This window comes from Schistocerca piceifrons, chromosome 7 (assembly GCF_021461385.2).
Source record: "Schistocerca piceifrons isolate TAMUIC-IGC-003096 chromosome 7, iqSchPice1.1, whole genome shotgun sequence".
Taxonomy (NCBI): domain Eukaryota; kingdom Metazoa; phylum Arthropoda; class Insecta; order Orthoptera; family Acrididae; genus Schistocerca; species Schistocerca piceifrons.
The window spans coordinates 292,601,973-292,674,061 of record NC_060144.1 but is presented as its reverse complement, the minus strand read 5'-3'; positions in this window follow the sequence as shown (position 1 = coordinate 292,674,061).

The following is a 72,089-nucleotide window of genomic DNA, read 5'->3' as shown; positions in this document are numbered from 1 at the left end:
TTGTCGTACAGTACTCTATTGGTTCAAATCTCGAGCTTTAATCGTCAGCTCGCCGTATTTACTTTCAGGCAAAATAACTCATGTGAAATATCTCGCATTATTCACACACGATATACCCGATCCAATCACATTAATGGGACCACCGCCCTTATTCAACGTCAACGTGCAGTAACCACTCACAAACGGCAGGTAGCACCACTAGCGGTGGAGGGCATGTAATGATTGCCACCCCATGTCGCCTATCATATCCGTAACGCTCTCTCTCCTACTTGGCTGTAATAAAACAACGAGCTGCCCTTCTGTGTTCTCTCTCGGTCCCACCTGGTAAGAATTCTATATTGCCAGAAATAGTATAATCGTAGAAGGTGGACAAGTATAGTGTAGGAAGTTTCTTTAGTAGACCTGTTACATCTTCTAAATGTTCTGCCAATAAAACACAGACTTTGGTTGGTCTTCCCACAACGCCGTGTATGTGATCGTTCCAGTTTATGTTGTCCATAATTACAATATCCTGATATTTAATTAAATTGATTGGCTTAAGGGTTGTGTGATCTATGGCGTAACCGAAATGTAACAGAGTCCTTTTAGTACTCATGTGCATGACCTAACACGCTTCACTAGTTTGAGTCAGTGGCCACTTTTAACATAATAAAGATGTCGTTTATTATTCGTTTTACAATTGATTTAGATCATCTGATGATTATACAAGACCGTAAATGTCAGCATCGTTTCCAAACAATCTAAGAGGGTCACTCATATTGTCTTCTATATAGTTTATAGAGATTCGGAAGAGCAGAAGGCCTATAACAATTGTTTGGGGAACGCCAGATATTGCTTCTAACTTAGTGGATAGCTTTCCCTCAGTTATTACGACCTGTGACCTTTGTCACAGGAAATCACGAATCCAGGCGCACAACCGAGACGATAGTCCATACGCAGGCATTTTGATTACAAGCCGCTTGTGAGGAACGACAGCAAAAGCCTTTTCTAAACCTAGGAACATGGATCATTCAGAGATCCTCTATCGATGTCGCTCATTACTTCGTGAGAATAAAGAGCTAGTTGCGTTTCACAAGAAAGATATATTCTGAATCCTTGCTGACTTGGTGTCAACGGATCGTCTTCCTCGAGGTGATTTACAATGTTCGGACACAGTATATGTCTCGAATTCCCACTGCGAATCGACATCAGTAATAAGGATCTGTAATTTATCGGATTACTATAATCGATAACGATAGAAGCTCAGTGTTGGAATAACCCGTGCAGTTTTACAGTCTTTAGGTACGGAACCTTCGTACAGCGAACAGCTGTACATGATTGCTAAGTGTGGAGCTATTGCATCAGCATACTCGGAAAGCAACCTAGCTGGTATACAGTCTGGACCGTACGCCTTGCCTTTATTAAGTGATGCAAGCTGTTTCGCTACAGTGAGTATATCTGCATCTAAGTTACTCATGTTGGCAACTGTTCTTATTCGAATGTTGGAAAATGTACTTCGTCTCCTTTCTTGAAAATGTTTCTGAAAATCGTGTTCTGTAATTTTTCTGTAGTGGTACTATCATTAGTAACGTTACCAGCGCTATCACGAAGAGAAAGTAATGATTGTATCTTGACGCTTGAGCACGTCACAAACCACTACAATCTGTTTTGATTTTCTGCCAGATTTCGAAATAGAGTTCCTTTATGGAAAGTATTAAACGTATCTCGCACTGAAGTTCGCGCTATATTTCTAGTTATGTAAAACTGTTTCGGTGTTGGAGACTTTCGGTTCTTTAAATGTGGCACGCATTTTTCGTTGCTTCTGCATCAGTGTGCTGACGGTCGTCACTATAATGATTCACTGTGCGTCTGTGCTCCTCTGACATACAGTCTTACCGCGTCACGTACCATAACGCCGCCAGGGGGGGAGTTCAGTCCCACGGTGGGCAACGGTCATTATGTCTTGGTTCATCATTGTACTTCATAAGTGACTGTCAAAAGCGAAAAATAATCGTAGTGCTATTGAGAAATTTTTTTTTGTTTTTTTTTCACATCTGTAGTCGTAATGCAGATTTCACAGATGATGGCATACTTCTAATTCATAATACAGAAAAGAATGAAACGTAATAACAGAAGATAAATTTCACTATGTATGAGATTTTTCTAGTCTCCCAAATTGATTAGCCAATGGAGCCAGTGATTTGGGATAAGGGAAGTAAAACGTCTTTTAACGTTCAGTGGAAAACGTAATCACTAGAGGATGATTATAAGGACGGATTAGCAATGATGAAGAAGGGAGTCGACTGTGACCTTTCCGAAGGAACCATAATGGAACGTACTTAACCACAAAAAATTAAAATTAGAATGGTTGACCAAAATTTTCATCTTCACTCCTGCTGAAATGAAGTCAACTTCCTCGACCATTTTTCTCATCTTCATGGTCCGGGATATTTCATTTGTATTATCTGTCTACCATATACGTCTTGTCAGTATAATTATGCTCGACATAGCGTCTCAACAGTTGGAGGCCGCCAGTGACTAAAACAAATAACATTACCCTAAACTGTTGTCACATTACGATATTCTCAGCTAGACAGTCAAAATTAATTGCTAGTATCTGGAGTAAATGGTACTGTGTAGTTAAAATAAATTGTATCCACTTTAGATACATGGTATTGTAGAGAACCTTAACCTTGAAAATAATTATACGCAATTCATGCCACCTGGTGCGAATTCATTGGTTATTTTATGGTAATGGATGAGATAAAGTAGCTACTACGGAAGTATTAAAAAAGAGGTATATGTGTAAGGCTCAGGCTGTAATGATGCAGGCACAGCAAATATTACCTCAACCTATACACGTAGAATCCACAGAAATGAACGTTGTAGTGCTGCCAAGTTACTGCCCCATATAAATGTACGAATATCAGATGAGTGGTTTTCCACTTCACCAACCATTAGTCCTGTGCCCCGTCTGTCGTTTGACGGACACTTCCTAAAGCCAATGTTAGTTGGAAACTATTTTGCCTCTCATTTCTTGTCCATTGCGTATTTGTAGAATTACTGTCTTATTCTGTAACGTTCGTGTTTCGCCATGATCCTTCTATGTGATCACGGTGACATCTCACAACGCGCTAAACGACTAGTCTAACGTTTTCTCTGTGTTTAAAATGTTTTACAAGTATCACAGGAGAAATAGTATTTGTTTCCGTGTGTATGGGTTACCGTCTGTTTTGACGAGTTGTTGTTTCCACTTTATGTGCAACATCTCTACCGTTTTCTTCAGATGCTGAGAATTTTGTTGTTATGTGTATTCGGTGCCAGGACCCCAACCACACTGTAAACTACTGTTGGTCTCAAGCCTCTATTTATACCGTTGTTCGATTTCCGACCCCCACTACGTCCTTGGACGCTCTTTTATTTCTCACAGTTCGCACCGATATTCCGGGACACGCAGATTTTCTCGGCAGTCTCAACATGTGATGGGCGCCAAGATTTTAATAAAATGACTGCCGAACCCCAAGCGTTATCTAAATTGAAACCGCGATCCCTGTTTGTACGATTTTCTGACATTCCTATTTTGATAGACTCTTTAATTATGCCGCCCAAGAAGCTTGGCGTTGGCACCACATTGCTGCTCCCATCGTATTTCATTTCATGATTATATTCGGGGCAGTGGTCGGTGAAAGCTGCTTTACTTGGTTCTGTCAGTCGAGTAAGTCGCTGATGTTCCTGGCATCGTCGGCCGCGGTGGGAGAGCGGTTCTAGGAGCTTCAGTCCGGAACCGCGCGATCGCTACGGTAGCAGGTTCGAATCCTGCCTCGGGCATGTATGTGTGTGACGTTCTTAGGTTAGTTAGATTTAAGTAGTTCTAAGTTCTAGGGGACTGATGACCTCAGATGTTAAGTCCCATAGTGCTCAGAGCCTTCTGAACCATTTCTTGGGATCTCTCCTCGATGCAATACTCGTACAAATACCTTTCGATGCTATAGGTCGGCTTTGACGTTACAAACAATACTTGTAATCTTAGTTGAAGGGAACGAAAGACACTATGTGCCATGTTTAAGGAGGAGTCTGATGGCCTTATCAGATATAGCCAGAATATTAGGTAGATGGACTCGCGTTGGACTCACATTCGGGAGGACGACGGTTCAATCCCACGTCCAGCTATCCTGATTTAGGTTTTCCGTGATTTCCCTACATCACTTCAGGCAAATGCCGGGATGGTTCCTTTGAAAGGGCACGGCCGATTTCCTTCCCAATCCTTCCCTAATCCAAGCTTGTGCTCCGTCTCTAATGACCTTGTTGTCGACGGGACGTTAAACACTAATTTCCCCCTCCTTAGGTAGATGAGCGATATTTGACTTCCCTTCCTCAGTATTAGCCTCTTTCTTAGGTATTCTTCATTTAAGTCGTCTAGTCCCTTCAATTTGATGATCTGAATACCATTTCCTTTATAACACTTTTAGTAAGTGTTGTGGTTGTTCGGTGAGGAGAACTGACTAAACAAACAAGGAAATCATCTGTCGCCGAGCAATGTATCGAGCAGAATCATAAAATGAAATACCATGAGACCAGTTTCTGAGATAGCATAATGATGGAATGTATCGAAATAAATATTTCAGAATACCTAATAAACAATAATGTCAGTTTCAAATTAAATAATGGTTGGGAATCCACCACTCAGTTTATTGAATTATTGTCCGCCATCACATCCACCAGAGTTGGAAAATACTAAAAGAATTAGAATTTCACGGAATATCAGTGCGAGCTCTGAAAAACAAAAGGGGTATCAAACGGCGTTTTGGGCGTTGGAAATCGAACTCGGCGAGAGACCAACAATACTCGTAGTTCACACTCTGTCTGGACTCCTATCAGGAAAACTTTCAGCACCTGAAGAAGACAGTACAGATGGTGTGCATAAAATGGAAACATCAACTCGGTAGAAAAGCCGAAAGCACACTATTAATCGCACCGAGAGAACGTATTTTGTAGAAAAACTACAAATATTTTGCACAATCTGTGTATTACTTTGAGATGAAAAGAATGCATCTATAACGTGAGACAATCGCTACGTTATTTTGCAGACACTCGGTGTAAATTACTAATCACCCTAATGTCATCAGAGTCAACGGTAGTAAAAAGCTTTGTCAGGTTCCGTCGAATGTTATGATTGTTTGCTGTCGTCTCAAATGTAGATTTAAAGAGATTTCCATGTAATTTTTAATGATGGTAGTGAACCAAAAGCAGTCACAAAATAATTTCCCTGAAGTTGGCCGTAACTATCATCTTCACCAAAAATATGCCACACATTTGATCGTCTTCGTTTGTTGCAGTAATAACCTTCTCCCGTTCATTTTTTTTTTCAATAATTGCTCCTGGCTGCTGCATGTAGAACAGGTAGCACTGTGCATCTCCTAATCTGCCTTTATTCTTATTCGGTCACCTTTTAATTTGTTTGGGTAGTCCTGTGACACATTTTTATAATGGACCAGATATGTGCCTGGTTTCAGTGCTTCCATATAAACAGAACTCATCACGTTACTTTTAACGAAACAAAATCAGCAGATGTTAGGATGATTTGAGGAACACCCACAGAAATGTGATAGGATTATTACTGTTTACAGTGTACATACATTACTTTGTTGAAAACGTTGAAAGCTTCATAAAATTGTCCGCAGATTGTCACGTAAGTAAACCTACCTGTTGTGGAACAAGCCTACCGTAGCTGCGCAGTGTCGCTGGATAACCACCTGTAAATGCTGATGTGGGATATATCCATGAAATGAATAGCCAGAAGCTTCGTTTTGAAGTTCAAAATTGGCAGTTTACCAGTCTTCACCCACGTCCTCATCCTACTGGTGACGACCAGTTTTCTTACACGCTCTAATAATAGGACGAGGAAGAATTGCAACACCACAAGATAACTCTAATAATGTTCACACACAGGTAGTTAGTTCAGATATATGCTGAGCTTAATAGTTGCCTCTTCAGAAAGAAAAAGTACGTACGGTAAAGGTAAAGTGATCATAACTTGTTTCACGTGCAATATTGAGAAAAAGGAACAAAGTCACAGAACCTTTACTATAATCAAAAATATTATTCCACTCAATCAAAACTCTCATTTTGCTGTCTATGATCAAAAGGTCAGTATAAATTTGAAAACTGTGTATGATCAAAAAGTCAGTATAAATTTGAAAACTGAATGAATCACTGAATAATGTAGATAGAGAGGTACAAATTGACACACATGCTTGTAATGACATGGGGTTTTATTAGAACAAAATAAAATACAAACGTTCAAAAAATGTCCGACAGATGGCGCTTCATCTGCTCAGAGTAGCAATAATTAGCATAACAAAGTAAGACAAAGATAAGATGATGTCCTTTGCACGAAATGCTCAATATGTCCATCATCATTCCTCAACATAGCTGTAGTCGAGGAATAATGCTGTGAACAGCACTGTAAAGCATGTCCGGAGTTGTGGTGAGGCATTGGCGTCGGATGTTGTCTTTCAGCATCCCTGGAGATGTCTGTCGATCACGATACACTTGAGACTTCAGATAACCACAAAGCCAGTAATAGCACGGACTTAGGTCTGGGACCTGGGAGGACATGCATGACGAAAGTGAAGGCTGAGCACACGATCATCACCAAACGACGCGTGCAAGAGATCTTTCACGCGTCTAGCAATATGGTTTTTTTTTTTTTTTGTTCCAGTAAAACCTTATGTCATTCCAACATGTGTGTCAATTTTTACCTGTCTATCTACATTATTCCGTGGTTTATTAATTTTTCAAATTTATACTGACTTTTTGATCACCCAGTATATTATCTCACCGTGAATTTAGTGAATGGAGGGGTAATAGAAACGGTTCCGAGGATGGGCTAAAATACAGCCTAACTAGCCTTTAGTTATACTAGACGAAGAATGAGAGCAGGCCGATCAGAATAAATGAAGACTAAGAGCAGAATAACTGAAAATGTTGCGATCTTTGGCCTTATTAAAATTCACTCCGGCGTATTGTTCAACTATTGTAATTTATAATGGTTTATAAATTCCTTAGGTAGGAAAATTAATGTTCCATTGGCTACTGATTTTGGCATTGTATGTTGATTATATATTATTTTGTTATGAACAGCAGCAAATGAAGTCTGCAGAACTAATTTATATCTTTGCAATGGGAATATCAGGTTTATTATCATGGGATCCATCTTGTATACTGAAATTTAGTTACTGAAGGGAGGGTCATTCACATCTTTCAAATTAATTAAGTCCAGGCCGATGTAAATACTTTACTGAAAAAGAATAGATCTTTAATTTGGGAGTGGTCTTTTCTACCAAATTTATGTGTTCGCAAATAAGATTTATCTTCTATGGATGTACGAAATTTTATGATGTCAGTAACTTTTGATTGCCATCATTTCCTATGAAACTAAATAGCTGAATGCAACTACGACAACAAACTGAATAATCTGAATAACAATACTTTTCACGACATGAGGTTAATATAGCAACTTTAATACGGAATTTTGAAAAGAAAATCAGTGAAAATCTTTATAGACCTTTATACATGAAAAAGAAGTGCATACAAAGCAGGGCGATGGGTGTCAACCATCTTTGTCACAAGATGATGGTGTTGTCTGTAAGTAGGTAGGAACGGCAGATGTCTAGAGCGATTTGGAAGGAGACCTGCAGAGGATCGACAATTCGTGCAGGGAGTGGCAGTCCATCTTGAAAGTAAATCAGGATAACGAATTGTGAATCAATATGCGAAAAAAAGCACAGTTGGCCGCCACATTATTAATGACATATATATGGACATTGTAACTATTGTAAAGTGTCTAGAAGTAACCGTCCAGAGCGACCTGAAGTGGAATGACCACATAAAACAGTGGTAGGAAAAACAGATATCAGGCACAGATTCACTCGTAGAATCTTAATGAAACCAATTCTCCACAAAGGAAGAATCTTAATGAAACCAAGTCTCTACAAAGCAAGAGGCTTACAAGTAACTTCGCTGACTGATTCTGGAGTACTGCTCATCAGTCCGGGAAACATGCACGTTAGATTAAAAGATGAGGCAAAGGACTGTTAACGAAGAGTGGAACCTTCGATCACGGGCACGTGTAGTCACCGGGAGAGCGTTACAGGTATTCTCAACAAACTCTAATAGTCAGACACTACAAGAGAGGTATTGTGCTTCACACAGATGTTCTCTACCTAGTTCCGAGACAACCGCTTCCAGGATTAGTTGGGCAATATATTTTTTCCTGCTTACGTCTCGCAAAATGACCACAAGAAGATATATAAGCTAATCCGGAGGTCTACTGACAATTATCCCACTCACATGACATGTGGAAAGGAGCAGGGGTTAATAATAATGAGCGCATGGCATTGGTGGCCGGGGCGGTTCGGCCACCGCTCCACAAGTTCTTTAATGCCAAATCCATGACCCAGCCGGAAATCGATCACGGGACCCCGTGCGCAGGAAGCGAGAACGCTACCACAAGACCACGAGCCGCGGACGATGATGGAACAGTTAATGGTACTCAAAGTACCCTCAGCCACACAGCTTCAGGTGTGGATGCAGAGAACACATGTAGCTGTAGATGTACGACAATATTGCGAGCAGGTATCACTAATTTAGCCTAATAGGAAAAGGAATAAAATTTCTGTTTCCTACTGAAGTCTATTTTGTACATTTTTCCGTTCCTGAAACTATTCTCCTCCACCCTATGTTAGAGAAACTCTTCATTAATTCCTAGAACAAAAATTTCACACAGTGCAGCTCATTGTACCTTGGGTAAATTACCGCAGATTCTGTTGCATTCCTTATCGCAGATAATAGTTACTGTTCGGAGGAAAGGTACATGCATTGAGAGGTGATAGTTTTGGTGATTCTGACTAAAGAAAACTTCATATGGGCAAATGCAATGTTCCGAATGGTTTCCTAGATAGAGCACATGTAATATCACTTTCGTACGATTTCTTGAATGACTCGAAATCCGCACCCTCCAGCGAAATTATATCGCAGTAAGAAAATAACAAAATTAAACTACATTCAGTTTCCTACTAAAACAGGGCCTATTCATGTTTCTCTAGGACTTACAGTTTCCGCAAAGACAGCGCGAAGATATTGAATATCTGCCGTTACACTCATGCACTGTAGCTTAGGTACTCTTTGTAGCCCAATTTGGAGTAGTTTCCCGACCTGATGGAACAAAAGTGTCCTGTATCAAACTATTCGTCTCGGCTTTCCCTACACTACTCTCGTACGTTGTAAACAATAACAATGATTTTTCACAACACAGAAAATACGTAAAAAAGTACTATTACACATGTTCTATCTCGGAAACTTTCGCGATAAGGCACATGTTGATATCAACTGTTTTGTTCAGAATCACTGATGCTGTCACCCCTCAAGGCCTGTACCTTTCCTCCTTACTCACCCAGTACTTAGTCTTGTAAATACCTACAGTCGCGAGGAATGAGGTAAAGGCTATGAACAGCCTAAGTAGGAATGAATTTTAAGGAATTGGTGCAGTAATTACATCACACAACAAGAAACTGCGGGTGTGGAGTAAGAGATGAGTGGAAGGTAGGCCTCTGAGACAGAATCTTTGATACGTGAATGGGAAATTATATAAAAAAAGATACTTTTATATATAAATGTGCTAAATTTGTTGTCAATATCATTTTATGATTCTGTTAAAAGTTTCGACTGACAAGAATATTCCCTGCCCTTTACTGTCTTTCTGTGTTTGGCCTGGCATTAACTTGTATTGAACTTGTTGCCCTCTTAAATGAATTGCACAACACGATCCGACTAAATACTGACAAAAAGGATGTCTCCGAGCTATTGCAACAAAAGTAACCAATTCCTCAATCAATCTGGCAGCTTTTGAATATCGCATAATGGCAGAGAAGTCAACCTATTTATTGATTTGGATTTTGTACTGTGCCGAGCTGCGATATCACCATATCCAACACGTCAGGGAATGCGATTGCTGCTGAATCTATGACTATGGCTTCCACACCGTCGGCAGATGTTAGTTGCAGCTCTGAAACCTACCCAGCCGGCCGGAGTGGCTGAGCGGTTCTAGGCGCTTCAGTCCGGAACCGCGCGACCACTACGGTCCCAGGTTCGAATCCTGCCTCGGGCATGGATGTGTGTGATGTCCGTAGATTAGTTAGGTTTAAGTAGTTCTAAGTTTTAGGGGACTGATGACCTCAAAAGTTAAGTCCCATAGTGCTCAGAGCCATTTGAGTCCAAACCTGCCTAATCGGTTGGAATAATGTTGTTCGCGATACTCCTCTTTGTGAACTGCTCTGGTATCGTACCGTGTGCGAGTGAGATCAGCTGCTTGGCCAAGGGCCAGATAAAGACAGAGTCTCAGTACATGTAAAGATCACTTCTTATATCCAGTTGCTCATAGAGATTCTTAATTTCCCCACTCTGCTCACAGAGTGACGAATATACAGCTCACAGAGACGCCCAGATACATCTGCTCAATGATAAATCAGAGTCTAAGTGCCTTTCTACTGTGCACAAGATGGCGCACTCAGAGACACGTCCTCTCTGCTGACGGAGAAGACTCAGACCCCACTGCACTCTATACAAACACTGACAGCTCCGTTACCGCAAAAGAACAGCAGGAGGACCGCAGTTTCCTGTCTAAACACAGGACTCGCCTATAAACGAGTGCCCCCTTCTTGCTTCGAGTCATACAACCTTTCACCACCCCGTACTAGTCCACATTTCAACTGAGTGGAAGTTTCCAGCAAAACTCCCACTCCTGTCCAGTTTCTAGAAGAGCCAGTGGCTGTTGGTTTTTTTTTTTTTTTTTTTTTTTTTTTTTTTTTAAGCAGTGTGCGTTGGACTGCTGCTGAGTTCGAGTCGTTTCGCCGTAACAGGCTTTGCGTCTCATTCCACCTTCCGCAAACTCTCACGGATGGAGCCCATATCGTGTACTACTAAGGGATATCTTACAGCCGGCAGGCATTTGTCCCTGCTGTGCCCTTGACTCAGGAACGCGCCGCCCCCAACGACACCACACTGAAAAAGCCTCTGCAAAAATGTTGTTCCAACCCTGTCACACACCGCGGCGTGGCCCACTAGTTCACAATGCCTACCCTCGTTTCCAGTGGTTTCTCAGGAAAAACGTTGTGTTGTGTTCTGACTGCCAGTTATTCCATGAGCATGCAATAAAGGCGATTGGTAACGTCATCCTCACTGGGTGCATGTGGAAACGTTGTAAATAGCTTGTAGTCGATCTCTTAGCGGATTTAAAATCTGTTGCAACTACTTCATAAAATCCGATGCCTGATATCTTACACGACAAAGCATTTAGTCGCACTGGTTCTGAATTGCGCTCTCATGTGCCGTTCACCACTCTTCTTCCCACATATTGTCCACAACTCGTGGTCTAGTGGCTAGCGTTGTTGCCTCTATACCACGGGATCCCGGTTTCGATTCCCGGCCGGGTTGTGGATTTTTTCTGCATGAGGGCAGGGTGTTTGTGTTGTCCTCATCATTTCAACATCATCCGTGAAAGTGGCTAGATTGGACTGTGTAAAGAATGGGGACTTTGTACGGGTGCTGATGACCACGCAATTGAGCGCTCACAAACCTAACAAAGCACACATCATCATCATCATCCTCCAACATATTTATGTATCACGCACATCCTACCATAAAAGAGTCATGGTTGGGCAGTAGTTCGCACAGGTTCCAGATGTGGTCCGTCTGTAATGAGTAAAGTGTCTTAGTTTTCTAGCAAACGAAGTCAAACCTTGTGAAATGACTCTCTTGCTTGAAATGTGTGTCATCGAACTGCAAGTTCCTCTGGGAATGCGAGAGTGAATCGTCAGGTAGTACCCACCGCCACATAGAGCAGTACCGTTTCCTTTCTTCCAGGAAACACAATACCTGGGGAATCTTAATTAGTGTCTTTCAGAGCCCTAAAACTGGTCTGCTGTGCTGTGCTATTCACACATTACTAGTGGATCGATGTGACCTAGTCCGTGACTATTGTTGGAGGCAAGATTTAGGTGAGCGTCACCAGAGATTACAGTGTCTTCATTTCGGCATCCAGTTGCCATGGTACTTAGAGCAGTTTACGAAGTACTGCACTTGGCTGGAAAGTCGACTCTAACCAGTACATATGTACTGCGGATAGAGGCCATACACCCGTAAACTATGGTGAATGGGATTTTTGGTTGCAGCAGGTCTCTGGACGGGACTGTACCACACATTGCTGCTAGCCAACAAATCTATATCTATTTCTATACTCTCGTGAAGTGCATGGCGGAAGTCATCTCCCATTTTACCCACATACAGATTTTTTCCTTATTACAGTCGTCTATGAAGAACTGAAAGAACAACTGTTCTAATGTGTCTGTACGTGCTGTAATTAATCTGAACTTGTCTTCACGATCCCTACTGGAGCGATATGTATGGGGTTGTAGTACATACCTGGAATCATCGTTTAAATACAGTTATGAAACTTCTGAAGGTAGCTTTCATGCAATAGTTTACGTCGTCTTCAAGGGTGCGCATTGGCACCCATACCCAGGGACAAGAGATCCGGGGGCGTGCGCCTACTTCCCCCAAGCTTTCTGGGTAACGAAAAAAAAAAACATAGTGTAGTTATGTGTATTTCATTTAACAAATTTGTCCGTATTACGTATTACGTACAAGTAGCTCAACACTAGAATATTTTTATGTAGCGTTTTTTGACATGCATATTTCATTTTTTTATATCAGTTCAAGTTTGACAAGGCGCGGGGTACAGCGAAAAAAAGGGCGAAATTCGACACACTCAACGAGTTCTCCTCTCACCCTGTTTTACCCGAGCCCATGCCGCAACTAACACAATAGTGCGTACGTTCACTATTAACTTGCCAAAACCAAAGTTTTTCATTACAGGGCTATAGTTCCCAACGTCTAGCCTGCATTTAGTTTAGCGCATTTAGTCATTACAAATAACTTTTAAGTAGTGTATATAGATTGGCGAAAAGTGTAAATATAAAATCATTATTACTAATCTGTAGAGTTCCTAAGTTTTTTCTGTTTGGTTAGACGGGCTCAAAATGTTTACAGTTTTTTACGTGAGCATACATCATTATACATAATGCATATTACTGCTGCTAATAAAAACGGCTCCAAATTCTTAAGCTGGTTTACAGTGGCAGGTTGGAGGTCCTTCGAACGAGATTATTATTGATTATTTATTCTGAAGTTAAGTTTCCTGGTATTTACTTCAGATATCGACATCAGGACTTTATATCGACAGAAAGGTGTTTCTGCTACACAGAAAAGGAACCTGCATGACTCACTCAAAGTTTAAGGTCCAATAACTTCGGAAGTGCGTCTCACAGCAATTTCTAGGTTATTGTAAACACAAACTTCTAACTTAACGTTATCTGTGGAGAGGACTTTCCACCATGGCCAGTCACCAGAAGTGTCATTGCCACAGTGTTCTTCCACAGTCAGTACTGAGTCTTCTGATATCACTACTCTTGCCGTTACTGAGTGGAATGACGTCGTCCAATCAATTTCCCTTTCAACAAGCCGTATGAGCTATATTCGCCAACAGTTAGTCACATCTATGATTTAAACGATTGCATAAATCATTCAGTGCCAGACGAAGTCAGTTATCTCTTGCTAACAAACCCATATTCCGTAAATTAGTCTCATGATTTTCAGAAAAGTTTGTTACAATGATACTCATGGCTAGTATACACGTCCAAGTTGAAGGGAGGGCTTCGTAAGTTTGGTACTCTTTTCAGACCAGTTTTAAAAAGAGGAATATTAGCAGCATTTGTCATAAACACTCACCAAGATTAGAAACACGTTCATAACGATGTTCGAATAATAAGAAGAGCAGTTGGCATCTCGAATCTACAAGAAACGCAAAAGTTTTCGTGAGTCCGTAGAAATGATAAAGAAAAACGCGATCGAACAGTTAAACAGTGGAATCACAGAGCTTGTAAATACCAACAGAAGAAAGACTGAAATCAGTTCTTGGTGCTTTAATATTTTGTGGCACTCATGACATATTCATTAGCGGAAAGAATTCGAGTGAAGTAAATCTTCAAGATTTACTTTCGTTTAGAGAAAGCGCGGGCGACACAGTGTTGGAATAACATTTACACAACCCCACTGGTAAAGCAAAATATACATTACACAGAGTTCAGAACAACTTATTAAGTGCATGTGGTTCGGTGTTACAACACGAGATTGTTGACAAAGTAAAGAGATCAGCAGCGTTTGAATTACTGGCTGATGAAACGGCTGATACTAGTGGAAAAGTACCACTATAGGCGGGAATACGATTTGTAAACGATAAATTGAACTTTGAACTAAAGGAAGAATTTTTAGCTTTTGAAGAGCTAACTACATTGGACGCTGAGGAAATTTCTCCATCCGTTTTCATATTCGTCGAAAATTTGGCTCTTCATATGAGTAGGTTACTTGGCTGGGCTTTTATGGCTGTTCGATAATGCCAGACCATGAAACTGGAGTCCGGGCTAGGATCTGAGAAAAGTATTCTTGAGCTGTTTATTTCCACTGTGAATTGCACAGACTTAACTTAGTTGTCAATGTCCTTAACAGTGTCCAGGAAATTCATAACACTGTCGGAACAATAAAAGAATTTCTTAGGCTCATTAGAGAAAGTGTATTGCTTAGGGTAACAGTATGTAACATAACATTGTTCTATGAAACAAGGTGGTCACAGAAATATTGATCAGTTAGAGTATTCAAAGAAAGCCTCTTGGCGATAAAAGACAGTCTGTCAATTTACAAACAACATTGCAAAGAATCAAGACACTGGATCATGTGCAAGCCAACTAGATAGCGCAAGATCGCGAGCTATATTTATTATTTGTCTACACGTCATATCGAGGAATTGTTTGTTTCTAGAACAAAGACAAACAAACTTCAGGATAATGATACTGATCTTTACACTGCCTACAGATACATCAACACTGACCTGCTAGCCAATTTTCAAAATCATAGAGAAAACAATGACGGATTCACAAACATTTTCGAGGCCATAAAATAAAATTGTAAAAAACTTGATATAGATAGAAAACTCCCAAGATGGAATGTAAGGCAGACGCACAGACGCAATGTGAGCCGGCGGCTGTGGCCGAGGGGTTCTAGGCGGTTCAGGCTGGGACCGTGCGACCGCTACGGTCGCAGGTTCGAATCCTGCCTATGGCATGGATGTGTGTGATGTCCTTAGGTTAGTTAGGTTTAAGTAGTTCTAAGTTCTAGGGGACTGACGGCCTCATATGTTAAGTCCAATAGTACTTGAGCAATTTGAACAGATGCAATATGAATATCAAGTTCTCAGTGCCCGAAAACTATTCCAAAGGGGTAATATACAATTCGTATATGGATTCTATAATTACACCACTTATTAGAAGATTAGGAAAAGGTAATGTCATACCTTTCGAAGGTGGAATTCTTCACATACTTTTAAGGAAAAGTGAAAAAAAAGAAGCTTTTATGAGAGACATACAAAGTTAGCAAACATTTTACCAAATCCACAAATTGGAAGCAGAGACTAATAGACAGTGTTCGGAGAGAACAAAGCTGTATGGCATACTTGCAGAAACTATACATTGTCAGTAGTAAGGAGACTGCTTATATTGTAGCAAACTGTACTTCCCCCAAAATGCACCATAGAGTGTCTCTTCAGCACATTGGGCAGAGTGAAGACAGACGTGCCCCAGAAATACAATTGGCGTGGACTGCCTTTTAGGCTTCTATTTTCTTAGTGTTCACAGAAGAGAGCAAAAAACCATTGTTTCCAGGACAAAGTGATTGACTTATTCTGCAAAAAGGAAAGTAATTTACAGTTTGCTTTTCCAGATAAGTATTAGTATCAAATCCACAAAGTAATCAATACTTTTTATATCAGTGCTAATGTGAAATCTTATGAGGTGTGTACTGTTAGTTTGTTTGCTAGACTTTCCTCCTCCATTTTTGTTGCTTAATATTCATTGGTTTCGTTAAAATAAGTAAGGTGTTCCTAATTTTGTAGAGTATGAGTACTTTAGCAACATGATAGAGTTATTAACACGCCCGAACTGGTACTTCTTGTGGCTACTTAGAAGTAGCCTTTCGACTTTAAAAAATTTAAAAACTAGCGAACCGCCCGGACTTCGCATGTTGTTGTTGTTGTGGTATTCAGTACTGAGACTGGTTTGATGCAGCTATCCATGCTACTCTATCCTGTGCAAGCTTCTTCATTTCCCAGTACCTACTGCAGCCTACATGCTTCTGAATCTGCTTTGTGTATTCAACTCTTGTTCTCCCTCTACGATTATTACCCTCCACGCTGCCCTCCGATACTAAAGTGGTGATGCCTCGATGTCTCAGAACATGTCCTACCAACCGATCCCTTCTTTTAGTCAAGTTGTGCCACATGCTCCTCTTCTCCCCAATTCTGTTAAATACGTCCTCGTTAGTTATGTGATCTACCCATCTAATCTTCAGCATTCTTCTGTAGCACCACATTTCAAAAGCTTCTATTCTCTTCTAATCCAAACTATTTATCGTCCATGTTTCACTTCCATGCATGGCTACACTCCATACTAATACTTTCAGAAACGACTTCCTGACACTTAAATCTATACTCGATGTTAACAAATTTCTCTTCTTCAGAAACGCTTTCCTTGCCATTGCCAGTCTACATTTTACATCCTCTCTACTTCGACCATCATCAGATATTTTGCTCCCCAAATAGCAAAACTCCTTCACTACTGTAAGTGTCTCATTTCCTAATCTAATTCCCTCAGCATCACCCGACTTAATTCAAGTACATTCCATTATCCTCGTTTTGCATTTGTTGATGTTCATCTTATACCCTTCTTTCAAGACACTGTCCATTCCGTTCAACTGCTCTTCCAAGTCCTTTGCTGTCTCTGACAGAATTACAATGTCTTCGGCGAACCTCAAAGTTTTTATTTCTTCTCCGTGGATCTTAATACCTACTCCAAATTTTTCTTTTGTTTCCCTCACTGCTTGCTCAATATACAGATAGAATAACATCGGGGAGAGGCTACAACCCTGTCTCACTCCCTTCCCAATAACTCCTTCCCTTTCATACCCCTCGACTCTTATAACTGCCATCTGCTTTCTGTACAAATTATAAATAGTCTTTCGCTCCCTGTATTTTACCCCTGCCACCTTCAGAATTTGAGAGAGAGTGTTCCAGTCAACATTGTGAAAAGCTTTCTCTAAGTCTACAAGTGCTAGAAACGTAGGTTTGCCTTTCCTTAATCTTTCTTTTAAGATAAATCGTAGGGTCAGTACTGCCTCACGTGTTCCAACATTTCTACGGAAACCAAACTGATCTTCCCCGAAGTGGGCTTCTATCAGTTTTTCCATTCGTCTGTAAAGAATTCGCGTTAGTATTTTGCAGCTGTGACTTATTAAACCGATAGTTCAGTAATTCTCACATCTGTCAGTACCTGCTTTCTTTGGGATTGGAATTATTATATTCTTCTTGAAGTTTGAGGGCATTTCGCCTGTCTCATACATCTTGCTCACCAGATGGTAGAGTTTTGTCAGGACTGGCTCTCCCAAGCCTGTCAGTAGTTCTAATGGTATGTTGTCTACTCTGGGGGCCTTGTTTCGACTCAGGTATTTCAGTGCTCTGTCAAACTCTTCACGCAGCTTCATATCTCCCATTTCATCTTCATCTACATCCTCTTCCATTTCCATAATATTGTCCTCAAGTACATCGCCCTTGTATAGACCCTCTATATACTCCTTCCACCTTTCTGCTTTCCCTACTTCGCTTAGAGCTGGGTTTCCTTCAAAGCTCTTGATATTCATGCAAGTGGTTCTCCTTTCTCCAAAGGTTTCTTTAATTTTCCTGTAGGCAGTATCTATCTTACCCCAAATGAGACAGGCCTCTACATCCTTACATTTGTCCTCTAGCTATCCCTGCTTAGCCATTTTGCACTTCCTGTCGATATTATTTTTGAGACATTTGTATTCCTTTGTGCCTGCTTCATTTACAGCATTTTTATATTTTCTCCTTTCATCAATTAAATTCAATATTTCTTCTGTTACCCAAGGGTTTCTATTAGCCCTCGTCTTTTTACCTATTTGATCCTCTGCTGACTTCACTATTTCATCCCTCAAAGCAACCTATTCTTCTTCTACTCTATTTCGTCCCCCATTCCTGTCAATTGTTCTCTTATGCTCTCCCTTAAACTCTGTACAACCTCTGGTTCTTTCGGTTTATCCAGGTCCCATCTCCTTAAATTCCAACCTTTTTCCAGTTTCTTCAGTTTTAATCTACAGTTCATAACCAATAGATTGTGGTCAGAGTCCACATCTGCCCCAGGAAATGTCTTACAATTTAAAACCTGGTTCCTAATTCTCTGTCTTACCATTATATAATCTATCTGATACCTTTTAGTATCTCCAGGCGTCTTCCATGTGTACAGGCGTCTTTCATGATTCTTGAACCAAGTGGTAGCTATGATTATGTTATGCTCTGCGCAAAATTCTACCAGGCGGCTTCCTCTTTCATTTCTTAGCCCCAATCCATATTCACCTACTGTGTTTCCCTCTGTCCATTTTCCTACTCTCGAATTCCAGTCACCCATGACTATTAAATTTTCGTCTCCCTTCACTACCTGAATAATTTCTTTTATTTCATCATACATTTCATCAATTTCTTCGTCATCTGCTGAGCTAGTTGGCATATAAACTTGTACTACTGTAGTAGGTGTGGGCTTCGTGTCTATCTTGGCCACAATAATGCGTTCACTATGCTGTTTGTAGTAGCTTACCCGTACTCCTATTTTTTTTATTCATTATTATACCTACTCCTGCATTACCCCTATTTGATTTTGTTTTTATAACCCTGTATTCACCTGACCAAGAGTCTTGTTCCTCCTGCCACCGAACTTCACTAATTCCCACTATACCTAACTTTAACCTATCCATTTCCCTTTTTAAATTTTCTAACTTACCTGCCCGATTAAGGGATATGACATTCCACTCTCCAATCCGTAAAACGCCAGTTTTCTTTCTCCTGATAACGACGTCCTCCTGAGTAGTCCCCGCCCGAGGATCCGAATGGGGGACTATTTTACCTTCGGAATATTTTACCCAAGAGAACGCCATCATCTTTTAATCATACAGTAGAGCTGCATGCCCTCGGGAAAAATTACGAGTGTAGTTTCTCCTTGCTTTCAGCCGTTCGCAGTACCAGAACAGCAAGGCCATTTTGGTTAATGTTACAAGGCCAGATCAGTTAATCATGCAGACTGTTGCCCCTGCAACTACTGAAAAAGCTGCTGCCCCTCTTCAGGAACCACACGTTTGTCTGGCCTCTCAACAGATACCCCTCCGTTGTGGTTGCACCTATGGTATTTTCTCCTGTAGGCAGTATCTGTCTTACCCCTAGTGCGATAAGCCTGCACATCCTTACATTTGTCCTCTAGCCATCCCTGCTTAGCCATTTGCACTTCCAGTCCATCTCATTTTTGAGACGTTTGTATTCCTTTTTGCCTGCTTCATTTACTGCATTTTTATATTTTCTCCTTTCATCTATTAAATTCAATGTTTCTTCTGTTACTCATTGGATTCTACTAGCCCTCGTCTTTTCACCTATTTGATCCTCTGCTGCCTTAATTATTTCATCCCATAAAGCTACCCATTTTTCTTCTACTGTATTTCTTTCCCTCATTCCTGTCAATAGTTCCCTTATGCTTTCCCTGAAACTCTGTACAACCTCTGGTTCTTTCAGTTTGTCCACGTCCCGTCTCCTTAAAATACCACTGTTTTGCAGTTTCTTCAGTTTTAATCTACAGTTCAAACCAATAGATTGTGGTTAGATTCCACATCTGCCCCAGGAAATGTATTACAATTTAAAACCTGGTTCCTAAATCTCTGTCTTACCATTATATAACCAATCTGATACCGTTTACTATTATGTATAATTTCAGTGTCCTAACAGAATACAGCTGTATGTTTTAATGCACGCCTACATTCAATGAATTCGTGCAGCAAGTGGTTTCATCAGATGGCGAGAGCATCCTTTTCACCGCTCGTTCCACTTTAATTCATCATTTACACGAAATATTTATAAACTGGTCTACACAAATTTCCCTCACATGTCACTTTAATTACTGATGAAAATCCCTACAGAATCGTGGGATTGGAGAGGGAGAGAGAGAGAAAGAGAGAGAGAGAGAGAGAGAGAGAGAGAGAGACAGACAGACAGACATAGAGAGACACAGAAAGAGAGATGTACTTCATACCACCCTCCCCCACGTTTTGCCCTTCGCCCCACTACAAATTATCATATGGGCGCCCTTGAGAGTGTGCCAGTTCAGTTCTTTCAAAACCTCTGGATCTTTGCCGTAGGTCACACAAACCTGTGACCATTCTTGCTGCTCTCCTCTATACGTGATCAACACCCCTTCGCAGGCCTATTTGGTAGGGGTCCTACACACTCTAGGATTCTAGTAAGTGTTAAGCGAGTGATTTGAAACAATCGCATTTCAGACTGCTTGGATTTCCGTAGCATTCTGCTAATAAACAGATGTCTTCTAACTAATTTACCAACGAGTAAGCCTATGTTATCATTCCAGTTCAAGACCCTACAACGTGTTACACCCAGATACTTATATGAGCTTACCCATAATAAATGTGACTCGTTGATACTGGAGTCATAAGATACTACGTATTTTAGCTTTCTGAAGTGCACAGTTTTACATTTATGAATATCAAAAACCAACTGCACATCTGGCCACCATTTTGAAATCTGATGAAGATACGTGCAGTTTCTTTCACACTGTACTTCACTCTAGTTAACTACATTATCAGAGAAAACTTTGAGGTTAATACGAGGGCTATCCACAAAGTACACTACGTTTTGGAATTAAAAATAAATAAAGTATTGGAAATTTTTTTTATTATATACAGATGAAAGCCACACTTAAATACTACTTTTCTACATAGTTGCCATTTAAATTAAGGCACTTATCGTAGCGATGGACGAGCTTGGAATTTCCTTCGTCGTAAAATTCGGCTGCCTGCGCCTTCAACTACGTGGTTACCTCTTCTTTTGGGACAGAAGAGGTGTGATTTTTGTGGATTTCCTGGAAATGGGCAGTACAATAAACTCTCAAAGGTATTGCCAAACTCTGCACGACCTCAGAAGAGCAATACAAAACAAGCGCAGCAGAAAGTTGGGCTCAAAGATATTGCTAATTCACGACAACGCCAGGGCCCACACGGTAAATGCCACTCGTGAAGTTCTCGAATCTTTTAAGTGGGAGTTGTTTCCTCATCCACCGTACAGTCCCGACCTGGCACCGAGCGACTTCCACTTATTCCCAGCAATGAAGAAGTGGTTGGCTATGCAGCGTTTTGATGACGACGCACAGCTTCAAGAAGAGGTAACCACGTGGTTGAAGGCGCAGGCAGCCGAATTTTACGACGAAGGAATTGCCTAGCTCGTCCATCGCTACGATAAGTGCCTTAATTTAAATGGAAACTATGTAGGAAAGTAGTATTTAAGTGTGGCTTTCATCTGTATATAGTAAAAAAAATTTCCAATACTTTACTTATTTTTAATTCCAAAACGTAATGTACTTTGTGGATAGCCCTCGTATTAACGGTGTCCGCAACGTTTCTCTCATTATCGGGCCTCCTCTCTAACCCTCCTTCAGCCCTCATATCTCTGTGTATGTATCCGTTTTTTTTGTTTGAGATGTCCCTGCGTGAGGGAAGGGTGTATCTTAGTGAAACGTCAACTTCTCACGCCCTCATCTGTGAAAGTCCTGTTGTGGCGGAATTGAAAGAGTCCGCGTGAACCACTGTACACGCATAAGTATTAGAATTAAATACAGCTGCTGATTTGGAGAGAGATCGCTCCTGACGCGAGTATTGTAGAAACATTTACTGGCCGTCAGCATGAGAATCGACAGGATGAAACAGGAATACGCGCGGTAACTTCGCATTTGGACGTCACGTGATCGTGTGCGGCGACGAGGGTGACAATCCGTCGCAGTGGTCATCCAGGCACTGGTATTTTCACGTTGCACATCAAAATTAATAACTTGTCAGTGACATCTGTTGCCGTCCTCTGTCGCGTGCTGTGGGAGCAGACAGATGAACTCCGTCGTCAGGCCACAAGTGGCCCATCGGGACCATCCAACCGCCGTGTCATTCTCATCAGAGGATGCGGATAGGAAGGGCGTGTGGTCAGCACACCGCTCTCCCGAACGTTACGATGGTTTTCTTTGACCGAAGCCGCTACGATTCAGTCGAGTAGCTCCTCAATTAGCATCACTAGGCTAAGTGCACCCCGAAAAATGGCAACAGCGCATGGCGGCCCGGATGGTCACCCATCCAAGTGTCAGCCACGCCCGAGAGCGCTGAACTTCGGTGATCTGACGGGAACCGGTGTATCCACTGCGGAAAGGCCGTAGCCCAGCAGACAGATGCACATCGCAGCAAATTAACCACCAATGTCGCTGAACAATAATAATAGGTAACCTGCCATACAGCTTGGAACCGTTTCCTGAGGTCTTCGAGGCACACATACGACCGTCCGAGGCAGGAACTAGAACTGGCCATTCGTTACAAGGCGGAGTGATTATCGGTGGCATAGGAAAACCGTAGCAAAGTGTGCGAAGCGTTGAAAAAGTTTCCCTGGACGACCGCACGGAAAACCACATCATTCGATGCATATTACTAAACAAAAGGTTGCCATGCTGTCAGGATGCTTACAGGGAATGAAATGAAGCCCCTGATACATCCGGCACCACCTATCACCGGCAAACGTTGCTTCTACCTGTTGTCCGTTAACGTGTATCTGTCTATTCATTCTGCAGTACTACGTAAGGCTTTTGTATCATCACCGTGACTATTCACCGACGTGTGTCAGTATTATTGGACAAGCACTTAACGGGTGTGCTAGTGTATGTATGTCTCCCCCTCTCTTCCTCCCCTCCTCACTCCCCCCAACAATTCCTATGTTGTCAACCCTTTGAGCACGTCTGCGCCGTCGTTGAGAGGGTTGTGCGATCCTCAGCACGACCCATGTTCACTCCCAGAGTTTTCGGAGGTCGCTGATCACAATATCTCCTCAAGAATATCTGTATCTTATTGATCGAAATCACGATGCGTTACCGTCTCCGTCATCGCCATAAGAAAAGCGGGTGATCTAGGTAGGGGTTTCTTGCACAGTTCTTCATGAATACAATGTGTGGGGACCCTTATACTTCGGGACCCAAGGCGATTAAAGACATTGGCTGCCAGTGGGCACTGATTTAAGCCAATGGGGCAAGTTGAAAATTGGTATGAGACCTGTATTCGAACCCGGGTTTCCTGCTTGCTAAGCAAATGCGCTGAGCACTGCGCCACCTGGACAGAGTTGTCCTCACAGCCGCACGGGCTGTCCCAGTACGCCTCCCAACACCCCCAAATTCTCAACTTATAAAGCAAGCAACTGATGCAGTGCTCCTGCTCATTAGCCTCATTACTCGTGGCATCTCGCCGATTCCGTAATAGTTTGAGTTCGTTGTGGATCTGCACTGAAGGAATCATTGGCCGTCAACGCCTTAATTAATCATATATGTGGTGTCCTGTTGGAGACAGCCGAAAGTACATACACCACACGTATAACATTCTATTTCGGCTAACTTATAATATATTTTCCATAAAGACGAAGAATTGTTAATAGCACAGCTGTGTGTAACAAAAAATTGATGTAACGTCGTCAGTAAGGCACTGATAACGAAATAGGGAGACACAGGGCTCAGTTCTCCGTTACGCTTTGAAGACTAAGCTTATACTACAACACTGCATATTGTTAACAGCATGGTTCCTTCGGCTGGTTATCAGCGAGTTTGCTGCCCACTTTTATCTAGTGCATGTTAGTGATACGTATGAAACAAACTCCGAGATTCCTTCTTTCTTTTGAAATAACGTTAGCCGCGCGGGATTAGCCGAGCGGTCTAGGGCGCTGCAGTCATGGACTGTGCGGCTGGTCCCGGTGGAGGTTCGAGTCCTCCCTTGGGCATGGGTGTGTGTGTTTATCCTTAGGATAATTTAGGTTAAGTATTTTATAAGCTTAGGGACTGATGACCTTAGCAGTTAAGTCCCATAAGATTAAAAATTAAAAAAAAATTGAAAAAACCGTACTGCGTAGTTAGTTCTAACTTCCGTTATTGTATCCAGCGCTCACTGCAAAATTTAATTCTTGAAAAGCATACGAATACTCCTCATGCTTTCTGTACGAGCGACATGGCGCAAGTTGTTAGCCCACTGAACACGCATTCGGGAGGACGACGGTTCAAATCCGCGTCCGGCCATGCTAATTTAGATTTTCCGTGATTTCCCTAATTCGCTTCAGGTAGTTGCTCATATGGTACATTTTAAAGGGCACGCTTCTTCCCCATTCTTCCCTAATCCGATGGTACCGATTACCTCGCTGTTTGGCCCCCTTCCCCCAAATCAAACAACCAACAATGCCTTCTGTAAGAGAACTCAGCCGTTTGCAGTTACAGAAAGTCATTTTATGATACGGCGGCATCTTATTTTTAACAGACACATACTTGAAATCTACCCATACAATAAAAACATAGTTGCGAAAAGTCACGAATAGAGTTATTTCACTTGAAAAATAGCAGCGTATAATCCCGAATGTTGCTTTAGATATGCCGTATGGCACATCAATGATTGCTCCGGGATTGGTGCCTTGATTGGGAAGCTGATCAGTGAGATCACATGGTGATCGGCGATGACTCATTGTTCTGCATTATTCTGGATGACCATCGTCCGCGAGAAGGCGGTGACCTGAGGAGAGGTCTCATTCTTACAATATTTTGATGAAGTGCAGTGGTGTTACACATGGTGTCATAATGTAGGGAGCTATCTTGTATGACTTCCAGTCACGGCTGGTAGTGATTGAGTGATGCCTGACAGAACATCGGTAAGTCACGGCATCGAGCATCCTCATCTGTTACCTTATGCAACAGTATCGTGATGCCATGTCTCAACAGGACAAAATACATGCACACATACCACGTGTCTCAATCAACTGTCGGAATGAGGTTGAGATACCCCTGTGAGGCGTCGAGATCACTAGATCCGTCACCAATGGAACTTGTGTGGGACCACTTCGGGATTCAATTTCGTTCCAATGACATTATCGAGGATATCAATGACCAGTAACAACAGTTATGGTTACGCTTATCTCAGAAGAGGATGAGTTGGCATTATGACACCTTTTGAAACAGAATAACGCACGCATCAATCCCAGAGATTGTGCATTGTCCCTCCTGAACAGCAGTGATGAATAAAGCTGATTTCCTCTGGGAGAGGGCCGGGGAGGGGGGTGGAGGGAGGTGGGTTATTAAGATTGACTGGCGGGGGCTGGGGAACGAGAGCTATAGGCTTATACCTAAAGTGATAACATATTAAAATAAGTGACGTTATTAATATTTCAAAAATTAAATTAAACACGCTGAGTATCTTGTATTATCTGGGTATGTGATTATTCCATTAGCCCATCTCCTGCATCTCCCTCTCTTTATTCATCTCGTCCACCCTTCCCTCTCTCCACCTCCTCCCCCTGTTTTTGCACACCTCCTCCAACACCACCCCTACTCTCTATCTACCTCCTCCTGTCCCTATATCTGTTATATCTGTTTATCTTCTCTGCCCCCTCTACTCATCTGCCCCTTCCCCCTCTGTCCATATCCTCCTCCTGCCCCTTGTAATGAGACACACTCCTCTAACACTACCTTTTTTATAGAAATAACCGATACCATGTAAACAATCGATTCTTGTATAGGTGAATATTATCTTAATTGTTTAACTAAAAGAATTTCATATGATTTTGTATAAGATGTATCAGATTTCAGACTAAGATATGTAAAAAGAAATCAATTTGTTAGTATTCTGCACGTGCACTTAAAATTACCCTTCTTTAAAAAATATTTGAAATTACGAAATGCTGGTATACTTAAAATTCATATTATTAATTGCACAATCTAATGCTAATTATTAAATTTATTTCTGGATTCATTTATAAACTAATGTTATTTCTTGATGATGATTCTTCTTTTCTCAAGAAAGTTTGAAAACCCTTTTGTTTTTTTAAACTCTTTGGAATATTGTGAGTACCATAGAATGTTGGTAGCGGTGGGTATGCATTTGATGGAGACAGACGCATTTTTTTATGATCGACACTAACAATGTAATTTATGATATTAAATGGTGTGATAAAGAATAAAATTCAAGAATTATACAGGCAAATCTTCATCAGTTATTTAGTCATCAGTCGCAAGACGTGGAGCCAACAACAAGAGAAAATGAAGAGAAGTAAAACAGTTTTTCTTTTGCATATCTTGCTCCTCTCTAAGCTTTCAAAACTTATTCAGAGACAGAGAATTTTAATAGTGATATGTGCGAGGGTAGGATTACACCCTCTATTTCACCCTCAGTCGCTTTATCTCCTACTCCCCCATCTCTCTATTCATCTCCTCCTCTTTCCTCCGTTTGTCAATCTCCTTCTTCTCCATCTCTGCCCATATTTTCCTCATTCTCTCTCCGTTCATCTCTGCCTCCCATCTTCGGCTATCTATCTTCTCTTGCCCTTCTCTCTTCATTTCCTCCTCCCCATTTTGCCGTTCATCACCTTCTTCCCCACCCCCCTCTGTCCTCCTCCTTCTATTTGCTTACTCCATCTGTCTCTTGCTCCCCTCCCTGCCAGTCCATCTTCTCCTCCTCCACCCTCTCTCAGATCATCTCCTACTCCACCATCCCTCAGTCCTACACCCCCCCCCCCCCCAGACTGTGACCACATCCTCGTCCCCCTCATTAGGTCGGTCTCCAAATCCCTTGAGAGTGGGATTAAAATTCAGGGCGTAATGATATCAATGATAAGATTCGCTGACAACATTGCTACTCTCAGTGAAAGTGAAGAACGGAATGACTATAGAATATAGACTGAGAGCAAACGGAAGAAAGACGAGCGTAATTAGAGTAGCAAAAAAAATTGTAGCAATATAACTATCAGCATAATTGGTGATCACGAAGTAGCTGAAGTTAAGGAATTCCACTACCTTTGAACAAAATAACCCGTACGCATGAAGGATTAAAAAGCAGAATAGCACAGGTCCCAGGGCATTCCTGACCAAGGGAAGTCTATTGGTATAAAATATACACCTTAGTTTGAGGAAATATTTTCTGAGAATGTACGTTTGAGGCACAGAATTATGTGGTAGTGTATAATGGACTATGGTAAAACTGGAACACAAGAGAATCGAAGCATATAAGACGTGGTGCTACAGAGGATTGTAGAAAATTAGGTTGACTGATCAGGTTCTCCGCAGAATCGGCGAAAGGAAGAACATATTGAAATCACTAACAAGAAGATGACACACGTGATAGGATATCAGGGATATACTACCGTGGTACAAGAGGGAACTGTAGAGGGTGGATTTTCTTGAGGAAGTCCGAGATTGGAATACATACAGCAAATAATTTAGGCTGTACATTGCAAGTTCGTCTCTGAGATGAAGAGGTCGGCACAGGATAGGAATTCGGGACAGGTCACATCAAACCAGTGAGAAAAGTGAAAAAAGCATCTGCCTTTTCATCTAAGTTGCAAGTTGGTCTCAATAGTGACTCTTGTCTCGAAAGGATCAAGTTCGTCTACAACAGCCGACTCGTACGGTTTCGTACGAGAAAACGTGTGACTAGGCAGTCAGTCAATATGGAAAAAATGTATACGTATCTTCCTGGCGACATGAAGAAACCTCAGTTTTTGGTTTATATTTAGCTGCGACAAACTGCAGAGTAACATCAGATTGTGCAGCGAGCACTGTGCTAGATGACGTGTGGGTTTTTATTTTAACGTGTGGAAATGTGGCTCAGTTAATCAGCCATGACTAAATCGTAGACTATGCAAAATAATCAATGTGAGAGTCTTTAGCTATGAATTTAACTAAGACTCACAGTGAATTCAGTTTATTACCTCAAAATGCACATAAAATACCGCTGATCTCAGAATCATTGAAATTATCAAGCAGTTAACTTGACAAGTATTCCTGAAGTTGCACTGTGATTGCTGAAATGATAGTATTAAAAGATAGGCAGTGATATAGAAGGATATGCATTTGCATCCGTGGCCGGAATGGAAAGTATCGTTATCGTAAAAGTCTGCAAACAAGGCTTTAGACTGAAGCCTCAAAATGACTGAAACTCTGAAGTAAAGATTTGCCTGTCCCTAAAGCTTGTCACGCACTTACCGCTAGATCTCACCATGGTGACCTTCCCGTGGAGGCTCTAGTAGCAGCAAAATTAGTCACTGATTTCAGACCAACAACCGACGTCTAGATATAAATGCTACTCAGCCTGAAATATGTCACAGAACCCCAGTTCATCTAATCACAGAGGCGCCTGACTTCCCGGCTAGTGGAATGTGGAGAAATAGTCTTGCAGTGAAGTACCGGGCGGTTATATTTAAACCTCCCCTATTTAACACTTTATAACACGGAAACTAATTACTGCACGAGCACTAAACTTGGTAGCATTAATGTCAACGACACGGAGAAGAGAAATAATGCTGAATCATTTCAAATGAAACAGTTTTAATGTGCTGCTACGGTACGTCGTACCATTACATACCGGTACCATTACTGCTACAAAAGTGTCCAAAAGAGACAGAAAGCGCAGGGTGGCATTCTGCACAGCAGAACGAAGCCTGTCTGTAGGTATGCTGGCTACCTATCTTGATATGCTACGCTTCAGATCAGCACATGTGTGAATGTTCCCCTGATAACCCCTGTCCTTCAGGTAGCCCCCCAACCAGAATTTACAGGAAATGAGGTAAGATGATCGCGCCGGACAGTCATTTGGAAACGATCGGCTGATAATTCGATAGTTTCGGTGAAGCAGGTAAACTTCACGAGCGCCCTGCGTTGGGGCGCCATCTAGCATGAGAACTTTTGAGTTCAACGCTCTCTGCTATAGGGTGGCTATGACAAGCTGGTGAAGCATATCGCAGTCACGCTGGACAGCCAGACTGCACATCTTGGTCATTGACTGCCAGCCTGTTCGAAAAAGAATGGGCCAATGATGATCGTAGTCGTGAAGCCACACCATACAGAGGTACTTCATGCACAGTGACTGGAGGTGAAGATCTCCACACGCGGCAATTGTGTGTGTTCACCTCACCCCTCAGAGAAAAGTTATCTTCGTCTGTCCATAAGATAGTCTAGGGCCAGCCATTGTCAACTTCAACCCTTGCGAGAGCGAAGTCAACACCGTTGTGCGTCCTGCGGTGCAAGCTACTGTACTATATGGATCTTCTGCGGATCCATTTGAAAATGGTTCGAAGCACCTCCAGAAAAGTGGGCCACAGGGTGTGACACAGCACGTGCACTGCCTGACGATCGGGCATTGCGCCCAGTGTTGTTTACGACAGCAACAGCGGCTTCATCAATCACCTGTGGTGCAACCGGTCGTCGGCCTCTTCCCGGAGCAACGCCCAGTTTCCCAGTTGATTCGAACTTCTTCATCATGCTCCGCATACGAGGTGGAAAAAGAGGACCCTTCCGTAATCCTTTCATCCGGCGATATTCTCGAAGTTCTGCTGCAGCATAACTGTTGTTTTCATAATTGAGCTTCACCAATAATGCCCCACTCCGTTTGTCCAAGCTCAAGTTGACACGTCAATAAGTGAAATGCGACTGGTCAGATGTGTGCGACTACGAATCACGACGACTGAGCACAGCACCTGGTGGCAATAGTTGCAACTGGACGGTGGCTGCCGACCTTTGTGGCCGAGCGATTCTAGGCGATTCAGTTTGAAACCGCGCTGCTGCTACGGTCGCAGGTTCGGATCCTGCCTCGGGCATGGATGTGTGTAATGTCCTTAGGTTAGTTAGGTTCAAGTAGTTCTAAATCTAGGGGACTGATGACCTCAGACGTTAAATCCCATAGTTCTCAGAGCCATTTGAACCATTTTTGAACGGTGGCGTTGTGATGCAATGTAATCATGCACCCCATGCTCTGGACATTAACGCCAACAAGTTTGGGAATGGTACGGTAGTTAGTTTCCGTGTTATAACGTGTTAAATAGGCAGAGTTTAGTTATAACCACCCAGTAGTCTTGTGAGGAAGTCTGGCGATGAAGTGATTTTGTTCTAACTGCTTCTGAAAACGATGACTGGGGTTTTCGCTGTTCCTTTCTCTACAACATTTTAGATTGGTTTAACTATAGATATTCTGAGCACTGACAAGCTAAAAGATGTCTTAAGGAAACTGTCCTCTTCTCCACCTCTGACTTCAGGATGTTAACCAGTAAAGATTTTCTTAACACTCGGTGCCGAAAAGATGCTTTGTGCTCTCTCTCTCTCACTCTCTATATATCTCTCTCTCTCTCTCTCTCTCTCTCTCTCTCTCTCTTTCTCTCTCTGTCTCCCTGCCTTTTTCTACGGCCAGTAAAGCGCGTTCTCGGCAGCTGTGTCTCCCTATCTCCTAATTCATTCATGTTAGCCACTGCTCACGAAGGTGGCTTGACTGATAGTTCTTACTCCATCTTCACATCTTTTCCTTCGGTGCGCTGTTTATTTCGAAGAAAGCCCTGTTTTCTACGATTTGCTCACAAAACGTCTTTCTGGACCATGCTAAAAGCAGCATTTCTCCTCCGTCCACATTCGAGTTGTAAAACGGTTTTTGCTGGTGTTCTTACAGGAGATGCTATTGTTACTTTATACACATGCCCTGTGGTGTCTCCTCAAAGGAATGCTGGTTATGCAAGTGGCGTTGACCTAAACGGCATATGGGCTGGTCCCTTCTGGAAACTCGTCCGGGTATGGGCGTCACCTGTCAGCCTATGTGACCTTGCGCATCTGTTCGCTTGCAGCAAAGTTTAATATGTTTTCAAAGCGGCTTCTTTTTTTAGGTTGAACCATGCGATACAGTATAAGGATGTAAACTACAGTTATTAGCTAGTGGGAATCACTGATACTGATACACGAAGGGCAATCAATAAGCAGTGCTACACAGGTCTTTTACTGACGGCAGGTTGGTTTTAAACAGGATTCCTGTACACCATATTACTATTCACTCTTTTGGCTGCAGCACACTATATTTGACAGATCTTGCGTTCAATGCGACGGCCTTACGGCGTCTTACTAGTAGATCCAGTATGTCCGCATGGTCGGCATCGGAGCCGACGTCTTGCTGCATCAATACATTCCCGCCATCCACCTACTGCTTCCTGCGAAGAACATCCTTCATTGGGGCTAACAAATGGAACACGGAAGGTGTGAGAGCCGGGAAATGGGTTGGATGAAAAAGAAGAGTCCAATGAGGTTTTGTGAGATCCTCTAGACCGTGTACACTTGTGTGGGGCCTTTCGTTGTCACGGAGAAGCAGAAGCCCATTTGCATTTTCTTTTACCGACGAGCACGCACATTCCAGCATTGAGAAATCACAGCTTCGAGCGTCCGGCTGGCAGGTGAGAGATCGGTCATCTTTGCTCGACCTTGTTGCGATGATGACAGACGCCTCGCCAAGCGACTCGCCGTGATTTTGTTCACGGCCATGTTTTCGTAGACGATCTGCAACCTGCTATAAAAAACTGAGATACTCTGGTTTACCGTCAAAAGAATCTCAATGACAGCTCTCTGCTAGGAGCGAAGCACCGTTGCAGACGCTATATTGAATCCCCCAACGTATCGGAACTTCATGAAACTAAAGGGGTTGAAGAGTGAATATTCCACGACGTCCCACAACAACTCCGCATTCTTAAGCGAAACTGGACGAGAAAAGAAAAGTATTGTACCACTAATTTTATGTTAGTTACAGGACAGTTTTAGGAAGAATGGTCGCAAAACAGCTGCTCATTATACTTCAGACAACATATACATTTTAATTATTTATTTCAAGTTTCTGCTACCAGTCATTTTATATTTTATACTTAATATAGCATAATGCAACGCGTTTCGAACATGTTTTGTTCATCTTCAGGGGTTTATACATACGTACATACATAGAGAAATGTTACTTAAAGTTCGCAGCTCGTGGTCCTGCGGTAGCGTTCTCGCTTCCCACGCCCGGGTTCCCGGGTTCGATTCCCGGCGTGGTCAGGGATTTTCTCTGTCTCGTGATGCCTGGGTGTTGTGTGCTGTCCTGCTTCGGGCATGGATGTGTGTGATGTCCTTAGGTTAGTTAGGTTTAAGTAGTCCTAAGTTCTAGGGAACTGATGACCACAGATGTTAAGTCCCATAGTGCTCAGAGCCATTGGAACCATTTTTTTTTGTTACTTAAAAATAAACAGTCTTGAACTAGATTAATCTAGAACACTTTGTTCATTGTTTTTTTACTGTAGCTGCTGGTGTGGCATTTGGGGGAAGGGGAGGGGGCAGTGTATGGCTAGAAATCGAAATCAGTGATGTCCTCTGCTGGTTTTCTTCTTTGTGGTTGACTGTGTATATCACAAGAAAATGGCTCTGAGCACTATGGGACTTAACTTCTAAGGTCATCAGTCCCCCAGAACTTAGAACTACTTAAACCTAACTAACCTAAGGACATCACACACATCCATGCCCGAAGCAGGATTCGAACCTGCGACCGTAGCGGTCGCGCGATTCCAAACTGTAGCGCCTAGAACCACTCGGCCACCACTGCCGGCGTGTGTATATCACAGCCTGTATAGGATGCAGATAGATTTGCATCAGTTACGTGTTACGAAAATAGTGTGAAAGGCTTTTATATGACAGTTGATCACTTACAATTTCATCATCTTGCTGCTTCACTTGCATCGCTGGTGTAATGGCGGATCTGTTGATTGACATATAATGTGCAATAATGTAATGTCAATCAACAGCTCCGCCATTACACCAGTGATGCAAGTGAAGCAGCAAGATGATGAAATTGTAAGTGATGAACTGTCATATAAAAGCCTTTCACACTATTTTCGTAACACGTAACTGATGCAAATATATCTGCATCCTATACTGGCTGTGATATACATAGTCAACCACAAAGAAGAAAACCAGCAGAAGACATCACTGATTTCGATTTCTAGCCATACACTGCCCCCCTCCTCCCCCCAAATGCCACACCAGCAGCTACAGTAAAAAAAAAAAATAAAAATAAAAATGGACAAAGTCTAGTTTAACACTGTTTATATTTAAGTAACATTTCTCTATGTATGTACGTATCTATAAACGCCTGAAGATGAACAAAAGATGTTCGAAACGCGTTGCATTATGTTAGATTAAGCATAAAATAAAAAGTGACTGGTAGCAGAAACTTGAAATAAATAATTATCTCACACTGTCACGGTTCACAAACATAGCCATTATGGCTGAAAATAAATATACATTTTATTTTTCGCAGCAAAACTATCACTCTGTGTTGTCCCAGTTATTAAAGCGGCCAGAAACAAATTGAGCTTTGGAGGGATGGTATCGAGGCCTCACGCAAACAAACGTGCTTAATGCAGCCGCTGATGCGATTAACCACGTGCAGCCCTGCGCAGTATTCATAGCCCTAGATTGGACAGTATGCTACCTGTACCCTCCCTCCTTCCCCCCCCCCCCCTCTCTCTCCCACCGTCTCTGTTTCTCTCTGTCACTCCACCACCTTCCCTCTTCCCATATCGCTCTTTCTCTCTGTCTCTCTCTCTCTCTCTCTCTCTCTCTCTCTCTCGCTCCCTCTTACCCACTTTATGAATATTCTGCGTCGAGAGATTACCGATAAACCACTTCGTCTGCGGCCAGGCGCAATGGAGGTCTGGAATCCAGCCGGAGATAGCAACGCCTGTTTTTGCTCCCTTTCCGTGGGAGAGATTAATTTAAGAGGACGAATACCCAACGTGATGTAGTGCTCACGCCATCGTCCGGTTGGTTTTACCATGCATGTTACAGCATTCAGTGCCGTTACATTTTCATAAGGCTTCGTCGAGCTGGACCAGTAGTCCTAAGGACGTGAATACTGCATACAATTGGAGTGGAACGAGCTTGTCCGCAGAAAATGGGAAGAGGGTGGGGTGGAGGGGAGGGTTTGCATAGGAGAGGAAGCACCGCACTTGGTTTGAGGAGAACATCAAACATTCCACTGGGTGCTGTCGCCTGACAGACGCCAATCGACAGGCGCACCAGCACGTGCGTTTACCGGCCGAGTTTCGTCGCTACAGTCTCATATGGGCAGCTGGCTGCAACAGCGATGGATAGTGGGTGGCCGTCGCGCCTGCATTATAAACATTTCAGCTTGGAGCGGACGCGCGAAATAATGGCGTGCGTCCAGTGTCTGTTTCCTGATAATGACCGGCGGATTGCCGGCGCACGCCACGTGGTGTAGAATTAATTAATGCCGCTCTAATCGCGACCGGCGAACACGGTTGCCAGCCGGGTTGCCTGCGTGCAGGGGTGAATGTCGGGTGCCGCGCCAGTGGGCGCAGTGTTGTTAATGTCATTGTCACTGGCGCCAGCGCGCCACCGCCCTGTGTGTGCGAGCAATCAAACTGACATTAAAACAACAAACAGCGCCGCGGTGTCTGTAATGACCCCGTCTGTTACAGAGACGCCGCAGCCGCATTCGGTTTGCCGCTCACGCCGACAACTCCAGTTGTTCACCGTCAAGCCTACAGCTAAATCTCCTCCTCGTTCTATCGACCGCATAGAGCGGTGAATGATCTCCGGCTTTTTAGCTCGCTGGTGTAAATGACTACGAGCGGAATTTGTAGTTCAACAGATTCTGTTTTCTGAATTGTATACCTACGTGTCGTGCAATGAGTTTTTGTCTAAGATCCAAAATTATGGTGCACCATGAAGAATCGTAATGCATATCACATCAAGGTCTCCGTCTTTGATATGCTTTTATGTATCTCTGCGCTTCTTAACCTAGTAGTCGTAGCATTGGTAGTATAATAGTAGTAGTAGTAAAAGTAATATTGTAGAACAAAAGCAGAATGGTGCTTTTCATTTATTATAAAACAAATAGTAATATATCAATTAATGTATTGCTATATAAATAGATGGGGGAGGGGGAAGAAATGAAACGAAAGGGAACGAATTTTTTATATCAGCTGCAGTGGTACTTTATGTGGAATCAGTGGAGACGAGTGAAAATGTGTAAGGGACCGTGACTGAAACCAGGGATCTCCTATTTACTAGGCCTGTGCGTTAACCACTGTGCTACCCGAACACAGTATTTATCGCCAATGTGCACGCATTCATATAACTGATTTGCGTCGATGGTCAGCGAATCCATAATCTTCAAAGCGGATGCACATTTACGTTCGACCCCTGGCTGGAATCTAAAATTAGAGAGAATGGAGGAGATGAATGGGGACTGCGCACAGGTGGCGCTAGGTGGGAATATGAGTCGGCTGGAGAGCTTGCTGAGATAGTCCACTCATATGCGATAAACACTATGTGTGGGTGGCGCAGTGGTTAACGGCATTGTCTGACAAGCAAGTAATCCTTGCTTCGAGGCCCAGTGTGGCACGCTTTTTCACTCGTCAGCGCTGATTTGGTTCAAATGACTCTGAGCACTATGGGACTTAACATCTGTGGTCATGAGTCCCTAGAACTACTTAAACCTAACGAACGTACGGACATCACACACATTCATGCCCGAGGCAGGATTCGAACCTGCGACGGTAGCAGTCGCGCGGTTCCGGACTGAAGCACTTACAAACGCTCGGCCACCGCGGCTGGCGGCGCTTATTCCACCCAAGCTCCGGACGCATCTGATCTCAGTAGTTCCCTTCCTTTCTGTCCCGTACCCCTCCAATTCACATTATATGTATCACAGTTGCGGATCCAATAAGCGTTCATGCAAAACTTTGACTGAATGAGATTTTCACTCTGCAGCGGAATGTGCACTGATATGAAACTTCCTGGCAGATTAAAACTGTGTGCCGGACCGAGACTCCAACTCCGGACCTTTCCTTTCGCTGGCAAGTGCTCTACCAACTATTTTATGTAGATCTCATTTTGTTCGTTATTGTTAGTTCTATTTCTTCGGGGTGGACGTCCCATGACGCTTGTTCAAGTTAATCGTTCATCCATTAATTCAGTTTTTCTTTATTACAGAGGGCAGCTAACCCTCTGACCGAATACGCTGAGCTACCGTGCCGGCTGTATCAACTTCTTTATGTTGATCTCATTTTGTTTGTTATTGTTCGTTCCATTTGTTCGGGGTGGACGTCCCATGACGCTTGTTCAAGTTAATCGTTCATCCATTAATTCAGTTTTTTTTTTTTTATTACAGAGGGCAGCTAACTCTCTGACCGAACACGCTGAGATACCGTGCCGGCATCCGATGTGCCACCCAAGTACTACTCACGACCAGTCCTCACAGCTTCAACTCTGCCAGTACCTTGTCTCCTACGTTCCAAACTTCACAGAAGCTCTTCTGCGAACCTTTCGGAACCAGCACTCCTGGAAGAAAGGATATTGCGGAGATATGGCTTAGCCACAGCCTGGGGGGATGTTTCCAGAATGGGATTTTCACTCTGCAGCTGAGCGTGCGCTGACATGAATTTTCTTGATAGATTAAAACTGTGTGCTAGACCGAGACTCGAACTGGGGCCTTTGCCTTTCGATATAGAGCACTTGGCCTCGAAAGGCAAAGATCCTGAGTTCGAGTAAAAAAAAATGGTTCAAATGGCTCTGAGCACTATGGGACTCAACTGCTGTGGTGATAAGTCCCCTAGACTTAGAACTACTTAAACCTAACTAACCTAATGACATCACATACATCCATGCCCGAGGCAGGATTCGAACCTGCGACCGTAGCGGTCTTGCGGTTCCAGACTGTAGCGCCTTTAACCGCTCGGCCACTCCGGCCGGCGAATTCGAGTCTTGTTCTGGCACACAGTTTTAATCTGTAAGAAATTTCAAATATTTGACTGTTTGCTAATGGTATTACAGTCATACGAAAAAGAGATGACGTGTACGGATGTGTGTACAGACTTGAAGAAATTGTCAAACAATAATACTTAGAAATCTTTGTACATACAACTACAGTAATGGCAGTTCGTGGAAAATACCCAGTCCACTGAAACATAATGATCGACATAAAACCTATAGACTAAATCTCTCATTTGTGGTAACTGCGGGCAGATGTAAATTACAATAAAGATGAAGATGTAAAAACGATCAAGACACAGAAACTCATATTCAATGTTCTCAACGTTCCCAACAATGAATAAGGGTGGATTACCAAAACAGATAATGGTTTATAAGCCGCAAGGAAGAACGGGTCCTCGAAGAAGTAGGAAGAGAATGTGAAGTCGAAGCAAGTATTATGCTTAGCTCATGAAATTCAGATGGAGAGTAAATTTATCCGTGGAGACTGTTAGAACAAGACTGGACATTTCATGTTATTGCAAGTTATGAACAAAGAAATGAAAATAATTCGTATGTTCAGGCATCTCCATACTTGCAGGTCTAGTTTGAAAAATATGGGACAGGTTACCGTTCTTGGCCGTGTAGTAGGAACCGTCAGGGCCTTTGCTTGAAATAATTCGGGTAAATCGTCTAAACCCCTAATGAAGATAGTCGAATTAAGACTGGAGCCCCACATATTTCCGAATACAAGGCCAGCCTGTTTGAAAGAGCACTATTTCATTTCGTTTATCCCTCTTGCACAACGTAACATCATTTTACAAAGATATTATACATTAATGTAAAAGGCTATTGCTGCAGTGCTCATTCACTTCTAGTTACTAATCACTGCAATCAATACACACACTACAAAACATTATTTCATAATGTAACATTTTCAGCTCACGTCAGGACCATAACGACGATACTTGGTTTCCATTAAATGTACCTCAACTTCTCGTTTCCTTGTCTGTAAAGCTAGTCAGAATCCATCTGTAATGATGTTGGTGGCGTGCTCAGATAGATGATATGCTATCAGAATTAGAAATAACAGACATTCAAGAATTTGGTTTTTTAGAAAAAGAAGAAAATAAAATTAAAATAGTGTGAAAATGTTACGTCGTATGATAAAAAGAAACAGCGTTACTGGAATACCCGATTCACAGTATACAGAGCGAAAATTATTTAAACTGAGAAATATCTAGGAATTTACACGGGACACCGAAACAAATATTTTTCTCTAATGTCATATTTTTTGTGGGGATTATTAAACCAATCAAGTAAGTTTCCTGTGGATGAAAATTAATTAAGATAACGATCTCTTGGGGTGGCAGTGGCCAATGAAAGCACTCTTTCCGTTTTGTTTTCCGGTGATGACAAAAAAGCAAAGCAAACAAGTTCTAATTCTTTATTACTAAAAGGCAACAACATTAACGTAACACAATTAAGCCATTACATTAGAGGTCCAAAATTGCCGCCACTGACTTATAAACAGCGGTTACGCCGGTGGATCATGTTCTGTTTTGCACAGTCAAAAGCAGCAGGAGTGTCCTTGATCCCTACTATTACCACGGCAACCAGATCCTCCCCTGATTCAACAGGAGTTTTGTAAACGAGGTTGCACATCTCTCCTCTTACAGAAAGGTCCAGATGGGTCAAATCAGAGGATCGAGTAAGCCATGGTACAGGACCACCACTGTCAATCTACTTTTCTGGGAACTGTCGGTTAAAGAATCGGCGCTCCGTCATGCTGGAACCACATACTTCCAGCGTGGAGAACGTCATCCAGTGTCGTGTCATGCCCACTCGTCTAACACAGGGTGCCTATGAAACCTGCTTTCTCTGATCGCTAAACAACAATTCAAGCAAACTCTATTAATGAATTTTTATTGCAGTAAGATAAATGACAATACTTAACTTCGAGAGGTTACAATGGTGTATCGCAAGCAATGGGCGACAGACAAAATAAGAAAAGCTCTTCAGTATACACAACTCCTAATACAAGTGAAACAATGCAGTTCCAAGTCGCTGCTGTAGAGCTCATAGTACGGCTACTCTTCAACTGGGCTGCTGCCAGGCGGCGCGGTGCTTATGTTCTCTTCTTCTAGAGGCCGTTGCTGGCTATGTTCTGGTGAGGAAATTGAAATAATACATGTCATTTAATGGTCTAGGTAGCAGATACTGCCTACTTCACCAACAACACCTGTCCACACATTCATATAGAATTGCGCATGATGAGCGCGAGTAAATGTGGCATGTGGACAAACCTCGCTTGAAACACGAGAATTGTGGATTTTGAAGACCCCATCACACTAGAACTGTGCTTTATCTGTAAATAGCACAGGTGCGGAAGTGCAGGACGTATTTGACACTGTTGTTGTGTACAACATCGCATACAATGATGAGGAGATGGGCTGCTGAGTGGTGTGGAACTGTTGTCGTAGGAAATCTTGCCAGCAGCAGAAATGATTAGTGAAGAAATTAACACAGTGAACAGAACACTCCCGTAGCTTGTAATTCCCCAAGCGTACGAAGACTCACTGGAAAAATATAGCAAGAAACAGAGTCCATTTATCACAATGTCAATAAGGATGAGGCTCGCTGTACTAAGCGCGAATGATAGTGTCGTAGCGAAGGGGCTCCAAGTGCAAGTGAAGCGTGTCTCTGCCATCGGCCCTCCTATACTGCGGGAGCAAAGTGCGTTTGCGACACCTAGTCGTTGGGGGCGTGGCTGCACGGGCATGCTCCAATGGGTCCGTCAGATCCCACAGGACCGCTATGAGTGTATGACAGAAACTTGCTATTCCGTTGCCAACTTAAAGACGACCGTGGGGTAGTATCGATACGTGATACCGCAGCTGTTCTAGGTATCAATGTGGAAAGTGTGATCTGAGTCGATAATGAATTGTTTCCAGGTTGTGCACACACTGCATGTCAAATAGATTAACAGCCGCGCGGAGTGGTCGTGCGGATTGAGGCGCCATTTTACGGACTGCGTGGCCCTTCCCGCCGGCGGTTCGAGTCCTCCCTCGGGCACGGGTGTGTGTGTTGATTTTGGCACAGGTCAGTTTAGGTAGGGTGTAAGTCTAGGGACCGATGACCTCAGCTCTTTGGCCCCTTAGATTAACAACTGCCCACGAGCTCACTGGTAATTACGAAATTTAGAAGAAGGTTTGCGTTGGTGTCCTGGGTGACCTCCCAGAGGTTGATGGTTTAAGTAATTGTCACCATGCAGATAACACATAGAAACTCACACATGTCATGAAAATGAAAGATTAACAAATTCACGATACTTTACTTCTGCATTACATATTTTTATAGAGAACGGCGTAGCTCTTGATGCACAGCGAAGGTGTTAACGGAGCGGAGTTCTTTCGACAGTAGCAGCCTCCTCAGGGCAGAAATCTGACGGTGGGCCGCCTCTGTCTGACAGGAGCTGACAGTGCAGAGCCTTGCGTTGGCGCTCCAGAAGGGGTTCCCCACAGTGTGCGTATTCTGCACCAGCGAGTTCAGTGGCCGCCTCTGCCGCTCTCTAAAAATGCGCCACCTCGTGGACTTCCCGTACTCGGAGTACCGCGACTACCATGGCCGCCAGCTCATCTCGCCCCCGCCCCCGCATGAGCGCGTCAGCATCTACGGCGACGACCTGCGCGCCGGCCACACATCGACCGCCAACAAAAGCAAGGCGAAGGTATCCACCGCAAACAGATAACGTATGGAAGGCCACCGGCGCATATCCTACGAATCTCGAAATCCTTTAAGCATTCCTGTCTCGCGTATCGGAGGTTTGTCGGAAATGGAAATACGATGTACATCATACCGTTTTATACCTACACCTAGATGCTGTTGCAACGTTAAAATAAACTATTAAATTGCAAAAGTCTTGGCTAGTGACTATTTTTTTAAAAAAATCACTGTATCCCAGGAAATTATATGTATATATTTCATTATGAACCTCACAGGTATCTCTTAATAGATTAATTCATTAATATTTGAAGCATCAGTCGTCCATTGTTAACGCACACCGATATTCTGAGTAGATATATGTGCTTCACAGTTACAAATCTAGAAATAACTTTTATGGCGCAGTAATTAATCGTTTTTTTACGTTAAGAAATATATACTGCTGAAAGTATAACGGAAAATAGGACAAATTCAAGAACAAAAATGCACGAATAGCTCGAAAATGTATGTGCAGACAACAGAAACGAGAAGGAATTGCAACCACTGACTGTGCTGTAAACCATTAACATGAAAAAGGTAAGGCTCATCTAGGATTAGCTTAACGTATCTCTTTTTTATATATTTCCAGCTATAAGACTTACAGTGACGAACCAAAATATTATGAGCAACTGTTTAACAATGTATTGGTTCACGTTTGGAGAGCAATAAAGAGGATATTTGGAGTGGCATTGATCAGAGAAGTCCTTGATACGTTTCAGGAGGTATATGGCACGACGTAGACAACAAGAAGTTCACGTAAATTACGGACCTCTTTCTCTTGTAAGCTGAAATGGCCCCGAAGCGTGCAAAATGTGTTTCATCGAGCTTAGATAATGCCAATCTGGGTGCCAAGAAATCAAGGCGAGTTCACTATGATGTTCCTTTAACGATTTTGGCTTTGTGACACGGGCAGTCATTTACTGGAAGACGCCGCCTAGTAAGACACCAAGAATGCCGGGACGCAGGTTGTCATCAGCAATATTCATGCTGCCCCGTTACTACCTCAGGTCCCATGGAAGCCAATGTGAATTTCCCCCGCCGGCCATTGTGGCCGAGCGGTTATAGGTGCTTCAGTTTGGAACGGCGCGATCGCTACGGTCACAGGTTCGAATCTTGCCTCGGGCGTGGATGTGTGTGATGTCCTTAGGTTAGTTAGGCTTAAGTAGCTCTAGGGGAGCGGTGACCTCAGAAGTTAAGACCCATAGTGCCCAGAGCCATTTGAACCTTTTTCTTTTTTTTTTAAATTTCCCCCGTAGCACACTACTGTCTCCACAGGCAAGCGTCCGTTGCACGGTGCGTGTTGCAAGCAGCCGTTCACGTTCACAGAAGAACGTGATTCATCTGACCTGGCGAGACGTTTCTAATGACCATTGGTCAAATCTCAATGCTGCCGTACCCACTAGAATCATAATTGGCTTACCGCCTGATCAACGTGCGAACATGTTGAGGTCGTCTGCTGTGGAATCTCGTGGTGAACAATATGCAATGAACGGGGTGGTCCAAAACACTTTTACCGGCACCAATATTGTACTGTGTCATCAGATAAACTACCTGTCTCTCAAGACGACGTCAAATTTGTCAACAGATGTCTGCATTGTTTAAGGCACATATACGCGTACATTCTGTAAACCACTCTCCAGTGAGTGTCAGACGCTATTTCCCCTTGTGCCAACTGTTGTAGCTTTCTCTCACTCCATTCACACATGAAGTACAAGAAGAATAAGTGCTACGCGCTGTACTTAGTCTAATATTCGGGAATCCTGTGGAAGCAGTACACAAGGGATTCAAATTTTTAACGCTTTCGTGGCCACTTGTTGACAAAATGCCTGTTGGCTTATGTCTCGGGTTCTTCGACAGACGTACTCTGCCGATTCTTCGCTAGCACAAGTGGCTGAAATTGTCAAAATTTCACCCTCTATTGATGGTGGCGCACTATCTGGAACCAGCCATGGAGGTATAAGCTTTGAGAATGCTACCTACTCTTGCTGACGAAACGCCTACAAAATCGTAAAGCAAATGTCGACCGAAGAACAAGACACACAAGGTAACAGGTTATTTGTCAGACACGGCGTTGTAGGATATTCCTGGGTTCAACGCTTAAAGTTGATGTTAAAAACTTTCTAAACAGGATTTCACTGCATAGTTTGCGTCTGTCTTCTGGAGTCTGCATGTTCAGTTTCTTTATCATTTCGCCGGCCGGAGTGGCCGAGCGGTCCTAGGCGCTACAGTCTGGAATCGCGCGACCACTACGGTCGCAGGTTCGAATCCTGCCTCGGGCATGGATGTGTGTGATGTCCTTAGGTTAATTAGGTTTAAGTAGTTCTGAGTTCTAAGGGACTGATGACCACAGAAGTTAAGTCCCATAGTGCTCAGAGCCTTTATCATTTCCGTGGCACTCTTCCGTCGGTCAAACATACCAATGGTTGTAGATGATGCCCTTCTTTGTATAAACTCAATATCCCCTGTTAGTCCCATATGAGGTGCGTCTGACACACACGTGACGCACACTTGGGCAATATTCTAGGTTGGGCTGCATGGGTATTATATATGCTATCACCCTTGTTGACTCATTACACTTCGCTAGCACCATACAATACGAAGTGAGGTATGCCATTTGGTTTACCTAAGACTGAGCCTATGTCATCGTTCCATTTTATATCCCTAAAAGTTGTTACTGCCAGATATATGCAAGAGTTAACCGATTCCCACTATCAATCATTGATATTGTATTCATAGTGTCTTTGCACACTACGTTCTCTTGTTTTGTGAGAAGCAAAATTTTATATTTCTGAACATATAAGGCAAATAGTTAATTATTTCACGAACTTGAAATCTTGTCAAGATCTGACTGAACATTTGTCAGATTTATTTCCAGAGAGTACCTTATTGTACCTAACAGAATGACCTGCGAGAAGTCTGAGGTTACTATTAATACTGCCTCCGAAATCGTTAATATAAAGCATGTGGAACAAATGTGCCACGATACTTCCATGGGGCACACATGATGTTACTTCTACTTCTCTCGAATACTCTCCTTCCAGGACAACATGCTGTGTCCTCCCCTCAAAGAAACCTTTATTCCACACATATATAATTGTACTTTCGATATCAGGCGTATGTGTGATATTGTGATACTGAGACAAATGCCTTTCTGAAGACAAAGACATAGCATGGACCTGTGAGCTTTTATTTAGGAGTTTCAGGATGTCATTTGAGGAAAGCACGAGTTGAATTTCACACGGACGATATTTTTGGAATCTGTGCTGGTTGGCAAAGAGAGTGTCATTATGTTCTAGATACTTTTGAGCTCAGAATATAGTCCAAGATTTTACAACAAATAGATGTCAAGGACAATGGACGGTAATTTTGTGGATCACTTCTGCTGCCCATCCCAGGGGTGTAACTTGTGCTTTATTCCAACCACAGTGCACAGGTTTTTTTCGATGGATCTGCGGTGTATTAGGGTTAAAAGAGGGAGAACATAGGAACAGATTCGTTGTGGACTCTTTTAATGACTCCATCGGACTCTGGAGCTCAGTTCAGTTTTAATGATTTCAGGTGTTTCTGAATGCCAATGACAGTTATATCTACTTTACTGACCTTTGAAGAGGTAAGAAAAATAATTTTTGCAATATTCTTGCGTTTGCCTAAAGAAACAGTTGAAAATAGAGTTAAGCATCTCCCTCTTTTCTTTAATACCCTCAGTTCAGTTCCAGTCACGTACATAAATGTCTGGACACTTACTTTGGTGCCACTAAGAGCCTTTGCAAACGCCTACAATTTCATCGGGTTTTGTGCGATGTCTTTCGATAATATTCTGTAATGGCAGTCGTTGAACACTTTTGCATTGCCCTCCTGACGGCCAGAAGTGTTTCTTCCAGCATCTTTCCATACTTTGTTTTACACATATTACACAGTAGTCTTTGTTCTTTAGAAATTGCTTTAGAGTGAATGTATACTGCGGAAGGTCTCTCGAAGCTGAACTGTTCAACTGGGTACGTAACTATCCAGCACATGGTCAACTATTCATTTAAACCCGAGACATATTTCCTCGACGTATTCCTGTCCTTAGCTAAGAATTTCAAGTCTCCCACTGAGATACGACACTAGAGTCTCTTTATCTTACTGACTGAACAAATAAATCTTTCTACTTGCTTTAGTTGTCCTGTGTACTTCAGTGATCATTGTTTGCTACAACTACCTCATGGTCACTGACATTAGTTTCACAGTGGATATCCTCAGAGAGATTGTGTCTATTTTTTGCCTTTAGGGCCAATATAAATCCTTCATGAGTGGGATTCTGAACATTATGGTCCAACTACTTTTCAGAGAAATCATTGAGTAGTGCTCTGCGCAGCAAGTCTTGTCACGACCACTACTAACTGAAATACACTCCTGGAAATGGAAAAAAGAACACATTGACACCGGTGTGTCAGACCCACCATACTTGCTCCGGACACTGCGAGAGGGCTGTACAAGCAATGATCACACGCACGGCACAGCGGACACACCAGGAACCGCGGTGTTGGCCGTCGAATGGCGCTAGCTGCGTAGCATTTGTGCACCGCCGCCGTCAGTGTCAGCCAGTTTGCCGTGGCATACGGAGCTCCATCGCAGTCTTTAACACTGGTAGCATGCCGCGACAGCGTGGACGTGAACCGTATGTGCAGTTGACGGACTTTGAGTGAGGGCGTATAGTGGGCATGCGGGAGGCCGGGTGGACGTACCGCCGAATTGCTCAACACGTGGGGCGTGAGGTCTCCACAGTACATCGATGTTGTCGCCAGTGGTCGGCGGAAGGTGCACGTGCCCGTCGACCTGGGACCGGACCGCAGCGACGCACGGATGCACTCCAAGACCGTAGGATCCTACGCAGTGCCGTAGGGGACCGCACCGCAACTTCCCAGCAAATTAGGGACACTGTTGCTCCTGGGGTATCGGCGAGGACCATTCGCAACCGTCTCCATGAAGCTGGGCTACGGTCCCGCACACTGTTAGGCCGTCTTCCGCTCACGCCCCAACATCGTGCAGCCCGCCTCCAGTGGTGTCGCGACAGGCGTGAATGGAGGGACGAATGGAGACGTGTCGTCTTCAGCGATGAGAGTCGCTTCTGCCTTGGTGCCAATGATGGTCGTATGCGTGTTTGGCGCCGTGCAGGTGAGCGCCACAATCAGGACTGCATACGACCGAGGCACACAGGGCCAACACCCGGCATCATGGTGTGGGGAGCGATCTCCTACACTGGCCGTACACCACTGGTGATCGTCGAGGGGACACTGAATAGTGCACGGTACATCCAAACCATCATCGAACCCATCGTTCTACCATTCCTAGACCGGCAAGGGAACTTGCTGTTCCCACAGGACAATGCACGTCCGCATGTATCCCGTGCCACCCAACGTGCTCTAGAAGGTGTAAGTCAACTACCCTGGCCAGCAAGATCTCCGGATCTGTCCCCCATTGAGCATGTTTGGGACTGGATGAAGCGTCGTCTCACGCGGTCTGCACGTCCAGCACGAAAGCTGGTCCAACTGAGGCGCCAGGTGGAAATGGCATGGCAAGCCGTTCCACAGGACTACATCCAGCATCTCTACGATCGTCTCCATGGGAGAATAGCAGCCTGCATTGCTGCGAATGGTGGATATACACTGTACTAGTGCCGACATTGTGCATGCTCTGTTGCCTGTGTCTATGTGCCTGTGGTTCTGTCAGTGTGATCATGTGATGTACCTGACCCCAGGAATGTGTCAATAAAGTTTCCCCTTCCTGGGACAATGAATTCACGGTGTTCTTATTTCAATTTCCAGGAGTGTATATGAGTGAGGATCTTACGTATTAGTGAAGTGATGTTATCTCTAAGGTTTTAGATCACATCAGGCAGTGGGTCAAGTGGCCGATAGGAGGACTCAATTACAAGTTTATGCCCACCCCAGATACAGGTCCTTACAGTCCAGCATAAAACTTCGACTTTTGTTCCGATGGATTTTTACGAGGGTCGTTGAATATCTAACACAATACATTTTTTTCTCGGCCTATTTTGGCTGAAAAAATTCGCAATCTACTGTGGGATATCGGAAGGCCGCTTCAGCTCCTGTAGTTTCATGAACTTCTTATAGGTGGCGGCGCTATAAGAAGCCTTCAACATTGCGTCTGTAACTGAGGTGCGTTCCAAGCAGAGAGCTGTCTTTGTTTTCTTTTGGTGGGGCGTATCAGATATTTATGGATACATGATGTGTAAGAAGACCTGGCAGTAGACAAATACACGGTCAGTCGTTGGGCAAGGCGTCTGTTATCACTGCGACAAGGTCGCCCAATCCTGTCCGATCTCCAGCGTGCAGGCTGGCCGGCAGGCCACACCAAGAACAGACTCCTGCAACATTGGAACGTGCGAATATTCTCATTGTAGGTGATCGACGGATCGCAGTCAAACATTTCACTGCTCAACTGACTGTCTCTGTCGTTACTGCTTACACACTCGTCCACCAGTTGGGGTAAACAGAGGTGTGTGGGCACTGTGTTCCCCGCCACCTGAGAGAAGACTATAAACAGCAACGAAACACCGTCTGTGTGGAATTACTTGAGCGCTACGACGGCGATTCTGACAAGTATTCGACGAACATCACCACAGGCGGTGAAACATATGTTCATCATTTCGAACCGGAAACAAAATAGCAATCCGTGGAATTGCACCACACCACCTACTCTCCAAAGAAAAAGGTCAAAGTCGTACCCTCTGCCCAATAAAGTCATGGCGACAGCAGTACGTGGATGATGAGGAGTTTATTGATGCAGAAAGACATTGGCTCTTAAATCGAACACTAGAGTGGTACCATGCAGGCATACAGGGCCTCACAGTAATGTGGCGGAAGGAAGTCGCATTGAACAAATATTATTTTGAAAAATAAGCCGCTTTAAACCAGTCAGAACGCTGACAACTAAAGAAAGAACTATAATCCCACTTCCGAGAACAGGAAACAGAGTGGGGCTTCTCTCTGGCTGGTGCACTATTTTGCAGAACAGGAATAAAATAACATTAAACTGGACTTTCTGATTCTCTTTTAAATTACGCTTAAATTATGCTACAAATACCTTGAGTCGCCTTAAAAACTGAATCGAATAACAGCCGAAAGGAATTACACGCCATGACAACTGAAAAACGTACTATGAAATTTGATGTTTATCTGAAATAATTTTTGTGGTTAGGGACACTAAGAAATTCGCCATTACCCTTAATTTACGTTAAATGCTGACAATATACACTCTTGTTAAACAAGTAAACAAAAATGACTCGCTATATTAGTTACGTACAGTAAGTGTCGATTTACAACGAAATAAGTTAGGCAAAACACCCACAATTTATAAAAAATCTGAAATATACCGATATACGTTTATTTGCGTAAATGTACACTGAAAAAGACTATGAAATTGGGGAACGGCTATATCTGAGCGAGGATACAGTTGCCATAAGCTTCTTAAAAGCACAAATTGTGTTTATAATTGACGATGTAGTGAGTGTTTTACGGTAGTCACAGATCTTTGAAAATACGCAAATATTACGAGGACACTAGTGTTGAAATAATGATGAATTATCCGGAAACGACACGAAAAGCAAAATATTATAATCTGGAGTGTCGAATCTTACCTGTCCAGTACAGGTAGTATCACGAAAAGGAAAGTTCGGAAGTCGGCTTATATGCCGTAGATAAACTTGCGAAATGCATTGATTTTTTACTACTCGTCATTACCGATTTCTTCCAAATTTACGCTACATGCACGGATTGTCCAGAAGCGAAATTTACAGAAGTGCCAGTTCCAGGTGGTGATTTTGGCAGGAGCCGGGCGGGAGGATAGCGATTTGTCTTACCGAAGTTCCCAGTCAGCAGTTGGCGGTGCGGAAAGATTCAAGAACGTTAATCCGAAGATTGTAAGTCCGATTTCCTCTCGGAGACACAATTCTTCTTTTTCCTTTTTTTGCAAATAAACCGAAATAATGTTCAATGTATTGTATTTATTAATATTTGCATAAAACCAGGACAAGGAAAAACTGGGATTACAAATGAATATCCAAGAAGGTATTGTACTTACAGAGTCCACATGGATTCTGCAAATAAGTTTCCAAGAAGGAACTGTAATTAAAACTTCCAATCAAACAGGTACCGGATAGGTCGAGAAATGTCATTCGTCGACGTCAGTCGATATACCCCTTTTAACATCTACTATGATACAATACTTACATTCGTATGTTCTCCTGCCAGTCAATTTATAACCGAATCCTAATCAATTGAGGGGGAAAAGTGATCCGCATGAAACGCCAGGATAGAACTAAATGAACCACCTGCATACAGCGTATTGTACCATAACGATACTTAGAAAATTATTGCCAACATTCTATGTATGCCTGCAAAGTAGCACAGACTCTTTTGGACCGACGATTAAAAAAACCGTGGACGACTACGCAGCAAAATACAAACTATAGGAATGACGTGATTATCCCAGCAAAGACTGAGAAACTTACATCGGCCTTATACAACAAAGCTTTTGACTAATGTAATGAAACCCTACGTTCAGGAGAGCATATATCCTCTGTTAATTAACTTGTGGGGAGGACAAACACATCCGCTACCATACGACGAGATTATTCGAGATGGAAAAGGACTGCAGTCGTGTAGTACTCAAGTGATTCCTCCGAAATTCATTTCGATAGTGGAGCCCTGCGGTGTCTATATGGTCACGTGAAAATGTGAAAATATTCAGACCCGCTTTTATTTCCTCTGTGGCGGAAAAGAAATCAAATTCCAAGAAAAACAGATAAAAATACCTTCCATTATTCACCACAAGCTATCCTCGCCAATATCTGGCGTGGTATGGTACCAATTGTGCGAAGAGAGAGAACCGTTAATGAATGGAGACCGAGTTTGTTTTTCTACAGAAACGTTGAAACAAACAGGTAACTTTAAAAATGCGGCATTTATAATGTGTGCTAGATGCCGAGAAAATTACTCGTTCTCCAGTTTTTACTACGAATATCAACCCAACACGTGCAAATCGTTAACTCTAAAATAATACAGTAATTTCATTCACGAATTTCTCGTGAACGCCTTTCAATCTCTTCCTGGAAATTTATTTGCAATGACACAGTTTCCTATGCATTCCTTTTAAAGATCTTTATGAACATATTGATAAATACAGCATACTGAGCATTGTTTCGGTTCATTTGCATTGTACGCAACATAATAAAAAATTAAAACAGTTTTCCCTCTAGGGACTCTAACCTGCAATCCTCGGATTACTGAGCTCCACAGCTTCCCTGTACGCAGCTCGTAGTCTAGTGGCTAGTGTTGCTACCTCTGGATCACGGGGCCCCGGGTTCAATTCACGGCCGGGTTGGGTGTTTTCTCTCCCGGGGACTTGGTGTTTGTGTTGCAATCCTTCCATCATCATTCATGAAAGTGGTTAGATTGAACTGTGTAAATGTTGGGAATGTTTACGGGAGCTGATGACTGCGCAGTTGAGCGCCCCACAAACCAAACATCATCATCATCATCCACACCTTCCGTAGCGTCGAGCTACGGTAATATAAATGACTTATGCTAAACCCGATTCGCGCCAAAAAGGCTATTTTTTCCAAACACTCGGTCATTGTCAGCTCCCACTTCCGTCACTTTCACTTCTGGCCAAGCCCTGCAGATACGATAACTTGGGAAAAAATCGGTGAAGGTGAATAGGCGCGCTCCCTTTGTTATGACTCCTTCCACAATGGCGTGCGAAAGTTGAAGAACGCAGTGTCAGTTTGTTACAGACGATATTACGAAAAGTGTCTATCAACAAATACGACTTCCACTTCGGGTGACTAGTAATGGAAGCCATCTGCTATATTTGATGTACACATCACTAAAATTTTTGCCTAAAACAGTGTCTAATTCATCAATTTACTTTTGCCAACTTTCTATTAGAGACGTTTAGCTTCTGTACCCTAGGCGCAGCTGCCTCTCGTATCTACACCAAGATTTTTTGATGTTTCTTCATAGTTCTATGGACAACTACTGCTTTAGCATAAAGCGGTTAAAAGCTGCCTAATGCGCTGCAAGGTGTCACAGATTTCCCTCACCTGACCCGACTGTAGGAGTGTCTTAGTAGTGAAGAACAAGTGTATTGAAATTCCATGCATGATGTGACATTTTTTCACGCATTTCAGTGTTTATGGCGTCATATCTCTTGAACTGTGTGTCGTACAATGGCATATTTTCGTTAAATTCATTTAGTGGCATACGTGTGTACTTTTTGCGAAATATGATGTAAACAGAGTTACGAGCAAAGCAGTAATAAACTTAAATGTCATGTAGGATAGGATAATTCTTCGCACATCGAAGCGTTTAAGACGTCATATCTCGTGAATTATTTGTGACGCAATGATATAATCCTGTAGGAGCATTTAGCGGCTTATGTGGATATTGTCTACAAAATTTATTGCGAGTAGAGTTACCAACACAAAAGTAATAAATTTAACCGTTATGCATGACCTAAGTCGAAACAAGGCCCCGGGAGTAGACAAAATTCCATTAGAACTACTGACAGCCTTGGGAGAGCCAGTCCTGACAAAACTCTACCATCTGGTGAGCAAGATGTATGAGACAGGCGAAATTCCCTCAGATTTCAAGAAGAATATAATAATTCCAATCCCAAAGAAAGCAGGTGTTGACAGATGTGAAAATTACCGAACTATCAGTTTAATAAGTCACAGCTGCAAAATAATAACGCGAATTCCTTACAGACGAATGGAGAAACTGGTAGAAGCCGACCTCGGGGAAGATCAGTTTGGATTCCGTAGAAATGTTGGAGTAAGTGAGGCAATACTAACTCTACGACTTATCTTAGAAGATTGATTAAGGAAAGGCAAACCTACGTTTCTAACATTTGTAGACTTACAGAAAGCTTCTGACAATGTTTACTTCAATACTCTCTTTCAGATTCTAAAGGTGGCAGGGGTAAAACACATGGAGCGAAAGGCTATTTACAATTTGTTCAGAAAGCAGATGGCAGTTATAAAAATCGAGGGGTATGAAAGGGAAGCAGTGGTTGGGAAGGGAGTGAGACACTGTTGTACCCTCTCCCCGATGCTATTCAATCAGTATATTGAGCAAGCAGTAAAGGAAACAAATGAAAAGTTTGGAATAAGTAATAAAGTCCATGAGGTTCGTCGATGACATTGTAATTCTGTCAGAGACAGCAAAGGACCTGGAAGAGCAGTTGAACGGAATGGACAGTGTCTTGAAAGGAGGGTATAAGATGAACATCAACAAAATCAAAACGAGGATAATGGAAAGTAGTCGAATTAAGTCTGGGGATGCTGAGGGAATTAGATTAGGAAATGAGACACTTAAAGTAATAAAGGTGTTTTGGTATTTGGGGAGCAAAAAAACTGATGGTGGTCGAACTAGAGAGGATATAAAATGTAGACTGGCAATGGCAAGGAAAGCGTTTCTGAAGAAGAAAAATTTGTTAACATCGAGTATTGATTTAAGTGTCAGGAAGTCGTTTCTGGAGGTATTTGTATGGAGTGTAGCCATGTATGGAACTGAAACAAGGATGGTAAATAGTTTAGACAAGAAGAGAATAGAAGCTTTCAAAATGTGGTGCTACAGAAGAATGCTGAAGATTAGATGGGTGGCTCACATAACTAATGAGGAGGTATTGAATAGAATTGGGGAGAGGAGGAGTTTGTGGCACAACTTGACAAGAAGAAGGGATCGGTTGGTAGGACATGTTCTGAGGCAGCAAGGGATCACGAATTTAGTACTGGAGGGCAGCGTGGAGGGTAAAAAACGTAGAGGGACACCAAGAGATGAATACACTAAGCAGATTCAAAAGGATGTAGGTTGCAGGAGGTACTGGGAGATGAAGAAGCTTGCACAGGATAGAGTAGCATGGAGAGCTGCATCAAACCAGTCTCAGGACTGAAGACCACAACAACAACATAATGACAGTGTGGGTTTGTAATATTGACTATGAGCAAATAAAGTTAATACTTTCTTGTTGAAGTAGACACGCAGCCATTAGTATCTTGAATAATGACCGTTCGGCAGGTCCTCTAAGTAATTTCTTTCAAGGCCGGCGACTTCTAGGCTACGAAACAGTTCGCTAAACAAATTATTTACAACTGCAGATAGTCGATTAATATTGAAAAGTGTTAATACTAGCAGTATTTGTACTACTGTTGTGCTAATGCCACTAATAGTGATCGTGGTAGTAATAATAATAATAATAGTAATAACAATGACAATACAAACAATAATGATGTGGCCGTTTTTCATACATACTATTATTTATGACGTCATAGCTGCTGAATTGTAATTGGTAGGTGGTTCTTACACCCACTGCGATGGTTACCTGACAGTAAGGGATATTTTTACCAAGACTGGTTCAAATCTGTTCCATGATTTAGGAGGTGTGGATCGTGCATACACACATTCCTTTTTGATAATTTTCATGGATGCTGGAGCTCAGTGATTTGTGCGACAGTGAAATGTTTCATTGAAGCATAAGAGAAAATGAAGCAGAGATAAATTTTCTGTTCAGCTTGTTAATGCCCGAATCACACTTTAGTTCTGACATAGTACATCTGAACTTTAAACATTTCTTGCAATAGCTTTGGGGAATATCTGATATAACACATTCAAGTTGACCCAGAATTTGTCATTCTTTTCTATCATCTGACATTCTATTTTCTGTCGCATTGAAAGGGATCGTCCATGTTGTGCGAGGATCTGTAGCCATTGCAAACAGAAAGTTGCTCTCCAACAACCACTTTAGTGAGAAATCGTTGGCTGAAAAAGACCGAAAAGATAAAAAAATAACAAAGAGAAAATTTAGTGCAGATGGTGTTGTAGTTTACCCTTTCTAATTGGAAACTAAGTATATGGCGGAGTAGGTGAGTGCTGTTTAATTCCATTGAATAAAGGACGAAAGTATTGGGAAGGTGCTGTAATCACGTCGACGAAAATATTTACGAGGTGCATTCAAGTTCTAAGGCCTCCGATTTTTTTTCTCCGGACTGGAAAGAGATAGAAACTTGTGCATTGTTTTACAATGAGGCCGCATTCATTGTCAATACGTCCCAGAGATGGCAGCACCGTACAGCAGATGGAATTTTACCGCCAGCGGTGAGAATGAGAACTGTTTTAAATACTTAAAATGGCGGCGTTTTCCTTACTTGAACAGCATGCAATCATTCGTTTTCTGAATTTGCGTGGTGTGAAACCAATTGAAATTCATCGAAAGTTGATGGAGACATGTAGTGATGGAATTATGGATGTGTCGAAAGTGTGTTCGTGGGTGCGACAGTTTAATTAAGGCAGAACATCGTGTGACAACAAACCGAAACAACCTCAGGCTCGCACAAGCCGGTCTGATGACATGATCGAGAAAGTGGAGAGAATTGTTTTGGGGGATCGCCTAATGACTGTTGAAAAGATCGCCTCCAGAGTTGGCATTTCTGTTGGTTCTGTGCACACAATCCTGCATGACGACCTGAAAATGCGAAAAGTGTCATCCAGGTGGGTGCCACAAATGCTGACAGACGACCACATGGCTGCCTGTGTGTCATGTTGCCAAGCAATGTTGACGCGCAACGACAGCGTGACTGGGACTTTCTTTTCGTCGGTTGTGACAATGGATGAGACGTGGATGCCATTTTTCAATCAAGAAACAAAGCGCCAGTCAACTCAATGGAAGCACACATATTCACCGCCACCAAAAAAATTTCGGGTAACCGCCAGTGCCGAAAAAATGATGGTGTCCATGTTCTGGGACAGCGAGGGCGTAATATTTACCCATTGCGTTCCAAAGGGCACTACGGTAACAGGTGCATCCTACGAAAATGTTTTGAAGAACAAATTTCTTCCTGCACTGCAACAGAAACGTCCGGGAAGGGCTGCGGGTGTGCTGTTTCACCAAGACAACGCACCCGCACATCGAGCTAACGTTACGCTACAGTTTCTTCGTGATAACAACTTTGAAGTGATTCCTCATGCTCCCTACTCATCTGACCTGGCTCCTAGTGACTTTTGGCTTTTTCCAACAATGAAAGACACTCTCCGTGGCCGCACATTCACCAGCCGTGCTGTTATCGAATTTCCAGTGGTCAAAACAGACTCCTAAAGAAGCCTTCGTCGCTGTCATGGAATCATGGCGTCAGCGTTGTGAAAAATGTGTACGTCTGCAGGGCGATTACGTCGAGAAGTAACACCAGTTTCATCGATTTCGGGTGAGTAGTTAATCAGAAAAAAAATCGGAGGCCTTAGAACTTGAATGCAGCTCGTACAGCATATCTTGTAGTAACTGTCAAAAGTTTGTTGACAAAATGTAAACTTAGATGCCAGTGTGTTGACATACAGTAGTACAGTTTATGAGCCCCTGGCTAATAATGTACGGAGTACTGGTGTGCCGATAATGGACACGATGTATGTAATAGCTCAGAGCTCAGTTCTTAGTGAGAGCGTTTGCGTAGGCGCTACGGAAGCAGATTGTGCTGTGTAGGAGCTGGAATAATAAACGGCGTACACACGACCAGCCACCTGCTGTCTGCAGGAGCGGGGACAAAGGGCCCAACTGCCCGCTGCGCTAAGCTCGCCTTTGCACACAAATTACTGTGCAAACAGACCCACCCCCTCTCAAGTGTCTCTACTGTCCAGAACATGGTTCAGGTCGCTTGGTTCCAACGCAAAGCATTATTGATCTTATACATCTACAACTGTAAAATCTTATAAAAAAGTTTTCTATTGGGCGTCCCTTGGTATTAAAGTTCTACAGATTGGTCTTAAAGTCTCGATTAATTTCTAAGAAATAATTGATGTATTTGTATAACACCTAATTATAGTTCCTTCTTGTGATGACGTGAGACTATTTTAATTTTATTTCTTTCAATTTAATCGAGAAGAATGACGACGACAGAGAATATGCGTTGGTTTTAAATGGTCAATTACGTGGTTTACCTTATTTGGAGTGAAAACGGAATTCTCTCGGATCTTTCAGAATCCAGTACTAACAACAGCAAATATCCGTTTATATGCCAAAAGGTTCCTAAGAACTGGAAACTTTACCGATGACAGACGCAATTCTGACGTTGCGGTTGATAATGAAAACAAGATTTTAAAAAAAATCAAGGCACATTCATAGAACTTGTCTTGGAAAAAGCACTGGATGATGTAAAATGGTAAAATGGTGCAAACTGTTCGAAATTCTGAGAAAAATTGAGGTAAACTCTGTAGGGACAGGCGAGTAATATACAATATGTACCAAGAACCTAGAGAGAACAATAAGAGTGAGAGACGAAGAATGAAGTGCTCGGATTAAAAAGGGTGTACGACAGGGGTGTAGCATTTCACCGCTACTGCTCAAAGTATACAGCGAAGAAGCAATTAAGGAAATAAATGAAAGTTTCAAAGTGAAAGGATATCAGTGACACGATTTACTGATGTGACATTGGTATCCTCAGTGAAAATGAAGAAGAATTACAGAATATAGTGAATTGAATGAACAGTCTAATGAGTACAGAATATGGACTGAGAGTAAATCGAAAAAAGACGAAAGCAATGAGAAGCAGCAGAAATAAGAATAGCGAGAAGCTTTACATCAAGATTGGTGATTAGGAAGTAGATGAATTTAAGGAATTCTGTTATCTAAACAGCAGAATAACAAATGATGGTTGGGGCAGCGAGGATATAAAAGGCATACTAGAAGTGGCGAAAAGGGCATTCTTGGCCAACAGAAGTCTAATATGTAGTAGCAAACATAGGTCTTAATTTGAAGCACAAATTTCTGAGCATTTAAATTTGGAGCACAGCAGTGTATTATATCGAAACATAGACTTTGGGAAAACCGGAGCAGAAGGGAATCGAAGCATTCGAGATGTGATGTTACGGAAGAATGCAGAAAATTAGGTGGACTGATACAGTAAGGAATGAGAAGGTACTACGGAGATTCAGAGTGTCAAAGAATATACGGAAAACGCTGACAAAAAGAAGAGACAGCATGGTAGACGTCTGTTATGTCACGGAATAGCTTCCATGGTACTAGAGGAAGGGAGCTGTAGAGGGTAAAAACTTTAGAGGAAGACCGAGATTGGAAAATACACAGCAAATAATTATGGACGTAGTATGCAAGCGTGACTCTGAGACGAAAAAGTTGGCACAGGCGAGGAATTCCTGGCTAGCCGCATGAAACCAGTCAGAAAAAGAATCACACGTATCTGAAAACAGACACTTTTCAAATAAGGAGTAGTTCTCATTTACGCTCCTCCAAATGAAATAAATTTTTAATCCAGAAAATTTAGCGATGTATACCTCCTATGTATGCGTGTCGCCATTTTATAGATTTAAACAAGGGGAGGGGCGGGGGGAACCATGGACAAGGTAGCAGTAACATAGTATCGCTTTACAATGTCTATTAAAATTAGAACTGGCAATATCTCATTTTATTAATATCCACAAATATTCCAGTGAGTGCTCTTCCTAAACTTTTACTTCGTTTGCCGTCCATTGCAAAGTTAATTTTTTTTGGGTCATCAGTATTCTGACTGCTTTCGATGTTTAATATGGTCCGACACGAATTCCTGTCCTGAGCCAACATCTTCATCTTCGACTACCAATTGTAACTTCCGTCGTCAATTATTTGGTAGGTGTACTCCAATCTCTACCTTCCTCTAATGCTTTTGCCCGCTACAGCTTCCTCTAGCACCATGGATGTCATTCCCTAATATCTTAACGTATGTCGTATAGTCCTACCCATTCTCCTTCTCAGTGTCTTCCACATATTCTTTTCCAACTCTGAGCGGAACCTCCTCTTTCCTCACTTCCTCAGTCCACCTAATTTTCAATGTTCGTCTGTATCACTACATCTCAAATGCTTCGATTCTTTTCTCTTCCGCTTTTACCACGGTCCATGTTTCGCTAACACAGAATGCTCTACTCCAGACGTACATTCACAGAAATTTCTTCCTCATATTAAGACCTATGTTTGGTACTAGTAGACTTCTCTTTGCCAGGAATGTCTTTTTTGCCATTGTTAATCTGCTTTCGATGTCCTCCTTTCTCTGTCCGTTGCTATTTTGGTACCTAGGTAACAGAATTCCTTAACTTCATCTACTTCGTGACCAACAATCCTGATGTTAAGTTTCTCGCAGATCTCATTTCTGCTACTTCTCATTACTTTTGTCTTCCCCCGATTTCATCTCGATCCATATTCCGTACTCATTACATTGTTCATCCCATTCAGCAGATTATGTAATTCTTCTTCACTTTCTCTCAGGCTAGCAATGTCATCAGCGAGTCGTATCATAGATATCCTTTCATTCTGTATTTTAATTCCACTCCTGAACCTTTCTATTATTTCCATCATTGCTTCTTCATTGTGCAGATTGAACGGTAGGAGTGAAAGGCTACATCTCTGTCTCACACCCTTTTTAATCCTAGCACATCGTTCTTGATTGTCCACCCTTATTACTCCCCCTCGGCTCTTGTATATGTTGTATATTACCAATTTATCTCGATAGCTTACCCATATTTTTCTCAGAATTTCAAACATTTTTCACCATTTTGCATTGTCTCATGCTTTTACCATGCCAACAAATCCAGTGAACGTGTCTTTGGTCTTGATTCCGTTGCAAGCTTGCTACTCTCTTTTAGAATCTGAACTTAAATAAAATGGCAAGGTAATATTAATCAGAACACAAAGACAAGTTTTGATCTAAATGACAATAGATTTATAGATCATTAGCATCACAAGACAACAAAAATGACTAAAGAAACGTCACACAAAAATTTTTATTTGGCAAACGCTTTCACTAACATGGGATCTATGGTGGACAATGTGAACCGCTGGGGATAGACACACGACACTAACAGGAACACTAATAGCTTTATCTGTCTTCATACACGTGAATCCAGGTTATGGCACAAAACCTACGACACCATCAAGCATCTATACTATTTAAAACAAAGAAAATTTTGATTCGCAAAAACAGGTTGCTGAGAAACTTATATTCGAGCCCTACGCCAAAGCAGTGACTACTTTACCCTTCTGCTGGTCAGGGCGTTACACCACGATGCGTTTGGCGACTGAAGCTATGGACGGGCGCAATCTGTTGTTAATGACGCGCGCCCGAAAAACGCAAGTATGCAGGCTCGCGTTTGGTAATTTGGAACACAGGTACTTCCCTATGAGCCTGTGGAACCCCGGTGGATTCTAGTGTGTAGGTGGACCCGTTTGCTAGTCTGCGAAACCAATTTGACTCTGTGTCATGACTATGCATGACAGAATATGTCAAATGTTTAGACTGCCAACTCAAGACAAATAAGTACAACCACACATCACTATTTGTGTGCGCGATGCTAGAAGCAGTACCTCCGATGGCTCATAAGGTGACTTGCACAGGCTCTATGTGGCACACTAGCAAAGGACACAAGTCTCACTGTTTAGGTAGAGTCCTGCCGTTCTTTACTAGTCAAGTGCCAGTACAACAGTGATCTTCTCTTTCATTCCACTTTCCTCCTCAGCTCGGTAGCAAAAGCCCATTTACATCTTAGACTTCCCCCCACTTTAGCACAAGCCAATCGTGAGCTGGAGCACGGCATTTGAAGCTCCGAGAGCGCCCCTTGCTTTGCATACACCGATATGACCAATCACAGACTTTAACGTTAATTAGGAGTAAGGGAAAAAAGATTCAGCTTCGCGGCCTCTTTTCCACGCGTTTACGCCGTGTCTTTTGCCAACAACATGACCAGGATGGAAGCACACCCCTCCATAAAAAGCTTGTTATCTCCCCTGAAGCGTCCACTTCGAAGTTTCCAAAGAATGGCCATAAACTCGCTAGAAGCCTCTTGCTTTCACAAATATGTTTTTTAACAGTGACCTGTCACACAGAAATTCGCAGAACGCTCACAGTTGTCTTGCCGGCTTCCTGCCTAACAAGGCCCATTCTCTGCTTTATTGCCGGTCTACAATGCTTTGGCTATTCCAGCGGCGACTTCTCGGCACTCTTGAGTCTACCTGGACGTGGCTGCCTACCGACAGGCGCTCATCAACGTGTATACACACTGAGACGGCGGAACTCGGCCGTCCGGAAATGTTTCCACCTAGGTTCCGCATAAAAATCGCGCTTCCCTCGGCCCACCGTCGCTGTACTTTTACTGCAGTAGTTTAAATAGGCACCCTATTCCTTCCCTAGAGCGCTCAAGCAAGAGTGTTAACTACTGCCCACCATTTCATCATGATGTATGAAGTCAAACTGCAATAAAGATCATTTTCCCTAAGAACATGAAATGGCATAGCACCATATCAGAAGTGAGAGGGCCCTGCAACCTCTCACCCTTATCAGCTGAATTACCGCCAGACTTATACATTCTACACACTACCTTGAATGGTCATATTATTGCCTCTTCCCAATGATTTTAGAAGTTCGGATGGAATGTTTTCTATCCCTTTTGCCTAATTTGATCTTAAGTCCTCCAAAACTCTTTTAAATTCTGATTCTAACACTGGATCCCCTACCTTTTATAAATCGACTCCTGTCTCTTATCACAGTAGATAAATTTTCCTCCTCATAAAAGCTTTCAATATATTGCTTCCTCCCACCGGCTCACTCCTTCACATTAAAGAGGGGAATTCCCGTTGCTCTCTTAACGTTACCACCCTTTCTATTAATGTCACCTAAGGTTATTTTTACTTTCCTGTATGCAGAGTCTGTCCTTCTGACAATCATCCCTTTTTCGATTTCTTCACATTTTTCGTGCAGCCATTTCGTCTTATCTTCCCTGCAGTTTGTATTTATTTCATTCCTCAGCGACTTGTATTTCTGTATTCCTGAGTTCCCACGAACATTTTTGTGCTTCCTTCTTTCATCGTTCAACTGAAGTATTTCTTCTGTTGCCCATGTTTTCTTCGAAGTTACCTTCTTTGTACCTACGCCTTACATTCCAGTATCTGATTTCGGAATATCTGTTGACCACCGAAATCTACTGAAATCATCTAACTGAAATCTATCTGTATCACCTGGCATTTTCCTAGTATACTTCTCCTCTTGTGATTCTTGAACAAAATATTTGCTATTACGACCTGAAATTTATTACAGAACTGAATTAGTCTTTCCCTTCCCTCATTCCTTGTCCCAGGCCCACATTATCCTGTAACCTTTTCTTCTACTCCTTCCCATACAACTGCACTCCAGTCTATTACATTTTCATCTCACTTTACGTACTGTATTACCCTTTCAGTGTCCTCGTATGTCTTCTCTTCCTCTTCATCCTCAGCTTGCGAATTATCATTGGTTTGGTGTCTATTCTGATAAGAACAACATTATCACTGAATTGTTCACTATAACACACTCTTTGCCTTACCTTTCTATTCATAACTAATCTTATTCCTGTTATACCATTTTCTGATGCTGTTGATACCACTCTATACATATATGACCAGAAATCTTTGTCGTCTTCCCATTTCACTTCACTGATTCCTACTATATCTAGATTGAGGCTCTGCATTTCACTTTTCAGATTTTCTAGTTTCCCTCCTACGTTTAAGCTTCTGACATTCCACTTCCCGACCCGTAGAACGTTATCTTTTCGTTGATTATTGAATCTTTATTCATGATCACCTACTCCTTGGCAGTCTCCTCCCGGATATCGCGGGAGGACGACGGTTCAATCCCGCGTCCGGCCATCCTGATTTAGGTTTTCCGTGATTTCCCTAAATCGCTCCAGGTAAATGCCGGGATGGTTCCTTTCAAAGGGCACGGCCGACTTCCTTCCCCATCCTTCCCTAATCCGATGAGACCGATGACCTCGCTGTCTGGTCTCCTTCTCCACAACAACCAACCAACCAACCAACCGGATATCGACCGCGGACTATTCCGGAATCTTTGGCCATATCACATTTTAAATTACAGAACACATGTCCTGTGGATACTTGTTACGTGTGTTTAATAGAGTGGTTTCCATTGCCTTCTGCATCCTCATGTCATAGATCATTGCTGATTCTTCCGAATTTAGGGGCAGTTTGCCACCCGCAGGACAAGAGATTCTCCTGAACCTCTGACCACTCTTCCGCTCTCTCTGAAAAGACCGTTGGCAGAATGGGGGTGACTTCTTATGCCGGCAATCTTCGGCATCCAATGTTGATTGTGAATCAAAGTGTAAGCAGTGACGGGTTTCGAACTAGGGACCAAGGACATTTTGATTACTACTCAAGGACTCTATCACTTTTTCACTTTTTTGTTCGTTATTGGTCGTTGTATTTTTTCGAGGTGGACGTACCAAGACCTATGTTCAAGTTCATCGTTAATCCATTCACGTAGTCTTTTTCTTTTATTACAGAGGGCAGCTATCCCTCTGACGGAACACCCTGAGCTACTGTCCCGGCATCACATGCCACGATCCCTAGACCACGGATTCTATACTGTTCGTATTATTTGCCAAAAGATCATTCTTGGCACGTGATAGTGTTTCAGATAGAAGATTATTGATGTACACACGTAAAAGTAACGGAAATGTTGACATAACCACCACTAGCAGCTGAATACTTTAATTGCTCTCCGACCAGTTTCTGATCCAGGGTAACGTCTAGTGCCGTCACGACGGTCAAGAACGTTAAAGCAAAGAGGGCCGTGTGACGGCATCTGCCAATGTCACAATGACCGACCCATCTCTAGAACGACACTGAGACAACGGCGCCGGCCGCGGTGGTCTAGCGGTTCTAGGCGCTCAGTCCGGAACCGCGCGACTGCTACGGTCGCAGGTTCGAATCCTGCCTCGGGCATGGATGTGTGTGATGTCCTTAGGTTAGTTAGGTTTAAGTAGTTCTAAGTTCTAGGGGACTGATGACCTCAGATGTTAAGTCCCATAGTGCTCAGAGCCATTTGAACCATTTTTGAGACAACGGCGGCCTCTAGGCGAAGAGCACATAATCGTCGCTCCACCTGGCCACAGCCGAGTTGAACACTAGCCGTTCTACGAACGATACAGCAGCGACTTAGGATCTGTGTTGCTTCGCTTGTGTCAGGAGTTGTGTATACTGAAGAGACTTCTTATTTATCTGTCGCCCATTGCTTGCGACACTTCCATATATCAATAAGTTAACTATTGTGTAATAGAATTTGTTAATACGATTTGCTTGTGTCAAGCCATCCGAGAAAGAGGTACCCCACATTCAACGAGGGGGCAGGAAACAACAGTTTCGACATTAAAGTGGAAAACCGGAACATAATATAATTATGTCAAGAATCTTGGTGAATGCCATGTGGGGAAGAAAGTGCATCTTTCTTCTTTTCGCCACCAGATTTAGACACACAGAGACGAAAGTGCAATGATGACGTCACTAATTTTTGACCCACATAATAAATCTTGCGCAAAAAATATAATATGGTCAGGTCCCAGAGCACACCAAGAAAAATTATTTTGAAAATAATGTCCAAAATTATTCATATACGTTTGGAGATATTAGCGTTTCATCAATGCGCTTATGGCTGACAAGGAATGGCGTTAGAGAGCTGTAACCCAACAGTAATGTGTGTGTCACATGCAGCAAATATTCTCTGGGCTCATTTATAAATACCAGTTTGATGAAGTTTAGATCAACTATCCTTCGTTCACAAACCCAGTACAGATGTTTTGGTGTGGTGTATGTTATAGTAGTTCGTAGGGGCGTATGGTTTTTGAGCACGTAAAGTTATTACTTTAGCAGAAACGAAATCCTAGGGAGCTCTTTCAGAGGTCACAGCCGACTAAACCCCCTCTTTAAGAAGTTGCTATACCTTTTTATATATGAAGTTGTCAGCCGAATAGCATCGTTGACTCGTAGCAAAATTTCGATAGAATGCGTCTCCATCATCTTCAGGCGAAGTTTCGGGATTACGTCGTTCGCGGGCGACCATATCCCGACACTTCTCCTGAAGATGATGGAGACGCATTCCATCGAAACATTGCTACGAGACGACGATGCTACTCAGCTGACAACCCGTGGAGACTTCATATATGAAATTCGCCGAGAAAGCCTCCACTCGCATATGCTATGCCTTTATTTTGCCTACTACTGTGATGCTTTTCGCTCGGCTTCGCCCCTAATAAGATCTCTGTATGTTAAAAATATTATAAAGCCATAGTATTAGATTGAAATGGGAACGGTGTGAGAGATTTAGTTGGTCAGTTGGACCACAGTTTGATCGAAGAGGAGACAGCCAGAGGTGGACTGAGGGAGAGTGTTACGTCTGCAGTCTTGTCTGCCAGGTGCAAACTGCACCCCTCAACAGCCAGATGTGAGTTGTGATACAATGATGCCATCACTGTTCTAGCCTATGCTCTACTTCGTAAATCGTGTGAACTTAGAGGATTTTTCATTAGCTACTTTTCACACTGTTAAGGGTTTGCCCAGTTTCTGGAGAAATCTAAGCCTTATAAAGTTTTTGATGTCCAACGTCAACGTATATTACCGCGTGGCCGATGGATTCTCTTCAGACTAAGAAACTGGAAATGAACTTTATATTTAGCAGAATCCACTTGATTAGGAGCGAGTAAATGATTTGTTTTCTGACATAAACTGTAACTTCCCCATAAGTTTGTAAAACATTGGCATGTGCGGGGTCTGAATATCAACAGCGAGGAGAGAATTCTGCTGAATTATTACACAAAAAAACTGGAGTGAAGGACGTGATCAATTTATATGTTTTTGAAGAGTAAATTGCAAACTTTTTCTAGTAGCCTACAGAGCATGTTTCCCTTCTTTACAGTCAGTTGGAATGACACTAATTCTATTTCACACGTGCCACAGAAGAACTGTTTTTCGGTAGAAGCCTCTGAAGGAGCGTGCTGGTAGAAAGACAGTGGGAGTTACAGCTTTTCCCCAATAATTTTCAGGAGGCAATACAACCCATCTGGGCTGCTCCTGAAGAGCGCGATGGAGAGCTCACGTAGTCATAACTCATCAATGAAGGAACCAAAGGAGGATCCTCATGCAGCCTCACAGCCACCGGCCTGCAATTATTGGGAAATACTGTAAATAGCTGTCTAGCTCGATAACTGTAGGTTGCACTGTCAACACAAGAATGTTGCACCACTGAACTATAAACTAACTAAACTCCATCTGATCAGGCCTTGAAAGGCCCAATAGTACCGACAGGCCTCCAAGTCATCCTGAGCCCACAGGCGCCACTGGATGCGGATAAGGAGGGGCATGTGGTCAGCACTACACTCTCCCAGCCGTATGTCCGTTTACGAGACCGGATATGCTACTTCTCAGTCAAGTAGCTCCTCAATTTTCCTCACAAGGGATGAGTGCAGCAGGCTTGCCAATAGCCCTCCGTGGAACGGATGGTCATCCATCCAAGCCCGACAGAGCTTGTCTTCGGTGATTTGATGGGAACCGGTGGTACCACTGCAGCAAGGCCATTAGCTACACCACTGAATCGTGATATTATAAATCAGTAACGGCTACCGTTCGAATTCAGTCAAAATGCAATTGCAGCATGGCACATATTTTTTTTTTTAATATGGGGCTTAAGATCTGAGGTCATCAGTCTCCAAGACTTAAAACTACTTTAAACCTAACTAACCTAAGGACATCACACACACCCACGCCCGAGGCAGGATTCGAACCTGCGACCGTAGCGGTCGCGCGGTTAAAGACTGTAGCGCCTAAACCGTGCATGGCACATTATCACCAAGGTCGTAACACGGCTGAATTATGGTGCAATATTCAGGATACTTGTCGGTAGGATGGTTGATTTGGGGGAGGGGACCAAACAGCAAGGTCATCAACCCCATCATATTAGGGAACGATAGTGAAGGAAATCAGCCATGCCTTTTCAAAGAAACCATCCCGGCATAATGTCTGAACGCGAGTCCAGTGTGCTAACCACTGCGTCACCTCGGTCAGTGTGTTCATAGGCGGAAAAGTGTACATATTGAATTGTAAGTGTATATGAAAAGTAGACTGACCATTTGTTCCAACATTACATATAATTCTGATGTTTAGTGTATCAGAAGGGAAACTATTTTAGGTTACCGTTGTCAGCAAATTGTTACAAAAGTAGATAAATTAAGTTCAAAGAACTGTGTATTGTAAAATCGAAGATCGTCTGACACTATGAAAGCATATAGACTTATATCTTACAAAACTATGTCATATTATGTAGTAGGCTTTATTAAATTGTGTTTTAAACATTAAAATACATTACATTAAATAGATGATATCTAGAGCCGAATCAATAATTTGGTACATGTGTACTGTAGGTACTATAATGAAATTATCAGTCTGCATTGCCTATTACTGTCATTATTACTTTTACAAGAAATTAACAATTGTATAAGCAAGCATTATAAACGCTATAATGTTACAGTATGAATAAACTATCGCTTTTTGTCAGGAATGGTTCCTGGGGTATCTAACAGTACTAGACGCTAGAGGTATGATTACTAGATAAATTGTTCTATCTCCTGCGCAATATGTAAAGATCTTTGTTATGTGTATACCACTGAGTAAAATCTTTGGTATTTCCTGTAATTTGCTAGAATCTAGATGTTTTACCTACCATCATAATTTCAAATATATTATGGAACCCTGTCTAAAATGGAGCTTAGAACAACAGCTTGTACGTAATAATATCGTCCGATGTCACCTATGCTGTTTGCAGCACAGTATATTAACTACGATATGATTTTGAGTTATAGCATTCAACAACTAGGAAGTATGAGTATATGGTCGGAACACAGAATATGGTCTTTAGCGCTTCTGATTCCAGTCAGACGGTGTAATTTCTCTACATTTTCTGCCTCTGACGTAGTTATATATAAAATTAGTAAGGAGTAAATAAAGGTATCACAAGTGAATAAATACATACTACAATAAATGTGGTCCACGGATCATAATCATAACAATTAATCTTAAATAATTTCTTTTGCTTCTCTTTTTCGAAAGATAGAGACAGTGCATACAGATAGTTAGTACCAGGACACCATTCAATTATGAAAGATGCATTTACCTACTTGTCAGCTATTAGCAGTAACTTTACGAATGGAAACTATAATCCCCATTGCATACAAGCTTTAGGACATGATGGTGCGTCGACTGTAAAGATTTAGATGTAATAGTAGTACCTAGTTGCGTACCTTTGAGGAAATATACATACTAAATGCAAATAATCATTAAAATCTATTCAGCATCTTGTGTACCTATTTTTGTGGCCGGATCCCTATCCTTAACAACTGCAAATTTGTTTATAAATTCCCTGGCCTATGAAAGAGACAGCAACTCAACATGCCCTTAATATGTAAAATATATTAAGGAAGAGATATAAAAGGATAATACAAAACAAGAAAAGGAAAGAAGGAAGAAATATTGTTCTAATCATGCTTAATGTGTAGAAAACTAGTAGATGTCATACAATATGTATAAATATATACATTATGAAAGTATATGTAACTATAGTTATGCCAATAACATCTGTCGTAGAGCAATAACTTACATAATATATAATGTCTTTGTTCTTTGATGTTTTAGTGGGTGCCTTGTGCCTTAATGCACGATAGCTATACAGCATAACATATTCAAATAATTCAAGTAAAGCAGTTTTCTACATTTGTCTCTTATTTATTTTGCCACTGTGCATTTCGATGGTTCACACCATCATCTTCAGGTGGAGACACAATGATACACATGAATTCAAATCACTCATATTCTCAAAAAATAGCATCCCTCAAACTTATGGTATACAGAATGCTCAAGACCTAGCAAAAACACTTCGTAAGAACAGCTAAAAATTACCATCATCACAGCACACAACACCATTAAAGTAAGATACAAACAGAACACAGAAAAATAAGGAACATCCAAATGTACCAACAATAATAACACACAATGTACAGTCAGACCAGAAAACTAATTTCCCCCATGACTTCACACAATCGTCCAACTGTACCATTACTTCAGAGAAAAATACTGTAATTCGATTCTAATTACACCGCCTGATGGCAGCGCAATTTTGGAGTGAGCTGCTGTCATTCGGTTTTAATAAGGGTGTATGACGGCAATGCCAATTCAGGGCTAGTTCCTGTCATTCAGTGGGATAACTTCAAGCAGGCCTAAACTCAAAAGTAATGAAAATCTATATTGGGCCGTAACAGCGCCAGTTATACTTGGTGAAGAATTGCCACAGGTATATAGCAGTGTGTAAACACGGCCAGAAAGTGAGTTTGAACCATAAGATGAATATCTATTGTCGATATTGGATGTCCGAGATGCTTTAGTTTTTTGGGTGAAAACTGCGGCTTATCCAAATTTATGGTAACATGCGATCTCCGAAACGCTTCGAAGTCGTTATGTAAAACGGCAATAAGTAGTTCCCAGAACGACGATAGAATTAATCTAGCTTCGGGAAAGTTGAAGAAATTTCTCTCCCCTTCATATGGTTAAAATGACTCTAAGCACTATGGGACTTAACATCTGAGGTCATCAGTCCCCTAGACGTAGAACTACTTAAACCTAACTAACCTACGGACATCACATACATCCAAGCGCGAGGCAGGCTTCGAACCCGCGACCGTAGCAGCAGCGCGGTTGCGGACTGAACCGCCTATAACCGCTCGGCCACAGCGGCCGGCTCCAGAGTTCTCAGCTGCTAATGAAATGTTGAATCCACATGGCATACCCTTCCGTTAAATCATCTTCTACTTCAAAGACTTACGATTTTATTTCCACTGTCCAGATACAAATGTAACGACCAATAACGTGCTGCTTATAATCAAACTGGGTAAAAAAACTAACACCTTTAAAGTTTTTCAGAGAGCCCTCTAGATCTTTCGGGTGATACCTCCGCCACAAAATAAGGTGGTTTACGGCTCTTGCGTCAGTGAAGATCGTGACAAAACGACATTTCTTACCCACAACTTGGAATCAGATTGAAATACTCACTTTCGCATTACTCTGAGATGGATATCATCAGAGACTGCTTCTAAGACGGATTAGCATTTTCTTCTGAACGGTTCGTGCTCTTTAACCATTACACGAAATTTATATCATATTAAGCGTCCTGGTGTTTTGGAGAAACTACAGAACAACTTTCAAAAAGTCCTTCTTTCTATGCTACAGGCAAGTGTACAAAGCTTTCAACTATTCGCATCGATAACGTTTTGAGCGAAAGCGTCATTTCCATTATGAATGTTACCAGAGACTGATCTCTGAGCAGAGACATACTGTTCCTCACGTGTGCTTAACAACCTCAGTGTGGCTTCTACAGACCAACATTACTGCCATTAACATATCCTCTCATATATATCTTCTTTCGATCATCCTGCTGCTAAATGCATCCATGACAAATATCTACTTTAATTTCTTGTAACTATCAGTTTGAAGTAAATCAGTGCAGTAAAGCTGATACTGATTCTCTTCCAATATACATGAGGTTTCTGCACCTATTGGAAACCTCAAACTGGGATTTATAGCACTGTCGTACATTTTATCATAACAGACTAAATTTTTGTTTTCACGTGGCACCAGCTGAATACCACCCTACTTTTCTCTTCCATGTGTCTCAGGATAATTCATGTGCCAGTTAAGTCTTGACCCCAAATACTTGCATACGTTTCGAACAATAATGCTCATCACTTCCACTTCTCCGCTCTAGCACAGCCAATTACAGTACTTTTTTATAACAAAGTAAAGGTTCGTACTGTAATATAAATATTAAAGGTGTTACTAGAGTACCTGACGGGGTCATCGCTGTAGATTAAAAACACAGCAAAATTTCTACATCATACATTACATACATTCATAACAGAAATTTACACGAATTCGAACAGTATACACTTAAAACATTCACAATTGGTTAGCAATATAATTTCAATATAAAATACTACATTTAATAAAATCGAATATAAAAGACATATTTGCAGACATCTTAATGAAACATAAACAATGTAGTGATGATAAGGTATTGTCGGCAGAGGGAACTTCCGTGCGGCTGTTCGACCGCCAGGTGCAAGTCTTGTTATTTGACACCACTTCGGCAACTTGCGCCTTTGTGATGAAGATTAGCTGAAGTGATTAGGATAACACAAACACGGAGTCCTCGGGTGAAGAAAATCTCCAACCTAGCTAGGAACTGAACACAGGATCCCGCAATCAAGAAGCAGAAACTCTAATCCTAGCCGACTAACTGCGAAAAATTGAACTCGAAAGTACATAAGAAATGCTTCGTTGTTCTTCAAGGCGATCAACAGCTCAAGTACCATTAGTGTCTCTGTGCTAGTTTGAAACTAAGTTCGCACACAATTAAGAAGGTAATTCTTTTGTAAAAATAGGCAGGAGCAGATAATCTCCAATCGTATTGCCCAAATAAGTGTTCTGCTCTGCAGAGGTTCTGTGATTGTGGCTTCACTGTGTGTGCAATTATATAGCACAAGCAAGGTTGACTTGAAAGATCACTGTCAATGGCGTGATAAACATAAGGCGAGAAATGCAGTTTCAGATTCGAATCAGTGTAAACGTTATGCCACACATATTCTACAATTATTCGAGTCTTTCTTCTCATAGCTCACATCCTCTGTCGGTCTGCAAACAATGTGGCGAATTTATTACGAAATCGTTCCATAAATGTTACTGGACGGATTCCTTTACTGGATTTGCGCTCCTGACATGCATCTCGCTAAACATTACTGAACTCGAAGCTGCGGAAGATAATTCACAACAGTTATCTTTTAGTATAGCTTCAACTTTATCGCACAAGAACTTAGTAATTGACTCTTATGAACAGTTATTACTCTCGGTATACATGTAATGAACATTTTGTACAATCGTTTCCGAAGTTGTGCATTGTTGATGGACAAGATTAATCAATCTTACTGAAGTTTCATTATTTTGCACTTCTTCGCCTATTACGTGAAGAATTCCAGCCCTGTCCGTTGATAATAGGAATGACGAATTTTCACTTCAGTAATCTCGGATACGACGGCGTAATTCGCTTTCATTATAATTAACTTAATTATTGAGCTCTCTTCATGATATTGGCGATAATTTACCAAAATTCAGAAACTAAATCTTTACGTCGTTTTTAATTACTGCTGTACTTTGTTTACACAGATTAGTTGCAATCTCCATGGTCGAGGTTAGTGTTCATTCGTCCATGTAAGTTCGATGTTCGAAATTCCGGAGTCAATATTGGTATCAACATTAACAGCATCTATCACAAGCTGTCCTACGTCCTCAATCACTGATATCAGATATTTCTTAACTATAAACATATTACCGTCCGTCGCAGTAGGAAAGTACAGTCCATACAATTCACACTTCTCCATAATTTTTCCTCAGTCCTGATTCAACTCTATGCGAAACGCCGCTGTAACTTCTGCTGACACTACGAAGGTCATCAGCTGCTACCGAAGTTCGCACTGAGGCTGCCAATTATGCGTTATGGAGACCATGGATCTATGGTCATCATCTCCTGTTCACCATTCATTATAATAGTGTACCGCATCTGTCTGCGTCTAGGGGAGCTTCCATGTGCAGCTGTGAGAAATTGTTGTAAATATTTGCGTAGCGTGTATCTGAGGTAAGAAGTGGTTACCAACTAGGTATTCACCCAGTGTGGAGTAGGAAGTGTATAAAAACCACACCCTCGTGGGTCAGCATTCCTGTCCTTGACTTTAATCCACCGACCAGTTTTCAAGCGGGGCCGGCGTCCCTACCCGTCCCGAAAGCTGGCGACGCAAAAAAGAAGATATATAAATGATGACTAACTGAAACCCTCAGCTGCCGACAGGTGTTGTTGATATACCTCTATGTAGACAGCTGAAAATGTGTGCACCGACGGGGACTCGAACCTGGGATCTCCTGCTTACATGGCAGACGCTCTAGCCATCTTTTCTTTGTATGTGTGCTTTTTTTTACGACGCACGCTACCGCTTTTTTTTCCCTAATGAACCGCTGCAGAAGCAGGACGACGGGTAGGGCAGGGGTCGACACCCGAAGCCTGGCCATCCCGCCGCCACGCCCAAGCAGCGTGTTCGAGTTCGAGGGTCGAAGGATCAGGAAGAGGATGTAGTGGGTTTGTCGATGTTGTTTTATTTCTTTATTTTTTAAGTTTTAGAACATTTTTAATTTTTTAAAAAAATTTTCATTTTGTATTGTATTTATAGATTTATTTTTGTTTCATTACAAAGAAAGATCCTACAACTGCCGTAGCCGAGCGTCCGAGTCGTCTTCTCGTCTGTTGGGAGGGGTTCCCCCCTATTCCGTCCGTAGAGGATCAATATGCTCCAGGATTCTTCTTCATTTTCAGCGTCTCATACCCGGAACGCCCCAGTGAGCTGGAGGATCCGCAAATAATGAAACTACATAATTTGAGAAACGAGTTCTGTACTTCGGGTGGCCGCTGAAAGCTGCATGTGTCGTCATCAATAGGGACAAAAAGTCGAGTGTGCCTTTGGGAGCATCGCA